Genomic DNA, 72,089 nt, shown 5'->3' with positions numbered 1-72,089 from the left:
ACGCTCACTTGATGATGCAAATCATCAAGCCCCGCCCCCATACTAAATTCATATCTGGAACTACTACAATATACACATGTATGATGTCCTATACAAGAGGTTTATTTCTAAGGGTGAGAAATGTGAATTAATAGCCAAACCTCATCACAGGCAGCAAGAGCGACAGTGACCCTGCCTCGATTGAAGGGGGGGCCAGGTTGGAAGGTATAATATAAGAGGTTATGTTGCTTTAAATTCAGCAGCAAACATACACTTTGAAAGCCAATATGCAAACTCAGTAAAACGGATTATACAAAGATGGACGGCTTGGAAATAAAAAAGGAACAGTGGCATTTAAGCCAATAAGGAGCCATACATCAGCATGTGACTCTCCAGTTGTTACTACATATCCCATCATGCAGTGCTAGTACTACATATCCCATCATGCATTGCTAGTACTACATATCCCATCATGGAGTGCCATAGAGCAGGGCCCTCTTACCTCTCTGTCTTCCCCAGTATTCATCATCACCATCTATTTATATTACGCCACTAATTCCGCAGCTCACATCAGTCCCTGCCACATTGGTGCTTACAGTCTAAATTCCCTAACACACATAGATCACATGAGAGTAACGTCAATTTAGTAGTAGCCAATTAACCTACTAGTATGTTTTTGGATTGTGGGAGGAAACCGGAGCACCCAGAGGAAACCCACGCAAACACGGGGAGAACATACAAACTCCACAAGAAAAGGACATGGTCGGGAATCAAACTCATGACCCCAGTGCTGTGAGGTAGAGCTGCTGACCTCTGAGCCACCGTGCAGCCACAATATTGTTTTATTACTGTGTTTGTTCCCTGTTGTGAAGCGCTACAGAATATGCTGGCGCTATATATATATATATATATATATATATATATATATAAATGTTAACGATGATGTCCCATCATGCCATGCAGTACGCAGTGGTGGATTATAACTGGGGCATTCTGGGTAGCTTTGATTCGCCACCTGCTGAGACATGTAGTTCCACAAAAACTAAGCCCGTTTTACGAGAGCACTTAACTCCTTAGAGCCCTGCTCTCTCTTACCAGCAGAATGATATATGAGAGAATATACCATTTACTGCAGGGCGCCTCACACACTGAGCACATAAAGGACGTCAGATTTACACTCTTATTAGATTATAAACTCTTCAGACCAGAACCCTCTTTCCTTATTTATTTTTCATCCCATGCACTTAATATAACCTCCCTTGATGTTTATGTACATTATATACCCTTTCAGTGTTGTAACCTCCTGTACAGCCCTTTGTGGGGCTATATAAGTAAACATATATTCTCTAATCTCTTTACCAGATAAAATAATGGCCCTCTGGGGCAAAACTTTATTGTAGGAAGTACCTGTGAGCCGAATCCACCCCTAATTAGCTCAGTAATTAAATGCAACAATTACTTTACTGACCCATAATAAGGAGATAGGAGGTTCTGACGCCAATGTAAACTTCTCAGGTTTGCTATATTTAACCGCGGATGGCTTACCAGGCTGTTCCATTAATCCTACTAGTGGCTTTCCCAGGTACCTGGGGCTGGGGATTAGTGTCTCTGAAGACTGCAGCTTCCCACAGTTCAAGATGATTCTGTGCGGTGGTGTAAAATAAGCAGGTACATTACACACTGGAGCATTAAGTAGCTCTCATTTTCAAAACACTTTAAAGCATATTTAAGGCTGGTTCTGCCAAGATCACATTCCATCTAGCAGAGTCCCGGAGAGACGGAATTTGGTGAGGTCACCTGTCTCCCCGCTTGTGGGTCCAACATGTGTTCCTTGTCCTGTTACTCACATTACTAAGACATTCACAGCTGTAAGACACGCTCTAAACACACCAAGACTCTGTACATTTCCCACATCACGTCTATCTTTTCTCTTATTCTACTAAACAATTATATTTTTAGTTAGGCACTCTGGGCATGCGGCTAAGGGCATCTGGAAAATGAGGGCACCTTCGTTTTGCTCACTGTCATTTAATAATCAGTTTGTCACCTGTGTCGCTACGGATGAAGCAGACGTTACTGCGGTGAGTGGCACGCCGTGGCAAATAGTGGTTTGGAAATCTACATGCTGAACTCTGCAGGGAGACGCAGGCGTGATGTAAAATCCGAATTTCACTCTTTCCGTTTATAGATGGCGGCAGGATCGAAGATTAGCGCTTGACTCTAAAACAAAGCGGACGTTTGTATTTAACGGTACTTTAAATGCGACTCGCTTTTATGAGTAACTATTGTCCATACTCTTATATTGTGCACAATTATGGTCCTGCGTTCAGATACGGTAATGCATTTGATACTAACACTGGTCGGCCATAAACCGGATGCATATGCTTCTTCCCACTCCAGGCGTAGACCCAGCGTAAGCATTGTGAGCTCGGGCAGCATGGTGGCTCAGTGGTTAGCACTTCTGCCTCAGTGACGGCCCTGGTTGTTACAATTAGATGTCTGCTCAGATCGTAGTTCAGCCACTGCTTGAAGCACTACAAGTCCCATCATGTCATGTCACGGTAGCTAAGTGGTTAGCACCTCTGCCTTACAGCACTGGGGTCATGAGCTTGATTCCCGACCATGGCCTTATCTGTGAGGAGTTTGTATGTTCTCCCGGTGTTTGCGTGGGTTTCCTCCGGGTGCTCCGGTTTCCTCCCACACTCCAAAAACATACTAGTAAGTTAATTGGCTGCTATAAAAAATTGACCCTAGTCTCTGTCTGTGTGTCTGTGTGTGTGTATGTTAGGGAATTTAGACTGTAAGCCCCAATGGGGCAGGGACTGATGTGAGTTCTCTGTACAGCGCTGCGGAATTAGTGGCGCTATATACATAAATGGTAATAATAGTAATAATATTGAATAGAGGGCTGGGCGTAGGTTACTCCCTTTATCCACAGATCTGTCACAAGGTATCACAGATTCCCCTCTCGATCTGTGTGGCACTAACCAGTGCAATAAAGTCTGCTTCATCTGCAACTCTTCCCAGTTGTGAAGCTACGGGCCCCATGTGGTTCCGGGCAGACTCTGTAGCACGAGTCATGCTCACTACAATAAAAGAGCTCTTAGTAAGACTCCACCAGCAGAGGCTGCCTCTAACTGGAGTTGTATTACTTCAAAAGATCCAGGGATACCTGAGAAGGTTCTCACAGTTTCTCACAGCGGTGTTAATCATTGGGCCACCGTGAGATGTCATTGGAAAGAAAAATCTGCCGTCTCAGAAGCTATAAACTCCAAACTGTTACATATACAACATACTTTAGTGACTGCAGAGGATTTACAATCCGTTTTATGAGGTAAAATGAGCATATGATGAACTGTCCCAATGCTGGTCAGGGGGACAGAGGGTAATACGCTTCGCATTGCTGCCCAGTCACACAGAGAGCAGTGTCATTACCACGCTTGCCAATGTCAGGTTGATATAATCTGCAGTTTCCCAATAATTGCACAATGCAGGTTTCTGGAAAATTAGTTGAATTCTCCAGGTTTTTTTTTAGGGCAGCTAAAAAACAAGTCATGTCGCTCTTTTAAGTACCTCTGAGGAACATTTGTCCCTTTTTTGCCTTTCCAAATAACTTCCCTATCAACACATGGAAAGATAAAAGAGGGACAATTAAAAAAAATAGGAGATTATGGTTGAAGAATGCATGCAGAGTGTTTTATAAAGTTGTAGGCAGTTTGTATCCTCTTGCAGTTGGGTCTGATTGTACGACAAACATTCGGCAATCGAGGAGTATCCTGAGGTTCTGATTGGCCACGGGGACGTCTCTGGTATTACATCAGCGAATTACGTTCACGGTGTCTTCTATGTATGCAACAGCAATTGGGTTATATCCACAGGGTCTACTGTGATGTCACAACAGTTTATTATAGCCACGTGGTCTACTGTGATGTCACAACAGTTTATTATAGCCACGGGGTCTACTGTGATGTCACAACAGTTTATTATAGCCACGTGGTCTACTGTGATGTCACAACAGTTTATTATAGCCACGGGGTCTACTGTGATGTTACAACAGTTTATTATAGTCACATGGTCTACTGTGATGTCACAACAGTTTATTATAGTCACATGGTCTACTGTGATGTTACAACAGTTTATTATAGTCACATGGTCTACTGGGATGTCACAGCAGTGCTTAAAAGCCGAAATTAATGAAAGGATGAATTTAGAAATACATAAGGGGCAAAATAAGGGATGGTAAGGAAGAAAAGATGGAAATAAGGGTTACGCTCACAAAGAGTGATTTTGGGAGCTGTGCAGCCCTCACAATTAATACATATAATATAATTTCACTATTTAAAATGTTTGTGGCGGAGCACAGCTGCGTGTACAGATGACAGGTTAGCTGAGCACTGTGATATCCACTCTTCATAATGGCTGATATAACTACCAAACCACACAGCTCAACAGATATTTCACTATGGACCTGAGGAATAAATAATTCACATTACGCTTCGTGGGTCATGGTCTCTCAATATGGCGGTTCCACAGAGGCCCAGAGAAAAGAACTAAGTCCCCGTGCGTGTTGCTGCCGGAATCTCCACATACGGATGGCCCACTGACGGTAAGGGTATGTAACCCTGTTAACAGCCCTGAAAGCTTATATAATAATGGATATGTGCATATCCCGCAGCGCAGTGAAGGCTGATACCGCTGAGCATGCTGAAACCAAGATGTAGGGACTTGATGCTTCACATAACGATTCAATAGCTGTCCTTGAAGTGTTATAAGCTGAAGTAACATCCATGCAGGGCCGGATTAAGGAAATGGAGGCCCCTGGGCTACGGGGACCTCCATTCCCCCGTGAGGGCCCCCCCCCATGATCTGAGCTCCCCCCCCCCGGTGAGTCGAGCTGCCCCCAAGGCACTTACCTCATTCTCCTGGCATTGCAGTCCTTCTCCGGCGCGCTGAATGCTCTTTACTGAGATCTCGTGAGAGTGAGACTCACGAGATCTCCTCAGTAAGGAGACTACAGCGCGCCGGGGAAAGACCGCAGTGAAAGTGCTCAGCAGCACTGATCGGGCTGGGGGCGCCCCTGCCCCCGACCGATCAATACTGCTGCTGAGCACTTAAAAGGGCCCCCTGGATGCCCGAGGCCCCTGGGCTGTAGCCCAGTTAGCCCTATGGTTAATCCGGCCCTGCATCCATGAGGGAGAAACTGACAGATCTAGAGGTTATGTGAGAGCGGTACTCCCGAAGAACGTCTCAAAGGATCCCCTGTAATGAGGAAAGGTTCTCACCTGATCCCGAGGGTCGCTATGGGCGGAACCCGTCAAGTGCAGGAGGCTTCTGCTGCAGTCACGGTCCCTCCTGCGTGCGAGAGGAACAGAGGCACGAAAACAATGGGGGAAGTGGAAGGGGGTGTCCGGAATGCCGCCCAGGACTAGAGGGTTACTCAGCCCCGCTTGGCGACTCTCCGTTTTATTCTGGCCAAGCCACGCGGCTCCAAGAGTTCGGGGTAGAGAACGTTCTCGCCCGAACTCCCTACACCCCTCTGGGGAGGGCCAAAAGTGTGGGGACAAGACTCACTCCGCCGGCGGTGCGCCGCGAGGTATCACAGTCCCCACCCAGAACCGTCAGTCTCCTGCCGGCGTGCGGGCGGACTCCGTTTTACCCCACGAGGCACCGTCTGCCCTGGAACCGTCAGGCAACCTTGCCGGAACTCAGGCCAGACACCCCAATGGAACCGTGGACGGCTGTGACCAACCCCGGAACTCACCAGGGCAGGGCTGTACTGCCCCAGTGGAACCGCGGAACGCCCGAACCGCCCTCGGAACTCAGAAGGGCTGTGCTACACTACTTCCAAGGCACCGAGGGAGACCTGGATCTCTCCCAGCCCGCGAAGAAGTCGTGCCACACCGCCGCCCAAGGATCTGCCCCACCAGGGCCTACACGGAAGGGGGAAGGGAAAGGGGATAGACAATACTTACCGGCTCGGGAACGAGTTGAGTCCACCCGGCGATCAGTCCCAACACACCACTTTCCGACCCCTGCAGGGAGACACAACACGCCCCAACCGCCCACTACACCGTACAATACCCCCCAATACAATACTCAATTGACAGTACAATACTCACAATACAATACTCAATTGACAGTACAATACTCACAATACAATACTCAATTGCACCGTACAATACCCAGGACACTATTAACACGGAAAAGTGTAATATCAAAGCAGAGTGTGTGTGTTCTTGTCCTACTCTGCCCCAAGGGTGATACGGTTAGGAAAAGGGAGAGAGGGAACAAAGACAGACTTCCAAGGCAGGGCCTAAAGCCCAGGGGTGACCGGAGGGCCTCGCGCCCTAGGGAATCTACTCAGGGCCTGGTGCCCTATTGGGTCTAACGGGAGCTACCAAATGGAAAGGCAGACTTAATGGACGCCGGCAGAAGGCCCTGGGCCCGGGTAAAGAGTGTCCGATAGGATGCGGGCGTGGGCCCGGGAGGGGTGGTCCCCACTGGGGTCTTACCTGGTCTAGGTCCTCCGCTCGCGACGTCAGCGTAACTCCTCTTCGGTCCTGCTGCTGCTGCTACTGTGGGTGCTGCTGCTGCTGAGGGTGCTGCTGCTGCTGTGGGTGCTGCTGCTGCTGTGGGTGCTGCTGCTGCTACTGTGGGTGCTGCTGCTGCTGTGGGTGCTGCTGCTGAGGGTGCTGCTGTGTCCAGACGTCCTTCCTCCAGCTTCACTTCCCGCCGAACAGGCCGCTTCCCACGTGGCCGCCGACGATATTCCCGGGCCAGGCGCTTCCCTATGACCTCATCACGGCCGGGAGCCGTGATTGGTCCGTGGGCGGGCGCCGTGATTGGCCCGCGGCCCGTGTGTGGAGCCGGCGTCTCCACACATCCCCCTACGTTTCCCATTGCAGTCCCTGCAATGACGGCTTGGGACCAATCGAAATGCGGATCGGCGAATCGTGGGGCCGGAACGCCTCGATTGCTCCTCTGTGACTGCCGAGGCGCCATGAGTCTTAGCGGAGAGGAAGGGACAGGGCGATCCGGGTCCGTTTGCGTCTGGGGGCCAAGGGTGGGGGTTTGTAGGGTTGTCGCCTCCCATCCTACGTTTCCGGGTGCTTCTGCGAGGTCGTCCGATCTTTTATCTCGGGGGGAGCCCGGCAAAGCTGGTCGGGGTACCTCCACCCACCCTTTCTCGGTTTCACCCCCTGGGCATGGTGCGGGTCCCAGGATTTCCGGAACCGGGTCCTCTGCTGGGGCCTGGTGGAACAGGCAGGGCCTCAGCTTGTCTCGGTGTAGTATTTTCGTGAGTCCGGGTACCTTGGTGGACTCAACCTCGTAGGCGGGGCTTTCTGGACACAACCGCCGCCGGACCACATAGGGGGCGGTTTCCCATCTCTCTTGTAGCTTGTCTGCCGGTTTAGACACGTGGACAATGACGCGCTGCCCTTCTGTGAAGTCCGGGGGTGCCTTTCGCTGGGCGCCATCATGGATCTTGGCTTCGATGTGGTGTTTGGCAAGGCTGCATGCGATCTTCAGCCGCCGCCGTTGCTCCATGACCCAGGCAGGACATGTCCATTGCTCCTCCTCTGCCGGTCCCAGAGCCAGCTCTTGCATGTCCTTCCCTGCTCGGCCAAACATTAAGAAATAGGGTGTGTACCCGGTGGTGCTATGTACTCGGTTGTTGTAAGCCCACGTAAGATCCGGCACCGCGGCTGGCCAGTGGGTGCGCTGTTCCTTTTCGAGGGTTCGCAGCATCTGGATTAGGGTCCGATTGAAGCGCTCACACCCGCCATTCCCTTGGGGGTGGTAGGGGGTAGTCCTAGACCGGCGTATCCCATACATGTCGCAGAGTCCTTGCATGATGCGCCCCTGGAAACAGGCTCCCTGGTCGGAGTGGATTCGCTCCGGGCAGCCGTACTTCCTGATGAAGTCTTCCACGACGGCCGTGACGGCGGATTCAGCCGTCTGGTCCCGAGTAGGGGTCACGACGGTGAACTTGGTAAAATGATCGGTCATGACCAATGCATACTGGTGTCCGCGGGTAGACTCTCCGATAGCCACGTAGTCGATCATGAGGAGCTCCAGGGGCCGTCCCGACGAGATGGTGTGGACGGGCACCCGTTGTTGGGTGGGTTTGGTCACGCCACATCTTCGGCATTCACGGCACACTTGTTCCACTAACGTTGGCAGCCCTGGCCAATAGAACCGCTGTCTTAGCCATTGGGTTGTTTTCATGGCCCCCAGGTGGGCGCCTCGAACATGGGCCTCCTCGGCCAGGCGCCGCGTGGTTTCGGCTGGCACCACAATCTGCCACACCGGCCGTAGTTCATGTTCCAAATAGGCGCGGCGTCGCAGCACGCCCTCGTGCACCGCCAGCTGGTTCCAATGCTCCACAAGTTTCTGTTCGCTCACCGGCAGGCGCTTCCTCTCCCCCTTCGAGGGCCAGTGTCCCTGCTGGCACCACTGGAAGACCTGGCGTATACCGGGGTCCCGTTGTTGTTCTGCGGCCCAGTCTGGCATCTGGTTGGCAAGGAGGGTGGCGCATATTCTGGCGTCTAGCGGTGTCTTGGAGACCATTTTGTGAAACCGCGTGAAGTTTGGGATTTCCACTTCTTCCTCTTCTTCGTCTTTGGAGTGAGTTGTCATGACCACTGGGAATCTGGAGAGTGCGTCGGCGTTGCCGTTATTCCGGCCGGGGCGATAGCGGAAGCGATGAGAGAACTTGGCCAAGCGGGCTCGCCACCGTTGTTCTAAGGCTCCTAATTTGGCCGAGTCCAGGTGCACCAGTGCACTGTTATCGGTGACTACCTCCACCTCCGCGGCCGTTAAGTACTCTGCAAATTTTTCGGTCATGGCCCACACCACTGCCAAGAACTCCAGTTTGAAGGAGCTGTAATTGGCGGGGTTTCGCTCGGAGTCGTGCAAGGTCCGGCTGGCATAGGCGATCACGCGCTCCTTACCATCCTGTATCTGGGCCAGTACTGCTCCTAGCCCTTGGTGGCTGCCATCCGTGTACAGGATGAACGGCTGGCTGAAGTCGGCGTATGCCAACACGGGGGCGCGGGTAAGTTCCTCTTTTAGCTGGGTGAAAGCAGCCTCGTGGGGGGCATTCCACGCCTCCACTCGGGACTTGGCTCCCGCAGGGCTTCCTCGGAGCAAGTCAAACAATGGTCCGGCGATCTTGGAGAATCCCTTGATGAACCTGCGGTAATACCCAACGAGGCCCAGAAACGCTCGAAGCTCCGTGATGGTCGTGGGGGCTGGCCAATTGGTCACCGCGGATACCTTGTCCTGGGTGGGACGCACTCCGTCCCGCGACACCACATGGCCCAGGTACTCCAACTGATCCTTCAGCAGATGGCATTTCCTCGGCTTGAGTTTCAGCCCAAACCGTTCCAGTCGTTGGAACACCAGGTCTAGGCGGGCTAAGTGTTCCTCCAGGGTGGATGCGAATACGATGATGTCGTCCAGGTAGATTAACAGGGCTTCAAAATTCAGATCTCCGAGGCAGCGCTCCATGAGTCGCTGGAAGGTGGCTGGCGCGTTGGTTAACCCAAACGGCATTCGTTGGAATTCGAATAGCCCCATGGGTGTAATAAACGCCGTCTTTGCCCTGTCCTTCTCGGCCACGGGTACCTGCCAATAGCCGCTTGCCAGATCTAACGTAGAAAAGTATTTGGCCCGGCCCAGCGCCGCGAGGGATTCCTCTATGCGTGGTAATGGGTATGCATCGCGCACGGTGCAGTGATTAAGCTTCCGATAGTCCACACAGAACCGGACAGTGCCATCTTTCTTCCGCACCAGGACGATCGGTGCCGCCCAGGGACTACGGCTTTCAGTCACCACCCCGTTGTCCAACATCTGACGCAGCATGGTCTTGACCTCCTGGTACAGCTTCGGGGGTATTTGACGGTAACGTTCTCTCTCCGGCACGGCCCCGTCCGTATGGATCTCGTGCTCCATTTGATCCGTTAGCCCGAAATCGTCCTCGTGTCGGGAGAACACTCGCTGTCTTCTCCACAGCATCGCTTCCAGTTGTTGGATTTCGTTCGGCGGTAGGTCACCTTCTGAAACATCCATGCTTTCACGGATTACCCGTCCGTTCCAGGTGGAGGTGGGTTGTTCCGGGGGTGCTACTTGGACCACCATGGTCCAAGGTCTTTGGGGGTCGGGGAACAACGACACATCTTGAGTGGTTTCCACCTCTTCTCCGGTGGTTGGGTGGAGCAAGGCCAGCAGGGTGTTGGGCGGTATTTTCTGTGGTTGGTCGCCCATATTGCAGAAACGAACGGGGACTCGTCCTTCCCGTATCCTGACCAGTGCACGGCCAACCATTGGCGTCCTCTGGTTGCTCTCCTCCGTCCCGCCCGAGGATACCGGTTCGAGGAGCACCTCCCGGCCTTCGAGCCTCCGCTTGGTCCCCACCCTCATCCACAACAGGAGCTCCTGCCGAGGGGGAACGACCACCTCCTGCCGATAGTTCGTGCGGATGGATCCCAGGGGAGCAGGACGGCCTTGGGGAAATGCTGGGACTCGCAGGCGGTTCACCTGCTGTAGCGCCTGTTGTACCGGTCGTTGGACCCCCAGTTTCTTCCAGTAAGCCGGACCCCTCTCGGACCACAGCATATGGTCTAATCCTCGGAGGATGTTCATCCCCAGAATCACGGGGCCATGTCGTAGTTCCGGGCTGTCTATGACCACAATGCCCTGCTTCCCCAACGGGCGCCCGTAGAGCTCCACCTCCATCCACACGACTCCCACCACAGGGATGGGTAGATTATTGGCGGCCGTGAGATGAATCCAGTCCCCCGTCTGGGCCTGTTGTAGATGTTGATAGTTCTTTTGGAAACAGGCCGCTGTCATCGTGGTGACCTGGGACCCGGTGTCTAATAGGCAACGCTGGTTGTGACCCTGGAAGCGAGCCACAACTACGGGACACTCTCCTACTAATTCAGCCGAATTAACAATCAGTCGTTCTGAGTCGGCTTCCCTTGCGGTGGGTCCCACTACCGCAAGGGTTTCTAGTTTAAAGTCGGCCTGGGTGCGGCGTTGGGGCAATTACGGGCCAGATGTCCCACCTGCCCACATTGCCAACACCGGGGCCCGTCCGCTGGGCGTCGCCGTGGGGCGTCCCTTGGTTCATTCCGTGGATACTCTCTATCCCCGCGGCCGGACGGTATTCCCTCGATCCGCTTCTGCATCCGTCCCATGTCCTCCTTCATCTGTAGAATTACGTCCGTCAGGTCTCGGATGCAGCTTTCCCATGGTGCGGCGGACGCTGGGATGGGGGCGCGGACCTGCTGCACGGCCACGGTGCTCGGGCCGCTGCCTGTATTGTCGTCCCGGGCGATGACCGTGGTTTGTGCTTGATGGAAGGTCATGCTCGGCAACAATTCCAATCGGTCCTGCATATAGGTTCGCAGGTGCTCACTACGTAAGCCGTTGATAAATTGATCCCGTAGTACGGTATCTGTTTCTCCCAATACCTTAGTGTCCTTTTTCTTTAAATTCGCCAGCAGGCCTTGGAGGGCTATAGCGAATTTGGGGATGGTCTCCTCCTCTCGCTGAAATCGGGTAAAAAAACGTTTGCGCAGGGTCGCGGTGGTAGACTTGTCCCCATACACATCGCTTAAGACCCTCAACACATCCGCCAAAGTCTTTCGCTGTTCAGGCTCACATAGAAGTGCGGCCTGGCGGGCATCTCCCTCCAAGGCAAGCACGGCCACTTCCGCTTGCATGTCTGGGGGCACACCATATAGCCGGATGACCATTCGTAACTGCATCTCCCAGTCGGCTAACGTTATGTTCGTACCATCGAACTTCGGTACGTGAGAAAGAGCTGCCCCTATCGCTACAACTCGGGAGCGCTCCGCCGGCTCCCCTACCGGTTCCACGTCGCGTGGGACGTTCCCGGCGGCACTAGGCAGATCCTCCTCGCCCGCCGGCCTTCCAGACGGCCGGCCCTCTGGATCGTCGTTGTTGCCCGTGGGCTCCATAGTTACCTGTCGGGATCCTGCCGACTACGCCAAATGTGAGAGCGGTACTCCCGAAGAACGTCTCAAAGGATCCCCTGTAATGAGGAAAGGTTCTCACCTGATCCCGAGGGTCGCTATGGGCGGAACCCGTCAAGTGCAGGAGGCTTCTGCTGCAGTCACGGTCCCTCCTGCGTGCGAGAGGAACAGAGGCACGAAAACAATGGGGGAAGTGGAAGGGGGTGTCCGGAATGCCGCCCAGGACTAGAGGGTTACTCAGCCCCGCTTGGCGACTCTCCGTTTTATTCTGGCCAAGCCACGCGGCTCCAAGAGTTCGGGGTAGAGAACGTTCTCGCCCGAACTCCCTACACCCCTCTGGGGAGGGCCAAAAGTGTGGGGACAAGACTCACTCCGCCGGCGGTGCGCCGCGAGGTATCACAGTCCCCACCCAGAACCGTCAGTCTCCTGCCGGCGTGCGGGCGGACTCCGTTTTACCCCACGAGGCACCGTCTGCCCTGGAACCGTCAGGCAACCTTGCCGGAACTCAGGCCAGACACCCCAATGGAACCGTGGACGGCTGTGACCAACCCCGGAACTCACCAGGGCAGGGCTGTACTGCCCCAGTGGAACCGCGGAACGCCCGAACCGCCCTCGGAACTCAGAAGGGCTGTGCTACACTACTTCCAAGGCACCGAGGGAGACCTGGATCTCTCCCAGCCCGCGAAGAAGTCGTGCCACACCGCCGCCCAAGGATCTGCCCCACCAGGGCCTACACGGAAGGGGGAAGGGAAAGGGGATAGACAATACTTACCGGCTCGGGAACGAGTTGAGTCCACCCGGCGATCAGTCCCAACACACCACTTTCCGACCCCTGCAGGGAGACACAACACGCCCCAACCGCCCACTACACCGTACAATACCCCCCAATACAATACTCAATTGACAGTACAATACTCACAATACAATACTCAATTGACAGTACAATACTCACAATACAATACTCAATTGCACCGTACAATACCCAGGACACTATTAACACGGAAAAGTGTAATATCAAAGCAGAGTGTGTGTGTTCTTGTCCTACTCTGCCCCAAGGGTGATACGGTTAGGAAAAGGGAGAGAGGGAACAAAGACAGACTTCCAAGGCAGGGCCTAAAGCCCAGGGGTGACCTGAGGGCCTCGCGCCCTAGGGAATCTACTCAGGGCCTGGTGCCCTATTGGGTCTAACGGGAGCTACCAAATGGAAAGGCAGACTTAATGGACGCCGGCAGAAGGCCCTGGGCCCGGGTAAAGAGTGTCCGATAGGATGCGGGCGTGGGCCCGGGAGGGGTGGTCCCCACTGGGGTCTTACCTGGTCTAGGTCCTCCGCTCGCGACGTCAGCGTAACTCCTCTTCGGTCCTGCTGCTGCTGCTACTGTGGGTGCTGCTGCTGCTGAGGGTGCTGCTGCTGCTGTGGGTGCTGCTGCTGCTGTGGGTGCTGCTGCTGCTACTGTGGGTGCTGCTGCTGCTGTGGGTGCTGCTGCTGAGGGTGCTGCTGTGTCCAGACGTCCTTCCTCCAGCTTCACTTCCCGCCGAACAGGCCGCTTCCCACGTGGCCGCCGACGATATTCCCGGGCCAGGCGCTTCCCTATGACCTCATCACGGCCGGGAGCCGTGATTGGTCCGTGGGCGGGCGCCGTGATTGGCCCGCGGCCCGTGTGTGGAGCCGGCGTCTCCACAGTTACGTGGCAACAACTGAAGGCTGACGGGTATCCCTGATACAGTGCCAATCTCTGAGTTGTAAACACATGCCACAGCCCTATTCAGACACCCTCTGCCTTAAATGTCAGACCATGAATTAATTATAGACAAAGTGCAGTGGCTGCCAAGAATCAACACCTAACAGAAATTGTCCACCCGCCCTGTGATATCTTGCTGAAGGTCCATTTCTTTCATATTAAAGACTGGATCTTTAAGGCGGCACGACAGGCCTCTAACGCACGACAGGCCTCAGGCCTCTAATGCAAGACAGGCCTCTAATGCACGGCAGGCCTCTTATGCACGGCAGGCCTCTAATGCATGACAGGCCTCAGGCCTCTAACGCACAACAGGCCTCAGGCCTCTAATGTATGGCAGGCCTCTAATGCACGACAGGCCTCTAATACACGACAGGCCTCTAATGCACAAGAGGCCTCAGGCCTCTAAAGCACGACAGGCCTTAGGCCTCTAATGCACGGCAGGCCTCTAACGCACGACAGGCCTCAGGCCTCTAACGCACGACAGGCCTCAGGCCTCTAACGCACGACAGGCCTCAGGCCAACAGTCCTCTAAAGGATATCTAGAACTTCCCATATCTTTCCCCCTTTACTCTGGCAAAGCATTGGTTATTTTTTTCCTGGTCACTTTAATTGTCAGGAAACCAAGAATTATGTATATACATGGGGGTCTCCAGTTATATATCCGGTGCAGAGAGACGGATAGACAGTCCTCATTTCAGGAAAATGTTTTATGCTTTAATATCTTTTATTCCTGTCCATTAGTGAGAAATGACTGATTATTTGTTATTTTTTCCTTCCTGTGAAGTCCTGATCTTACTTAATCCCTTCAAGTAACAGCGGAGGCAGCTCGTTACTTCCTAAAGGCGTGGTGTAAACAGTAAGATGTAGTTATATCGTTGACGTCGCTGTTTATTAAACAAGCCAAGCAATATTGTTACATTGAGGAGTTTGCCTTCAGGTACCTTAGTGACTTTTCTCAGTTCTATAAGTGCCCATCCACCTATTAAAGATAAATGAAACACTGATTTGGTCTATGGCAGCCCCCCCATCTGATCCCAGTCATCCACCTGGTTTTGAAAAATCCTGCAGACTGCAAAACATATGGATCAATTGTCCCTACACATATGTCAACACGTCATTCACCATGAATTGAACAAATTGAAAACTGAGAAAGGCATTTGCATACCTTTAACAACTGTTATATATAAATAATGTAGTAACCAACCAAAGACGTCAGATAGTCCTGACTTTTCCTATGTTTTTTAAGGTTTTCAGTACTGTGTCCCAAGTTTACAATTTCATGTGAGGACACAAACAACCAGTGACAGGAACGACAGGTCCAAAGCAACAACATATCCACACGTTATTCACGCTTAATTATAGTTTTCTTTTGCTCTCTTACCTCCCTCTCCACCTCATCAGTAGAACAGTCAATAAACGTGGACTCTACATCCGTCATCTTCACGTCACCCGAACAAGGCGTCGGCCATTTTATTTTTACACAACTCCAGCCGAGTGCTAGGCCTCGAAGCCAGAAAGATTATTTAATAATATATATTGAACAGTAAGATCAAAAGAAACCCTGTGACCTCACCAGAGAGGGGCTGGGGAGCACTTTACACACTAAACTAGGAAACCAGCAGCTTGTACAGTTAATAATTGCATTTATTTGGAACCACTCCATAGGAAGGGTTTTTGAAGAAAAGTTACACTATAAATCATTTGTACCTTCTCCTAACACACAGCAGTGCTTCCAGCCCTCCCTATAACAGATGTCTGCAGTACACACTCGTCCGGCACAGAGATAACAGGGATCCACGGAGGGGAGACTGGGAAGAGAATGGAGGTTTCTGTAATTTGCATGTCTGAACGGTTGTCTGCTCAGGAACACAGAGTCTGTGGTTAGACATCATGCTACAAACATCCAGAACATGACGCTGAGTCTAAAATGTGCTGTTCTGTACTGTATTATAGTGGTAATATCTAGAAACAAACCATGTACGCTAAAGTATGTTAAATTGACTACTGTCCTACTTAGTCTTTGCTAGAACTTGTCAAGGGGTTAAAATAACTGTTTTCATTGTCCCCTAGCCGTAGCTGTCAACTGTCCCCAATTTCCAGGAATAGTTCCATGGTTTAAAAAGAATGGCTCTCAGTAGACACCTGTGCACTATGGATCTCAAAAGCGGCCTTTTGTTGCAGGGGGTGGGGCCAAAATGACGCCATTCCCTGCAAATCATGTCATTGAGGTTCACATCCCGCCTACTTCACTAGGAAGTGTGCAGAAGCGGGAGAACGGCCTGCTCTCCTGGGCATTCAGGAGTCTCCCGGACATTCCGGGAGAGTGGGCAAGTGTGATCTACAGTACACATTTGTTTTTAAACCAACCATATTTTTTTTAATGTGATCTGATAAAACTTTATATTGTACATAGGATGTGCACTCATACGTCAAGTAACGTATATCCAGAGAGTACTTACACCCAGCTTCAAATCAAAATGTATCTTGAGATCCACTCGGATATGAATACGAGCGGAACTACACACAAGTTCCGTGGTCTTTTTTTTAAAGTTGTGGTCGGAATTGAATCGGTCCCTTGATGTTTAACTTTATTTTCTATGGTTTGTTACTGACTGTCAGGCGCTGTAGAGTTTGTGGCGCCTTAAATAAACGGTGTTCTGCTGGTTTCAGGGTATTCGGTTGATAAAATAATAAAGATAAAGTACTATATTCATCATCATCATCATCATCATTTATTTATATAGCGCCAGCCCATTCCGTAGCGCTTTATAATTGGGAACAAACACAGTAATAAAACAATATTGGGTAATACAGACAGACAGAGAGGTAAGAGGGCCCTGTCTGCAAGCTTACAATCTATGGGACAATTAGGCGTTTGATACACGAGGGTAAGTGCTACATATTACATATTGGTCCAGCCGGATTGCAAAGGTAAAAAGTGCTTAGTGGGCCGTATGATCCAGTCACACAATAATGTTGGTCAAAGGGTTGTTGTCTTGTGTGAACTGTGTAAAGGGTGGTAATAGGGTAATCTTCGAAAGGGTAGAGGGTGGTTGAGGAATACTATAAGCTTGTCTGAAGAGATGGGTTTTCAGAGAACATTTGAAGACTAGAGGAAAGTTTTATTATCCGAGGGAGGGAATTCCATAAAGTGGGTGCAGCCCAAAAAAAGTCCTGTAACCGGGAATGGGAGGAAGCGATGAGAGTGGAAGAGAGGCGCAGATCTTGTGCAGAACGGAGGTGTCGAGTTGGGAGATATTTTGAGACAAGTGTCAGCCACAGAGACGAACTCGAACCCGAGCAGAGATCATAGTACAGTCACATCACTTTTCTCAAGGGGGACTTGTGAACTCTTCACCCCACTATGACTTGGGGGCAGAAGCTATTTAGAATATGGGGCCAGGTGCATGTTAGGTGTGAGCTCATTAGAAACTTAAGTCTCTTGGAGAATTTGTGTAATGTCATCCCTGTGTTTAGTACTCGGGATAACCAGAAGATAGATTGTTTGCCTTCAGCCTCCTCCTGCATTTAGCACTTTCCTAACACTGGAATGTGAACTTAAGTGTTCCCGGTTCTATTTCGACCGCACCACACAGCAGAATGAATTGACTGTCCTGGTTCCAGGTTTATGCTAAGACTATAAATACTGCAAGTTGTAAATTTACAACTATAGTGAGAAATGACGAAGCAAAAGTGTGACTCTGTTACCGCTGTGTAATCTCCAGAACGGCCCGTTTCTCCTTGAAACTCGATTTGTGTTAATTTGTGCTGTGATTTCGCCCATCTATAAATCCTGCCATGTAAGACATATTTGTTCAACTGTTTCAAAGCGATAGTTGGCTGGAATATACAGATTTAAGCTAGTCGTGGACTTTAATAATTCTTTGTACAATTTAAGCGAAGCATTAGATGGGGAGGTGGCATAATTAGCCAAGTTTGAAAAGATTTTGGTCATCTGTTGTCAAATAATAACTTTTCCAAGCTAATGGCAGTACTGTGCTATGATCTACTGTGTTATACAATATGGGACAATAGTATTGTGCTCTCTGTTTAGGTGTCCGGCCTACCAGCATTTTTTCCAAGCTGAACTGCATCCAAAACACTCTATAATGCAAGACTAGTGCATTAGCTCTCGGACCTCCCGGTCTCTTATACAAATGGACATATATGTTGTATGAACAACTGAAGATGGACAATCAGCATGTACTGATCTGTTTCATCCATTGTCTATTTTCTAATTTATGTGCCATAGGGATTAATGACTCCTATGGCTGCAACCGCATAGACAAATCGAGGGGGGGGGGGGGCGTTCCTAGTACCTGGAAACCCCCCTCCAAGCCTGGGGCACTGTATAATTGAGGTGTCTGGACCCTGCCCACGCTTCACACGAATCTGCTTGAAAAGGGAGAGCTGTGTGCACCTAACAGTAGTGCATGCAGCATTGCCCTGTATATTATGGGGATATGAAGAGTTGGAGAGCAGCCAAGCACTGTCTAATATTATAGCCACGCCCCCATGCATGCTGGTCACGCCCACTTGTGGCGTGGTGTGGAAACCCCCCTCTACAAATCCTGTGTTTGCCCCTGAACCGGGGCCGTAACTAGGGCTGTGCGATAGGGGTCGATCACCCAAGGCGCAATGCTGAAGGGGGGTGCAGCTTATGAATATTTTAGGTTAATTTGGTTAAAATTGAGGGCTGGAGAGGGGGCAGCATTTTTCTTTCTCGACCCAGGTGCTAACATATTAAGTTACGGCTCTGGCTGTAACTGTGTGATGGACAAAGCGTTGTTCAGACGCAGGCGATAACACATACGTGGCGGCGTGTCTATGATTGAGTTGTTGGATGGGTTTTTGCATAAATATGGCAGCACCCAGCAAATCTCTTATAAATTTAAACAGCTGTTTTGACACCCGACATGTAATAACTTTATAGGTTTAATGTCAACTTTAAACATTTCCCCAGATTAGGGCGAAACCTCGCAGATGAGCAGACAATTCTCCCAGAAGGGTGCCTACCTGCTTCGCGTGGTACGATGATGCGAATCATGTCACCAGGCCCCACCCTCCTAGTGAAGTGGGCAGGTGCACGACGATGTCATTAGTGACATCAGATGCTTTTCCCCGCCCACTCGACGACGCCAGTGGCCATATTGAGCATGATAAGTTTGAAGATCAAAGTAATCTCTTGGAAAACAGTTATATGGGATCTTCTCTATAGAAAGGACGGTGGTGAGGGATTACCGTACATATGAAATTACCATTATCTAATGACTAATCTGTCACTCGCCCCAGTCCAGCGGTTCCCAAACTGTGCGCTGTGGCTCCCTGGGGTGCCGTGGTGATCTCACAGGGGTGCCGTGGCCAGGGCTGGTGGCAAGCTGGGTACGCAAAGCGGAGGACTACTTGGTAATAATTTTGGCTATGGGGTGCCTTGAAAAAATTATTGGGAACGTAAGGGTACCTCGAACTGAGAAGTTTTGGATCAACTGCCTCAGTCTGTAACTGCAATTAAAATACATTTGCCATGTGAATTATATGGATACTATTTGCACCTCCCATGCAAGATAATTGCTCCTTGTTCTATCATCATGCCCACGTTTGCCCCCATTTGCCAGATGTACCCCCTGTCAGTCACTGAGCGGATGGCAGCAATGTCACAAGCGGACACATCCTCCTGATGCAAGTCAGAGAAGGTCACAGTGTGTAAACTTCCTGAGATAGAGACACAACGAGCAGACGAGAGAGGCAGGGAGGGATGAGGGAGTTAATAGACACAGACTGGGGGGGTGGAGAGCCGACTTTGATGGGTGGAGAATGAGAGATCACACAGGCTAAAGAGCCGGGCTCTTCTGAGTGTGAAATTCCTGCAGGAGGCTGATGCAAAGTGCAGATCCCCCCTCTCTGGGCAGTGCCAGGGGGTCTCCCGAAGCAACTGCGTGGGAGCAACAGGCAGCATCTCTGGGGTAAGTCCTATAGACCAACGTGACCCTTCCAAACTAGAGCAGCTCTGCAATAAGTCAGCTGAAGGCTTAACTCAGAAATAATAATACAATGTATATCTGTCAGCTGCTCTGCGCGTCCGTCTGCTGGATGCGTAAGAGCGCAAAATAAATACATAATAGTCTGTTTCTAGATGTATATCAGTGATGGCTTTATTATACTGTACAGCTGTTGATACAAAATCATGTTTCTATTTGGTGATTGTTTTGAAGCACTTATTTATTTTGAAACTTTTTGTTATTATTTCATTATTATGATGTCTCCTCTGTTTTATTATATTTTTTTTTGGGAGAGAGTGTGGATGGGGGGTGGGGGGGGGGGGGGGGTGAAACTGACATCCCTACTTGAATCATTGATGAGGATACTCAATGGGGCAGTGAGCTGTGTTATTTGGGATGGGGGTTTCCCTTTTTTGCTAGGACCACATTGTCCAGACATCTGCTGTCATAGAGCAGTGACCACCGACCCGGAGAGTTCACTTTCTGCCAACCCCCCCAAACACTACCCTCACCCACCACCAACCCACCTCCCCCTACACTGTGTTTTGTGATATGTGTCACTTCATGCTGACAGTTTGCTTGTTTGTGAAACAACACTGCATGTGTAATGTCTCTGGTATGTCCTGCTACTGTATGTATTTTTTTATAGGTGTCACTAATGGTTACTAATTAGAAACTACTTTATGGATGAGTAACTTCACACGGAAGTTTAGAAAGAGGAACTAGGGAAGGTGATGATTGTTGCAGAGATGAGGAAAACCTGTGTATACTGTAAACCCTATTTATGCAGGGTTTATGCTTTGTAAAATATAGTTCTCTACATGTAATTAAATGGTGTCATGAGGCTTATCTGTGCCAATTATGGGTTGCGGGAGCTTGTGGGATTGACAGAATGTAATGTAAATGAGGAATTGTGCTTTTATTGTGATAAACTCAGTTGGATGATGGCAGTATCTGATGTCTATGTGGTCATTGTCAGCCTGGACTGATGTGTCTGTTTGGCTACACATGTGTGTGGGTGTATCCGACATATCTGACATCCGACAGTTGCTGGTCGGCAAGTGTATGGCGATCCTATAACTCAGCTGACCTTTGACAGTGACAATAATAATAATAATAATAATAATAATGAACACGTGTATCTAGAGTGTTCTAAAGAAAAGAAAAAAAAAAATCTATTTTTCTCTTTTTCTTTTTTAGAATCCCATTCAAGTGAAGACCTGAGGCACGAGCTACAATGTGCCTTATGTCTCATTGATGTCACCAGTTCCTGGTGAATCGATAGGTTGAACCCTCCTGAATTTTGGCGGCCCCCAGTGGAGGTCATTTACGATGTGGCCGCAAAATCCTTTATGGTGGCGCTGAGTGCCTTGGTGTGCGCCAGTGCACCTAGATTTCCATCGAAGTGCGTGTGTTTGTGGGCCAAGATGGCGGCCTTTGCGGGGTAGCGGAAGTTTTGCATTTCTTACGCAGCGAAGCTCCAAGTTTTGCAAAAAAACCCGAGATTTAATTTTGGGGAGCGAAAATTATTGAAGTGAGTTAAAGAGGTAAAGGGAGCACCGTTTTAGGGCTGTTCCTTGCTGTGTGGAAGGGTGCATTTTGGAGGAGAAATCTTTTTTTTGTAGATGCGCTTTGCCCAATGTAAAAAAAGCTTAAAGCACACAAAGAGGCGCATTAACAAAGACATTTACACCTCACTCTCAAAATTAATTTCACTTTAAAATGAGACTAAGCCAAGCGCTGTTTGATGCGAATAATAGAAAGTTGTAACATAATAAGAGGGGCCGGTGCGTACTAAAGGGGTAGGAGGTCGGATGGACCATCTAAGTGGCGCAAAGCAAATGTGTTTTGTAACGCTCATTCTGTGCTCTTCGTAATTTAAGTCAGTTGTGTGTGAGCAGTGGGTACACTCCTAAAGTGCCCGTACCCGCTGCAATTCGGAAAGCCGGAGTGTAGACCTTAATAGGTTCACATGACAGACAGATTGGTTAATAAATTCTGTGCACGGTGGCTCAGTGGTTAGCACTTCTGCCTCACAGCACTGGGGTCATGAGCTTGATTCCCGACCATAGCCTTATCTGTGAGGAGTTTGTATGTTTTTCCCGTGTTTGCGTGGGTTTCCTCCGGGTGCTCCGGTTTCCTCCCACACTCCAAAAACATACTGGTAGGTGAATTGGCTGCTATCAAAATGACCCTAATCTGTGTGTCTGTGTGTGTTAGGGAATTTAGACTGTAAGCTCCAATGGGGCAGGGACTGATGTGAGTGAGTTCTCTGTACAGTGCTGCAGAATTAGTGGCGCTATATAAATAAATGATGATGATGATGATATTTAGATATCGCACTGTCAGGATGTCAATCACTGAATGACATCACTGTCTCAGAATAAATGACAGTTCCTCTTCGTGTATACAAAGTAGTCGGTAGTACTATTTCCATATGGAAATCAGACACCAGGCGGTAAATGTATCAATCTGCGGGTTCTTCAACACCCGCGTGTTCAGCCTCTTCCGCGATTAAATTTCAAGCGGCGCTGCATTGTAAAGGGAAGTTAACCCTTTACAATGCAGCGCTGCTTGAAATTTAATCGCGGAAGAGGCTGAACACGCGGGTGTTGAAGAACCCGCAGATTGATACATTTACCCCCAGATCTGGTCTTCACCAGGGTTTCCCCATCAATAATGTTAAAATGGTTATAACTATGACTAAAAGCAACAGTTATTTGTTGAGGACACAAAGCTGTATATATATATATATATATATATATATATATATATATATATATATATTTTTTTAAATCAATTACCTAGTCACTATGATAACACTAAGAATACATATCGGTCATTTATATAGTATAGTTTATGTAGTGACGCTGGGCTTAATATGCTTTGCACTATACCATTATATAAATACAAGTATGTTGAGGGACATTATACTGAAAATAATACTAAATTTGAAAAGCAGTAGACAGTATATTTTGTAGCTGTTTCCTAGTATTAGTAATTTCACGTGAATTGAGTCTGCCGGCAGAACAGGCTGTTCCGCAGCGGTGTGAAGATGCAGCGGTCTATGTATGAAAGTGCGATCAGCTGTTTAAACAGGAGAAAACAGCAGTTTTCTCCATAAAATGGACATCGCAGAATGTGTGAAAGGTTTATGTCAGGAGGAAGAAAAGATTTCTCCTGCCATAACCCGCTTAACGTTTCTTAACGCAGTTCTCATAGATTAATATGGGGACTGTGAAGTTCTACAATGCATGAAGCTTTGATAAGCTTTGCATTTCGCAGAAAGGTAGCGGCATATCAGGATGGCGTTACCTGTAATTTTTTTATGGGATCCTGCTGAAGTCTCTCCGGCTTCCCTAGATCCCTACGGTATGGGACTGCTTCCTACATTCACCGGCAGCAATAAGCTGATGGTTCCACTAGAGGGGGGACCTTGTCAGGGCTCCCAGAGTAGCCCGGACCTGTCACCTGGTAGAAAGTGTCGGCATGTATGGCTATGGAGAATGAGGGTGATATTCCACGGAAAATTCTGGAAAATGTTGCTTGCCTCTGTGGTTGAGCAATACAATTCTTCATCTATGTATATGAATGCCTTTTGCAGGATTAGGCAGCCTGCGGCTAGCAAGGCAAGGCAAGTTGGGAATGGTAGTGCCACAACAGCTGATAAACCAAACTTGCCTACTTTGGAGATTTCCCTTACAGGAGGCCACGCAAATCGCATCTTTAGGCCCTGCCCCTCTGCTAAACCATACCAATTTCGTCCAATTATAGCAGGGGGCGGGCCAGGATGTCCCCACCCCCTTTCACCAACGAACAGTCAGGATGCGGGAGCTTGTCCTACTCTCCCGAGTGTCCGGAAGAACTCCCAAAAATTCGGGGAGTCTCCCGGACAATCCGGGAAAGTAGGCAACTATGTGACAAACCACAGCTAGCTCTAGTCCAGGCCTAGCCAACTTGTTGCTGTACAGGTGTTGTGAAACTACAAGTCCCAGAATACTTTGCCAGGTATCAGCTGGCTATTTACTGTCAGAGCATGCTGGGGCTTGTAGTTTCACAACACCTGGAAAGCCACAGGTTGGCCAGACCTGCTTTAGCCTATAGAACATAATGTTTGGGATACATCAGCTGTCTACAGTGTTGGATTATAGTGCATCTCTGATAATAACTAGATCGGCCTTACAACACCAGCAAAAAGTTTTGCAGTTTAGGGAGAGGAATAGGGGGGTGTACACCTCTGACCCTAATTCTTGGGTTTCCTCCCTCCCTCCCCCAGTCGTGCAGGATCCCCTTGTGATCTGGCAGACAGTCACTGCAGACCTATTTGTTAATATCAGTGTAAAGTTCATAGACTGAACTCACTGAATCTATTACACGAAGCAGCTAATTGTCTGCACACTGCTAGTGATTGCATCAATTACATGCCTGGCCGCTGAGAGGGTACTGCCAGGATTAATTCATAAACTGGAAAAATATACGCTCTATAAGAAAAGCTTTTGGCAAAGGGGCAATTATAAAAGGGAACCCTCCCCACAGCTAGCAGATTATATGGGTCCCAGTAAACTGCGACAGTGTTTAGCACTTCTACCTCACAGCACTGGGGTCATGAGTTCAATTCCCGACCATGACCTTATCTGTGTGGAGTTTGTATGTTCTCCCCGTGTTTGCGTGGGTTTCCTCCGAGTGCTCCGATTTCCTCCCACACTCCCAAAACATACTGGTAGGTGAATTGGCTGCTATCAAATTGACCCTAGTGTCTCCCTCTCTGTCTGTGTGTGAGTGTATGTCTATATTAGGGAATTTAGACTGTAAGCTCCAATGGGGCAGGGACTGATGTGAGTGAGTTCTCTGTACAGCGCTGCGGAATCAGTGGCGCTATATAAATAAATGGTGATGATGATGATGATGAGTGATACAACTCCGCTCGGTTTTCTCATCTCTTTTCATGTTCACTGTGCATCACTTAAAGGTTTCATTATTACAACTTTTACTAAATACATTTCTACTTCATCTTTCTATCTTCCTTCTGTGTCTTTCAACCTTACCTTGATACCATCAGGGGGCCTGCTCTCCTGGGAGACCGGGAGACCTACTTGGAATTCGGGAGTCTTCCCGGGAGAGTGGACAAATACGGTTGATCAAATGCACTGAAACGGAAAAAATATCCTTACAAAATAATATTGCAAATATTTACTGTCTCAATTGGTACATCTGTTTACATGTGCTTAACATGTAGGATTTTGATTGGAGAGCGCGAGACAAAAGGAATCATAAAAGCACATAGATCAAGTGCATTTTGTCATTAGTAGAATAGTAAGTAAGTAATTGCACTTCTATAGGACAAGTAGCCAAGTAGCAAATCAATTGCAGCCAGGATTAAGTGTGAACCAAGTTAATCAGAGCCTTTGTTCCCCCTATGTATTTCATTTCATATGTTAACGTCTCTTCTTTGAAGAGATATACCCTGACCTATGCAAAGCGGCAGCCTAATTAAAATTGAGCATGTATAAAAATTATACAAGCATATATCTTATATAAAAACTGCAAACACAAACATATAAAATATATGATATAATAAAGACTGTGAAGATTAATTCTTATAACAAGACATTCCAGTCATAAACATAATTGTTAAATATCTCTTTGGTATAATAAAAAACCTAATGTTCTAAAAAATATATTACAATCAAAGGAATCATTAAAACCATGTGGAATTAAGATGTTTACAGTAAAAATTGCACTAAATCCCCAGTTGTGCAAATGGGCCAATCTGTCTGCCCTCTATCATTTAGTGGAACTGTTCCTAGGTTATAAAATCTAACTCAACAGGGGCAAAAGCAGGATTTGTAGAGGGGGGCTTCCACAACACGCCGCCAGTGGGCGTGACCAGCATGCATGGGGGTGTGGCTATAATATTAGACAGTGCTTGGCTGCTCTCCAACTCTTCCTATCCCCATAATATACATGGGCAAGGCTGCGTGGACTACTGTTAGGTGCACACAGTTCTCCCTTTTCAAGCAGAGCCGTGTGAAGCAGGGGCAGAGTCCAGCCACCTCAATTATACAGTGCCCCAGGCTTGGAGGGGGGTTTCCAGGCACTAGAAACCCCCTCCCCCTCGGTTTGCCTATGGATAAATAGGATTTGCATTGTGGTATTTGGCAGAATGATGGTATATTTAGTGGCGGGTATTCTATAGATTAAAAAGACTGTCGATGTTCGCAAATTAGCTATTCTGCGAGCCACACGCTGAGGTTTGCACGGACAGGCTTGTACATACACTAAATAATCCGATTGGCGAGAAATATCACTGTTGATTGAAAATTAGAAAAAATAATTCTCCAATCAATCGCTTCAAATACCTGGTAAGAACAGAGAAATCCTATTTTTTATATTATCAGCTTTGCAATAGATGAACATGGGTTGTTCAGAAATTAATGGGGCAAATAACAAGTCCATGTTTACACAATGCTCTCAATTTTTCTTAATTACAATTTCAGATTTCCTGTGGTCATCACTAAACGCTGATACGAAGCTGTATCGTTTATGTAGCGTCTTCCCGCTCTGCAAACTGTGTCCCGTTTTATATAATTAACCTCAGTTTTTATTTTGTTTATCAATGGTGGATATTATCCCTTGTCCTGGGATCTTTGTGGTAAAACTTGGCTTGGATGTGGAGGTTATCAGACCTTATGGAAAGGAAAAGTAGAGATGTTGCCCATAGCAACCAATCAGATTCTAGCTGTCATTTATCTAGTACATTCTAGAACATGATAGCTAGAATCTGATTGGTTGCTATGGGCAACATCTCCTCTTTTCCTTTTTAAAAGGCTTGATAAATCTACCCCATTTGTGACGTTTAATATGATAAGTTTCCTATCATATTTAAAATAATGACAATAGTACATGGTATTCAAAAATTCAACCGGAGTATTAGGTAAATTACTTTATTAGTATATATTATATAAATATTCCTGGGATACCACAATAAGGAACTGTTTGTGGTCTCTATCAGAATACTAAGATTCAATATCCCAGGTAAAGAGAATCAAATTTGTATCTCGTCCCATTGTATATTATCCAGAGTTTTGATTAGGTTATTGGTATCTTTGATAATAGAAGGGACATTTATACTCACATATTTAGATAAGTATGATGCTACAGTTAAAATTCCAGAAATAATGGGACTTCCATGTGGATTATTGAGATTCTTGTGAATATTGGTTAATTGATAAAATATCGGCATTCTTGAATTAATCAATACAATCATGTTCCGACTGGGTGAGTATGTTATGCCAATTATGTTTCCTAAGATTGTGTTAAAAGACTGTGTTGCGTCACCAGGTAACAGTTTGTAGGTAAGAGTATCAGACAGTATTTTATGGATTCTGTATTGTATGCTTCTCTAGACATAATAATCAATACCTCCCTTGTCAACATTGTTGATTACAAGGTCCTAGGACTATTCACGAGTTGTTTAATGGATAAACCTTTCCTGTGAACGAAGAAGGACTTTTAGTTTGTTTGGAGTCTGTAGGGTCAGTGTCAGTTGATAGACGGCCTCTATAATTGCCCGAAGGGAGTTTAAATTATATTATATTATAATTTGCCGGGCATTGATCAGTTCAAATTCTGTGCTGTACAATGCACAGTCAATACTCACCAGACAGCACTGCCTACACTGGTTGTATAATCTCCTATGTTGGTGTCTGGAAGCTGCTATGCTGATCAGCAACAATAAATATGTTGTAGCATACACTGAAGCTTCTAGCAGGGCAGTTTATTTAAGACGGAATTTTGGCAAAAAATCCAGCCACAGGCAGGGAGGTAACACATAAGTATCGCAGATTAGATAGATTTTAAAGATTATTATTTTTATTTAGCACACGTCCTGTTTTGTTGTGTATGTATGTATACGTGTATGTGTATGTAGTGCGAAGAAAAGTACATATGATTTCGCAAATTGAACAGATCTATTCTGAATGTCAGAATTCACCTTCTGGTAAACACATGAACACTATTCTCTTCAGCTGTTTAAAAGCAGGGCTCTAGCTAGTTTCTGCTCAGATAAGGATATTTTTACCTTCTGTCTGGCTAAGCCATTTTCCCACGTACGGATTGGTCCATACCAGCTGCCGTCTTCTGTGAAGGAAGCCAGCAGAGCAGGGACACTGAGCAAATGCTTGCTTGTCAAGTTTGTCAAATACAATAAAGTAGATATTCACATACTTGACAACTTTTCCTTGTTGGCTTCAGGGAAATCCCAGGGGAGGTGGGCGTTCGAGGGGCGGGACTTGACGAATTGCATCATTTTGGCCCCGCCCTTAAACGATTGTCACAATTGTGGCCAATTACTGCAGGGGACGGGGCTAAGATGACGCGATATTTGCGTCATTAAGCCCCAGTCCCCGCCACTTATCTATTGCGGGGGCAAGAACCGCAAGGTTGCCCTGCTCTCTCGGGAGCCCGGGAGGTCTCTCAGAAATGCGGGAGTCTCCTGGTCATTCCAGGAGAGTAGGCAACTATGCGTTAAAGAAAAGCAGCTAATGAATCTCTAGAGACTGAAGTGTCTTTTACATTTCTGTCTCCATTACTGAAGTCATGTTGTCTTACCTGTCAGTCTTTGATTAAATCTGGGTCTCCATGAAAATGGCCGCCTCCATAGGCATCAATACATGGACATAGGACACAATTTTTCAACTGTGTCATCATGTCACAGATGGCGAAGCCAACCACGTCTTGTACTGGCTCAGCATCAGGGAGAATGCCAGACTCTTCAGGGAGTGAGGGAGATCACCCCTATTTCAGGGAGTCTCCCTGACATTCAGGGAGAGTTGGCAAGTATGTCTAGCATATATACACAGCCATCAACACTATTATAAATGACATTGCATGACGGTCACCCTGTCAGGTGTGATATAGATCACACTGGGGACAAAACACACTGATGGGACCACTGGCTTATCTGTAATGGGTGCAGGGGGGCCTAGGACATAAGGGGCCTAGGCCACTGCTCACGCTTGGAGTAGATGGACTATGAGTCATCTTGTTCCTTGACCCAGTTATTGGATGCAAAGACAAGAAGACAATTGGCTGGTGACCAATAGTGTAATAATGTCTATGTGAGAAAATGCAAATCATTTGAAATTGCATCTCATATTATAATATGGGAACCAATAACGTGTAACCAGTGGTGCGCTGGTACTGCCAATGCTGGTACGGGAGCACTATTCATGGTTCGGAAGACCAGAAGATCACTATTGCTATTGAATTCCGTAGTACATAGAATTCACCAACGCGTTTCTTGGTCTTTTGTTGCTATTTATCAGGATTTCAGAAAATCTAAAGTAGATTCACAGGTACTATTTATAAAGGTGGTGCACGAATACATGATTGGTGGGTAATCAGCCTATTTCAGGAGTTTCCTGGACATATCGGGAGAGTCAGCACGTGTGGTAAAGTGTACCGCATAGATTGTTCTCTCCTACCTTCCTTTTCCATGTGATAATTTCATATATAACCCCTGACCTCGCAAATCTTTTTCTATTGTTATAAACCAAAGCAGATTTACAGGTTACAGCTCTCTGCTACAGTTAATTGTTAACCTGTATAAAAGCTAATCAGCAACTCTGTATTCTGTAAAAAACGTACAACAATGACAATCTATAAAATGTTATATCTATTCTCGTGACTTTTTTGTGTGCACATCTAATTGGGGAGGGAGAGACAGGACGAGAGAGAGAGAGGAAGAGAGAGAGAGGACGAGAGAGAGAGAGAGGGAGAGAGAGAGAGAGAGAGAGGGAGAGAGAGGGGAAGAGAGAGGGAGAGGGAGAGAGAGAGGGAGAGAGAGGGGAAGAGAGAGGGAGAGAGAGAGGGAGAGAGGACGAGAGAGATAGGAAGAGAGAGAGAGAGAGAGAGAGAGAGAGAGAGAGAGAGAGAGAGAGAGAGAGAGATAGGAAGAGAGAGAGAAAGGGAGAGGAAGGGAGAGAGAGGGAGGGAGAGAGAGGACGAGAGAGGGAGAGAGAGAGAGAGGGGAAGAGAGAGAGAGAGAGATAGGAAGAGAGAGGGGAAGAGAGAGAGAGAGAGAGAGAGAGAGATAGGGGAAGAGAGAGAGAGGGGAAGAGAGAGAGAGAGAGAGAGAGGAAGAGAGAGAGAGAGAAAGAAAGAGAAAGAGAGAGAGAGAGGGAGAGGAAGGGAGAGAGAGGGAGGGAGGGAGAGAGAGGAAGAGAGAGGGAGAGAGAGAGAAAGAGACACACTATCAACTGGGTAAAATATTCACAAAAACAAACTTGACACATTTTTTTCCCACTACATGGAAAATATGTTTGTTGCAAGCACTACCTGAAATTAAAGTAATTTACAGGGATCGTTTTCATGAACACTAATAGTTGCAAAAAAAAAATAGCTGACATATCATCATCATTACCATTTATTTATATAGCGCCACTAATTCTGCAGCGCTGTACAGAGAACTCACTCACATCAGTCCCTGACCCATTGGAGCTTACAGTCTAAATTCCCTAATATACATAGAGAGACAGACAGATTCATAGATTTGACAGAAGAGCTTACTATTTCCCTCCAGCATGTTCACAAACTCTGTCCCACCCCATTGTGGCAACTATACCACTATCTGCCCATTCACATATCTCTTTTGTACGGATGTCCCCCCCCTCCCCTAAATAACAAGTCCCGTCTCTTAGTTTAAAGATGGGACAGTCCTGTGAAGTACAACAAAAAAAATTAAATCAGACATTATATACAAAGCACACTGGTATAATGTCAATAGATTACTGACCACAAATGAAAGATATTTCATTAATCCACAACATAAAGAAGCTATTTCTGTCTGTCACCATTTCCTGACAGTTCCTATTTACCTAAACTCCTATCTTGAGAGACGATTCTGTATAATATTTGTGGCATTTGTGGTTGGAATGAATGTGAAAAATAATAATTGACAAAGCTCTTTTGTGCATCTACTGATAATATTGTGTTGGTTAAAGGGAAGTTGCATTCATCATTGGATGATTTTATTTCATTGTTTAATTAATCATCATTTATAACTACCCTTTTCTAGGGTCACACCTTTTTTGGCTACATAACATCAGTGCACCAACAATTCTGTATTTGTCCTACGCGAACAAACACAGGGCTATGCCAGAATGATTAGCTTATCAGGGACATTGATACTCCTAGCCTCAGGGAGTACCGCTGTTTGGTTAGGCTAGGTAAACACTAAGTATTTTTCCCACCAATGTGTTATCTCAAACACTTGTACCTACGACTGAAAGTCCGATCAGTCTGACGATTCATGCGTACACACTGCCATAATTTACCTTCATATATGTGCTCTTCATCTGTTCCTCTAGTCTTCAGAGAATGACAGCACAATATTCATTCATTCATTATTGTCACACTGATTAAAACCGCCTTGTTATAGCTATCCACATGTCCTAACGAATTTCGTTAGCGTCTGTGCCTCTCAAGCTGTCTCAGAACGAACAAATGAATTATTCCTCCTACAGCAGTCTCTACATTTATTCACCGGGACATTCATCACTGGCATCGGCTGAAGAGAACCCGACTCTGTAAACTCTATGGGGATCGTGAGCATGAGGGCATACACACTGCATGATCGGTCAGTGATTGGTCGGAAACTATTAAACAGTACGAACAAACAAATGAAACGATGATCATCACTTTGTGACGACTTTAGATCATTGTGTCACTATACACACTCACACGATATCTGACCAAACGGTCGGATATCGGCTGATTGGAGGTTTTTTCGTGCAATCATCGGGCCAGTGTGTACCTAACCTTACTTAGAACTAGTGCTTGGGAGTGTTGCTGCTCAACTTATTAGGAAGTGTGCAATTAATCTTTTCTATATAAAGGCATATAATATATAGTATTGTTGGTATCACACTATAATTTCACTGTAAACTATTATTATTGGTAAATTGTATGGGCATACACATTTTGCATATATAGGTATAATGATAGTTTCATGCATTAATCTCAGTGAGAGGGGAGCTGCCAGGTTGCATGTACTTCAAGGTAATATAAAATATCTGCTGTGAAACAGTGCCTCTACTGGCAAGGTTGTAGAATGCGGCTTGCTTTGGTTCACCAAAGATAAAGTTGTTAGCAATATATTCCTCAGACATGGTACCATATTACCCCTATGACTTAAACCCATGTAATGCTGCCCCATGTTTATAGCTGTTTTAGGCAAATATCTAGTTGGCTGATGTGGTAAGTATAACCGTGGCTTGACCCCCCCCCTCCCCACACACACCACCAGAGCTTGCGGAACGATGCACTTAGCATTGAAAGGGTTAATTGCAGTTACCCTGCGGTTAGGGAAGTGCAAACCAAGGGGGCTGAAGTCATATTTTAACTTCTCCAAAAACAGCAGATAGCACACACAGATCAGTCCTGGCAAATCCCCATCTCACACTCATTGTGTACAAACATCACACTGAGACTAAATGAAACATCAGTGCTAGAATAAGTCTAAAATGTCACTATTACTGCAAAGAGGTCAGGACTGTCTCAAGAGAAAGGGGAAGTAGTAAATTCCCTTTATTTATATACAGATAACATAAAATGGGAAATACATTGTACAGTAAATTAAAAGGGGGTGTAGTGTCCTATGTCTATATCAAGTATAATAGAATTGTATTATGATCATGTCCAGTGGTCAGGTCATGTTGAGGATGTAGTGTCCTATGTCTGTATATAGTGTAATAGAATTGTATTATGATCATGTCCAGTGGTCAGGTCATGTTGGGGGGTGTAGTGTCCTATGTCTGTATAGAGTGTAATAGAATTGTATTATGATCATGTCCAGTGGTCAGGTCATGTTGGAGGTGTAGTGTCCTATGTCTGTATACAGTGTCATAGAATTGTATTATGATCATGTCCAGTGGTCAGGTCATGTTGGGGGTGTAGTGTCCTATGTCTGTATACAGTGTCATAGAATTGTATTATGATCATGTCCAGTGGTCAGGTCATGTTGGGGGTGTAGTGTCCTATGTCTGTATAGAGTGTAATAGAATTGTATTATGATCATGTCCACTGGTCAGGTCATGTTGGGGGTGTAGTGTCCTATGTCTGTATAGAGTGTAATAGTATTGTATTATGATCATGTCCAGTGGTCAGGTCATGTTGGGGGTGTAGTGTCCTATGTCTGTATATAGTGTAATAGAATTGTATTATGATCATGTCCAGTGATCAGGTCATGTTGGGGGGTGTAGTGTCCTATGTCTGTATATAGTGTCATAGAATTGTATTATGATCATGTCCAGTGGTCAGGTCATGTTGGGGGTGTAGTGTCCTATGTCTGTATACAGTGTCATAGAATTGTATTATGATCATGTCCAGTGGTCAGGTCATGTTGGGGGTGTAGTGTCCTATGTCTGTATACAGTGTAATAGAATTGTATTATGATCATGTCCAGTGGTCAGGTCATGTTGGGGGGTGTAGTGTCCTATGTAAAGTATAGAGTATAATAGAATTGTATTATGATCATGTCCAGTGGTCAGGTCATGTTGGGGGTGTAGTGTCACCCAGTCCCGGCTCCCAGTCTTGGCTTCCAGTCTTACCCTCTGCACATGAGTGCACTGGAAATGGAAGCCTGGACTTGGACCTCCAGTTCCATATTTGTAAAAAAAAATGATAATAAAGTACAAAAAAAGTTTGGAGAAAACAAAGCTGCTGCTCTCTTCATCCGGAGATGGTGACAGTGATGTGAGGACAGCGCCGGTACAAGCTTTTGTCCTTGTTAAATAAGCTTCCGCAAAGGGAAGCTTCCCAGAGAGGTCTCCTGGCGCAGGCTATCGTTGGTGATATCGGGGCTTCGTTAACAAGGGAGAAACCTTAAATCCGACAAAGTCCCCAATTTTCTCTAGATTTAGGGCTTTTCTCCCTTTGATAACGAGAGCCCTATGTCATCATCACTGGGTACAGCAAGAGTCTGAGTGACGTGAGCAGCCTGTAATGTTCTGTCTGTACAGTCAGCACATCACACAGTGATCAGAAGATGCTCAGATAATCATCTGTCTAGTCCTGTCCCATGCTGCTGACATGTGCACGTAAAGAAACACATGTAGATGTTATTGCTGAATCACTGCTCCACACTCAGCTGACTAACCCTGCTGTATGCCAAGGAATAGAAGAATGATGTTATATGTGGGGAAATGCCACATCACTCTCTTTAATTATTATTTCAGTTTTGATTTTTTTAGCAACTGAATACACAAGGGGCACTTGTTGGACAACTGAGAACACAAGAATAGACAAGTGAGGACACACAGAAGCGCTTGGTAGACAAGTGAGGACACAACAGGGTGCTTGGAGGACAAGCGAGGACACAAGAGGGTGCTTGGTGGACAAGTGAAGACACAATAGGGTGCTTGGTGGACAAGTGAGGACACAATAGGGTGCTTGGAGGACAAGTGAGGACACAACAAGGTGCTTGTAGGACAAATGAGGACACACAGGGGCATTTGGTAGACAAGTGAGGACACAAGAGGGTGCTTGTAGGACAAGTGAGGACACACAGGGGCGTTTGGTAGACAAGCGAGGACACAAGAGGGTGCTTGTAGGACAAGTGAGGACACACAGGGGCGTTTGGTAGACAAGCGAGGACACAAGAGGGTGCTTGTAGGACAAGTGAGGACACACAGGGGCATTTGGTAGACAAGTGAGGACACAAGAGGGTGCTTGTAGGACAAATGAGGACACACAGGGGCATTTGGTAGACAAGTGAGGACACAAGAGGGTGCTTGTAGGACAAGTGAGGACACACAGGGGCGTTTGGTAGACAAGTGAGGACACAAGAGGGTGCTTGGAGGACAAGCGAGGACACAAGAGGGTGCTTGTAGGACAAGCGAGGACACACAGGGGTGCTTGGTAGACAAGTGAGGACACAACAAGGTGCTTGGAGGACAAGCGCGGACACAAGAGGGTGCTTGGAGGACAAGTGAGGACACACAGGGGCGTTTGGTAGACAAGCGAGGACACAAGAGGGTGCTTGTAGGACAAGTGAGGACACACAGGGGCGTTTGGTAGACAAGCGAGGACACAAGAGGGTGCTTGTAGGACAAGTGAGGACACACAGGGGCATTTGGTAGACAAGCAAGGACACAAGAGGGTGCTTGTAGGACAAGTGAGGACACACAGGGGCATTTGGTAGACAAGCGAGGACACAAGAGGGTGCTTGTAGGACAAGTGAGGACACACAGGGGTGCTTGGTAGACAAGTGAGGACACAAGAGGGTGCTTGTAGGACAAGTGAGGACACACAGGGGCACTTGGTAGACACCTGAGGACACAAGGGTAAACATTTGTAATACTGATCACAAGCAGGACGATCTTGCTGCTTAGCCCAAGGGTTGAGAAACATTATCACTTTCCAACATGGCCTCGGACACGAACAGATATTCTGGTGGAGATCTGGGTGGTCAGCACTTGGACGGAAGGGCCACGCCACTTCTGTAATATACAGGGGGGCTTCGAGTACAGCTGTAAGATGACCCCCTTGCACAGACCATCAGCCGTAGCCTTCTTCCCCTATTTATGGACCTGCCTGACAATTACCAGATTAAGCCTTTGATATATATTTATGATATATATTTGGAATATGGGACAACACTATACTCACAGTTCCTGTATATAAGTTAATATTATTTAAACTAGGTACATTTTCATATGCAAAATAATATTAGTGATGAGAAAACATCACAAAGGAAATGTATGCACCAGAAAAAAGTGGTGTAGCCAATAGCAACCAATCGGATATCTGAATTCATTTTCTAAACTACAAGAGAAAAATAGCAGTTACAATATTTGGTTGCTGTGGGCAACACCACATTTTTCCTTTGGCACTTGGTTCATTTTCCCTTGTATGTTGGTACTGGATGTTTTAAGCATCAAAACATGTAGTATTATTATTTTTAGTCTCCTTAATAATATATTTTTGTTCTTACAGTTTGCTTGAACCGTGCTTCATCCCGCACTCTATTTGATGACCTCCGCGCTCGGACAGCCAACGCCTGGTTTTTGCCCCGCTGCCCGTATGACTGGGAGTCAGACTCTGCTGCCGTACTTCGCGGTTCCGTTCAACAAGATGGGCTCGTTCCGGCGACCCAGACCTCGGTTTATGAGCTCGCCGGCGCTGAGTGACTTGCCGCGGTTCTATGCCGGTAGACAAGCCGTACAGCTCAACTCCAGCGCAATGTGGAACAGGTAAAGTGCATAGACATCTGTTTTCTATGATAAAAAAATATATATCAGGTCATATTTCTATTTTCAGGGATGTTTTCAAGTTTTAGATGGTAGTATTTATTACTACAACATAGTGACATTTATCCAAAAAGTGCTGGAAGTTTTCGTAAACAATTTACTTTTCATTTGTAATTTGCACTATAATCTGACTAGTTGCTATTGGTTGCGTGAAACACTTGTTAGGTTCCTATATTTTACTTGTAATATATCTGGAAACAATTCTGTCAGCTATATGCTTTGCTGTTGTGTTATTTTATATTGCTTCCTAAATATGGGTCATAAAATGTAATCTTTAATCCTGCAACTAATCCCTAAACAGACCTCAAAAATTCTTTAGTTTTACGAGATTAAGATTTTAAGGACAATGTTATTTTCCTGTCATTTATCTCACGTCCACTGCTTTCTCAAAGTGCCTCATGTCTATATGATATCACTAGTTCTTTGTGGATATTAATATGTTTTTCCCCGAAGGCCCCGAACCATTGACCGACTCAAACTTGCACTTTGAAAATTGTGTCTTGCATCCGCCGTTTGCGATCGAGGTTTGTCGTTTGTGGTTCGAGCTTAAAATGAGTGTTTTCAAACATTCTTATTTTAAAACACTAAATAATTATTATTTTTTTTACATTTTTTATTACATACTACAAATACAATTGTGTTTGCAGCTTTGAAGTTCCCGTTCGCCATTCGTTAACCTGCCAAAAAAATGTTCAGGGTGAATCAATTTAAAATCATGTAAATCGGACTTGGTCTTGGATTTTGTTTTTGTAAATCAATCAAAAATTTGAGAAATTCTGGCAAAGTTTTTAATTTTTATATTGATTCGTTGAACTGGTTTGAGGAACAATCTGAAGCTGGTTCTAGCATCTCTAGTTATAAATTGTGAATGGATAAGCTCCGTTATCAAGAATATTGATTGGCGCACAAAATGGCTGCCACTTACCTCAGTAATGTGTTTATTAATAGTGAACGGATAGGCTGTATTATCATGAATATTTGTTAACCTACAAAATGGCCTCCTCTATGTATGGACAGTTCCACTTTAGTATATATTGAAGTGCTGTCATAGTCCTTCTGATTCGGGCCCATTCTCTCTCTGTGATATAATAGGACATTGAACACTTGACTGCAGAAAAGCAAAGCAAACGTTCCTCACAGAAATGTGACATTTTTTTGGCCTATGTCGTGTGTATAACCGCACCTGCACATTGCATTAGATGTAAACACTGCTGAAATGTTCTGGGACAGATGTCACATACTGAATATCTAGCGGTTTCCTTTTCTCAGTGTACAGAGCGCTGTCATAAACGTGTTCAAAGGAGGAGGCCTGCAAGCCAGCGAGCTGTATTCCCTGAACGAGAGTGTCAGGTATGGTTCAACGCAGCTGCGAGATCTGGAATGTGACCACAATATCGCATATATCAGTATTTTCTCACACACACAAACACACACACGTTACACTCTCCTCCTTCTGCTAATGCACCCTTGTCCCTATAACCGCTCTTCACGGGTCACGTGACTGTCCAGAATGCACAATTAGCTGGTAGAAGAGGGAAACTGAAAGTGGGTTTGGGAGGGAGGAAGGGAGCGTGGTCAAAGGGAGCAAGCATGTGAAAGTGAGACAGAAACACAGTGACATTAAACAGTAGCTGCAAAAAAAGTCATTTATGTGGGGTGAGAAAATAAGTGCAAGTGTTCCAATATATCACTAAGGAAGTCACCAAGCCAAGGATGCATGTAACTAAATTCATGAGGGGAGGTTCAATTAGCAGCCATGTGCCGATGGACGTCGCCACGACGTCTGGCAGCACACAGACTGTTACGGTATGGAAGCTCTGCTCATTTTTCCTCACACCTTTATGGGGTGCAATTAAAAAAGAGCGGAGGTTCCATCCTGAGTTCCGTGGACTGTTCCGGAGACGCATCGTGCAGAATTGAATCTCCCCCATGAAGACAGGGCCAAAAAATAAATATTACCATCAAAACTCAACACTAAAATTAAAATTGCAGTCATTATCACACCTCCCTCCCATTATCATACTCCCCCCCCCCCCCCAAAAAAAAAAAATAAATCAAAACCATTATTCAATTTTGTGAGAACTTGTATTTTACCAATAAAATATTCAACTTTAAATGCTTGCAAGGACCTATGTTAGCACCAAACAAAGGCATTATTTGAAAATAAGTAATAGGGAGGCAATTTAGGGAAGTAGGTCACAGAAAGTAGTGGGTGCATGCTATGTCCTCTCAGCAGAGGTGATAATAATAATCCTGAAAACAGATATAGGTGACCGCAATCGTTGTCATTGATGTCACTTCCTGTTTTATTGCATCATTTCCTGTGGCACAACATAGAAAGTGACCTTGTTATTCCCCAAAACATTTTAAATGTGCGTTGAACTGCAGTTTGCTCAGCAGTTGTTGGCGAACTGGTAATATTTGTGCAAAATCTGACATTTTCTAAACTGGTCGACTGATCTTAGGCTCACAGCCAAGAAAGATTATCGTCAGCGGACAGAATGTGAAGGAAAAGCCCCCAGCTTAATGCACATGTCACAGTGACTTACAGCTCATCTCTCCAACTCCAGAGTTATTCTTTTAAAACTCAACGTGTTTGTACCCTTCTTTATTGTCATGTCCCAGTTTCCCCGTGATCACCTTCCCCAGTATAAATGGATGTTATTCTTGGGGTGATTCTCCAGTATTCTGTCATCACAAATCATTCGGTGTCTGTGTGCACCCCCATCCGTCAAGTAGGGAGACCACAACCGGTGGCTGTTCCCTGTGTTATAAGCAGACTGACAGCCACAATGATCAGTGCATCGATAGAGGGGGTCCTGCCACCGCTCACCCCTCCAGCCATCCTGGTCCAAACCATGGCAAAGGCTTTCACTGACAAGTGACCACAGTGCTTGGTTACTACAACATGTATAAACAGAAGCTACGAGACACGCATGTTCCTTCCCTGTGAGACACGTGTACCCCTTCCCTGCGGGACACGCATGTTCCTTCTCTGCGGGACATGCGTACCCCTTCCCTGCGGGACACATGTTCCTTCCCTGCGGGACGCGTGTACCCCTTCCCTGCGGGACACGCATGTTCCTTCTCTGCGGGACACGCGTACCCCTTCCCTGCGGGACACACATGTTCCTTCTCTGCGGGACACGTGTACCCCTTCCCTGCAGGACACACATGTTCCTTCTCTGCGGCACACGTGTACCCCTTCCCTGTGAGACACATGTACCCCTTCCCTGCGGGACATGTGTACCCCTTCCCTGCAGGACACACGTGTACCCCTTCCCTGCGGGACACACATGTTCCTTCCCTGCGGGACACTGTACCCAGGGCCATCTTTTCCATTGGGCATGATGGGCAGCTGCCCGGGGGCCCCACGGGCAAGGGAGCCCCATAGGCACAGCTCTTAATGAGAATAAATAATCCTGCAAAAGAAAAAAAACCTGCAAAAAAAACCTACAAGGGTCACTGAGCAAGTACATCTATCTATCTATCTCTATTTCTATATATCTATATCTATATCTGTATCTGTATCTGTATACATCTATATATCTATATCTATATGTAGGGGCCCTGGTGCACTGCTTTGCCCGGGGGCCCATAATGTTGTTAAGATGGCCCTGACTGTACCCCTTCCCTGCGGGACACGCATGTTCCTTCCCTGCGGGACACGTGTACCCCTTCCCTGCGAGACACGCGTACACATTCTTCCAGTTGCCCTACATTACTCTAATACCACCTTTCCCAGCTAACTAAGGGTGAGTGAAATTTTTCAAAACGGTTCCACAGAATATTTGCCAGTGGAATTTGTCCTCATGCGTTGGAAGTCCTACCCAACCACGTAGCGTAACGGATTGACCGTTGTCCTCCCAGCTTTATTAATTTCACAAAATACGAATTTATCATACGGTGCGGAATGCCATTCTTCTGAACGGCGAATCAAAGGCGGAACTCAAAGATTGATTGGCCGGCTCCTCGCTCTTCCGTAATTTGAATTGCGCAAATTCTCACTGCAGTTTTACTGCTAACCAATGCTGCATAATGACGCTAGTTCCAGTAAACAGCTGAGGCAGAATTCAGCAGAGTTTTATTACTATTAGAAGAAAGATAGCTGAGCATTGTCCTGTCGGAAAATCAGAATCATTACATAAAACTATGTGTCTCTCTTGTTACCCCGCACAGCCGTCTACACAAATACTAACTTCATTTGGAAGAACTCCGTGTAGTTTTAGGTATGGAGTCAAAGGTCTTCTGAGGGGAATATTGGCAAAGTAGTCCAGCTGTTTTATTCCTAAATTCAAAGTTGTTGTTTGTTTCTATGCAAAATGAAGAGCTAACGAGGGAGGAAGATTTCGACAGACAGTGGAGTCTTTGTTTTGTGTTAACGAAGCAAAAGTCAACATGTACTTTACTATAACACAAGTTTAGATGGAACATAATCTCTTTTTAATTGAACACAGAGCATAACCCACGCCGACATCAGATCGTTGGACAACACCTTACAGCCCGCAGAACAGCCCACAACGTTGTTCTGTTTTCTGCCCCAGAATGCCCCAACAAGCTCAGATGTGTCTAGAGTAGGGTGACCTTTCCTTATTATATCATGTTTACTAAATACTTCAATAATATAATGCAATAAGCATATCTATAGAAACAAAAATGCCTTTTTTTTTGCATAGTGAGAGGGATTAGGACCTCGCAAACTACCCACATTCTGTGCTTCTCATGATGTTTTTTTGTAATCTTTTCTTTGGCAGACATTTGCTGAAAAGTGAACTTGGATCGTTTATCACAGATTATTTTCAAGTAAGTCATGAGAAAAACAAAACAAAAAACCCCCAAAACTATCAAGTAGAAACCTGCTGGGTTTTTACCCTGTAATTTCACAGCAGAAGCCGCTGTCCCAGACCACAGGCTGCTCTGCAGCAATCATGAATCAGACTGTGGAACTGCTACATGTCTGACTTTTGCAGTGACTGTTTTATACTTTCAGAGGCTCCGTTGGATTTTGTTTTTACTGTTTGTGCCAAATACACGGCTTCAAACTAGTTCCCGTCCGCCCCCCCACGTGTTTCATAACTTGTGGAGTAACGTGCAATTCACTATGATACCGAGCTCAGCACTTACTTTTGAAGTTGTTCCCCCACATTCTGGAAATCTCTAGATGAGATTTCTTGAAAATGTTCTTCTACTATGGTTTCCGTGAAAATCCCATACAATGTGTGCATCTCTGCTATGGAAGACTGTAATTATCTTCCCTAAGGAATTATCTTTTCAAACAGATCAGCTCAGTTTTGGAGGGTGCCCTGTACTAAACAAATTCACAGTTGTGTCATATTCTCGCCTTCTTTCTGATGAACTTGGCAGTGCAGTGTATGATAATAAAGATCTTTGTAATCTTCCACTGGTCTGTGCTTGTCAGCAAATTTTAGCTTTAAATGTTCTTTGATCTTCATGATGAAGCATTATGTGACATCTGAAGAAAGCGGATTGCCCCTAGGGTGTACTTAAGCGTATCTTGGACAAAAAGGGGCAAATTCTTATGTAATCAATTAATTTTTATGCGTAAGAAAGGCAGCCACCTTACATATGTTCTATAGAAATGCAGATACCCAAACCTCTGTTTTGCAGTACAGAGGAGCAGGCTGTAGGCACATGTGCAGAGTCTTGTTCCACTGACCTAAGTCCTCCGTAGAGGGTTTTCTTTTTTAATGAATACACCCCTGCTGAAAAACTACTGAAGTCCAAAATTGTTTCTTGTGTTTGCAGAACCAGTTGCTCTCAAAGGGTATGGCCTTCATGGAAGAGAAAGTCAAGCTGTACGAAGGTGAACGTTATTGACAGTGTTCTAGAGGGAACTGTGTGATTGTTAAAGCACTGGCAGTAGTTATGTGATGCAGGATTATAGGCACCAGATCCACTAAAATTATATCTGCACCATACTTGCTGACTGTTCAACGCTCAACTTATAGGGGGGTATTAAATTGTTAGCGAGATTTTTTTTTTCCCCCGCTGTGTTAAATTTTTAAAAAAAATCTCCCGCGGGTTTTTGCCAGCGATAGCGACCGTTTTGAGTTAGCGCAGCGGGAGAACTCGTGCAATTCAATTGAAAAAGAGGGAACGCTCCCCCCGAGGGTTAAAAATTGTGTTTGCGAGATTCTAGGGGAGTTTTAACGCGGTCATGTCTAACACAAGAAAAGGTTTTGCATACATTAGATTGCATTACACATTGATAATATCTACATTACAGTACTTTCTTTAGCATATTTTTTAATTGAACTATTTTTTTTACCATACAATCATCTCTACCATGTCAAAACACATTACTACATTCATATTTGTACCAAAAACATACATAAATATAATAAGTGATTTTTTTTTTTTATTTCATAATTTTTTCACAAGAAAATCAACTTACACAAGTTAGACATTAGTGATAAACATAAGTTTAACTTTTTTTCCACATTATTACATGATTTCAAATACTTTTCAGAGGTTTTTTTATTTTTAACACACCCCAAAGAGGTGCGAGATAAAACAGCATATTGGCCTGTTTAACGCGCCACGTTAAAAAACAAGTGAATAGCTTTTAACGCGGCTGCCTCTCGCACACCCTATACTTTCAATAAACCTTCTACTGGAGCGCGAGAGGACCGTTTCATGAAAAAAAAACGTAGCGTTAAAAATGGAATTGAATTGTGGGTAAAGTTAACCCGCTCAAAAATGATAAAAAAAACAGCGTTAAAATGACTTAACACGCTAAAAACCCCAACTCACTGACAATTGAATACCCTGGATAGAGCCAGTGACCCCCACAACATGCTGTTTTGTCACACACTCACTTTTATCGTTCTGGGTGTTCCGTTGGCCTTAGATAAATGCTGACATGCTGAGGAAATAGAATGAATCATCTTTGCTGACGATGGCCAGGTGCAGAATTCATATTGAATAATAATTATACATTATGTGTGACACAGCGAGTGAAAACTTCCTTATGAAAAGTTTCCTTTCCTGAAAACACTATGAGCAGCCACCAACTCCCGTCCTGCATTAATCCCACTTGTTTATATATCCCTATTCAGGGGAGAACCGTATCATGATTCTGTCCGAACTGTGGGATCATTTCTTCACCGAAATCCTGCCAACGCTCCAGGCTATCTTTTACCCTGTCCAGGTATTATCCCAAATGTTTGGTAATGTTTTGGTCTTACATGGTAGCTATTAAATGTATTAATGGTTTGGCGTTTAACTTTAACATCGCACATGTACTACATGGGCTACGAAATGGCGAGAGAACCGTCCAGCATTAAACAATAATTTGACACGCTACTTCTCTAGGTATCATACAACAAGCAAAAGACTGACATAGCCTTTAAGTGCCTGATTCATTAAGGAACTTAAATTAAGAAGTTTCTTATTTCAGTCTTCTGGACAAAACCATGTTACAATGCAAGGGGTGCAGATTAGTTTTCTGTTTTGCATATAAGTTAAATACTTACTGTTTTTTCATGTAACACACAAATACTTGATAGCTTATTTGTACACTGAAATTTAAAGTTGATATTTGTGTGCTACATGAAAAAACAGGCAGTATTTAACTTATGTGCAAAACAGAAAACTAATTTGCACCCCTTGCATTGTAACATGGTTTAGTCCAGGAGACTTAAATAAGAAACTTCTTAATTTAAGTTCCTTAATGAATCATCATCACCATTTATTTAAATAGCGCCACTGATTCCGCAGCGCTGTCCAGAGAACTCACATCAGTCCCTGTCCCATTGGAGCTTACAGTCTAAATTCCCTAACATACACACAGACAGAGAGAGAGAGACTAGGGTCAATTTTGATAGCAGCCAATTAACCTACTAGTATGTTTTTGGAGTGTGGGAGGAAACCGGAGCATCCGGAGGAAACCCACGCAAACACGGGGAGAACATACAAACTCCTCACAGATAAGGCCATGGTCGGGAATCGAACTCATGACCCCAGTGCTGTGAGGCAGAAGTGCTAACCACTGAGCCACCGTGAATCAGGCCGTAAGTCGTTGACTACAAGCTTTATATAAGCAGCTGCATTTCTAGACCACAGACAAATACGAGAGACGATAAAACAGTAACAGATTTCTAAATAAACCTTAAACAATGCTTTTAAAAAGCAAAAATATGTCTATCTCTTTTGATACCCTTTAAGGAGTTTAGTCTCTCCGTAGTCAGGCTTGCTTGTAAAACCAATTTCCATGCTATAGTTAATGTGACCAAAAGGAATTTAGTTCACACATTAACTACAGGCGAGTACAAGTTGCCCTCATTAATCCCGTTATGCCTGGAGGTTCCGGGTTGTTAATTAACGCTAAATCATATTTTAGTCTGGTGGCTGCCGCTTAATAGCTGCATTAACCTCCTAATGAATTAATGATTAGCAGCTACAGTAAACACTAGCGGTTCCAGAGATTTAAATATGAAGGACAGCGGGAGAAGAGATTATCATAAAATATTATGGAGATTGTGCCCATAGCAGCCAATCAGACCCAAGCTATCATTTATCAAGTGCATTCTAGAAAACGATAGTTAGATTCTGATTGGCTGCTATGGGCAACACCTCCACTTTTCCATTTTAGAAGTTTTAAGAAATCTACCCGCCAGATAGGCTCTAAGCACCCAAACAACTTTGTTTTAAGATAACAGTGCTTGGAGCGTATTCTGTGCACAATCTACTTGTGAGCTGGAGAATCCAGCAGCCACAACTTCTGTACGCTCCAGTCACACGGGCGGACTTACTAGGCGTTTATCAGTGGCGCATTCCAATGGGAGAACTGCTGGTGAGTTGCCGGAGAGGCGCGGCTGTCATAGGGATCATCGATCACCTGGACACAGAATAACAGCTAAAACTCAGCATTTGTCATAGGGAGCGATGATCCCTATACAAGCTGCTTCTCTTAGATGGCTAACAAACATTTTACTATATGTAAATAAGCTTTTCTTGTGGCCTTTCTTCTTGTACTTTGTTCAAACAATGTTTCTGCTCCCTGCAAAACAAACCAAAACAGTTAAAGGACACAAAACGAAAAAAAAAATTAGTTCAGTGAGTTAATAAAGTTATATGGACTTTGTGTCGCCATTCCCCGATCCGATCCCCAATGCCTGTAACAGTCTCATTGCATTCTGCTCTGCCCCTCTCACCTCGCACTTATTCAAAGTAGTCTAGGGGGTGTCAATGCCCTTCCTCTGTTACCTTTCAATTTGCATGAAAGTCAGCGACTCCCGCTTGGTGTGAGGAGCTGTAAGTGACCATTACACCTACTGGGGACGTCGGTGCATCCAGTCAATGGAGTATACTACATTCTCCAGTTTCGAGTGGAGTTATCCTTTTACCCTTCTGATGCAGAGTAGCTTAAATGTTGGTTTTCAACCATAAGGTAGCAAGAGGGATTAATGATTTCTGCAACTTAAATATCTATTAATGTGTTATAAAAATAAAAAATAGTGTATTATATTCCAGCTGGGCATTGCACCCAATAGACTTTAAGCTGTGGTCCAGTGCCCACTATGAGACAGTGGATAGAGAAGAACACCCATTTACCCAGCCTACCATTAACATTAACGTTGCTCTTTGCTACAAGACCAGTTTGTTCTTTGCCGTTTTACAGGGCCAGGAGCTCACGATTCGTCAGATCGCTCTTCTTGGCTTCAGGGACTTGGTGTTGCTGAAGGTGAACCTGGAGAAATCGCTTCCCTTGGTGCAGTCGCAGATCCCACCTCCCATCCTGCAGATGCTGCTAGTCCTTCAGGTGGGATTCCCAGATGGACAGAGTTGGGACAATTCCTTTACCAGAGCTTCTGTTTATTTTGGTAGTAAATGGATTTATGTTTGTCCAGCCTGGAGAATGGTTTCCTCCATTAATGCTCCACCAATCTGATCAACAACCACCCGCCATTGTGACCATAACTGTATGGGGGGAATAAATGTTATACTGTAATTGCTATATTTTGTACCCTAGTGTCATGGGATGTTATTATTTAGACTTTGGTGAATTCCATAACTGGGATTGATTACTGAGGGCCTGTATAACCGTGATGGCCATCTCAGCAATACAAGGCAGAAAGAGACGGCCTATATCTTGAGCGATGTTTCAGATAGAATAAGATCAGTCATCATCATCATTTATTTATATAGCGCCACTAATTCCGCAGCGCTGCACAGAGGACTCATTCACATCAGTCCCTGCCCCATTGGAGCTTACAGTCTAAATTCCCTAATATAGACACACACTCACACAGAGAGGGAGACAGACAGAGAGGGAGAGACTATGGTCAATTTTGATAGCAGCCAATTAGCCTACCAGTATGTTTTTGGAGTGTGGGAGAAAACCAGAGCACCCAGAGGAAACCCACGCAAACACAGGGAGAACATACAAACTTCACACAGATAAGGCCATGGTCGGGAATCGAACTCATGACCCCAGTGCCGTTAGGCAGAAGTGCTAACCACTGAGCCACTACAAGCGTTCAATAACAAAGGCGACGTCTCATAGCTACAAGACGTAGTACATTTTGTACACATGGAAGCTGATAGTTTACTGCAGATTAGAGTACTGTTATCATCATAGATTCATATAGCGCCAACATCTACTGAAGCGCTGTACAGAGTAAGCAAAATATATAAAGCATTGCTGCAATTACAACATCAAACTGGGAGAAGCAAAGTAGGAAAGAGGACGCTGCTTTCATGAGTTGATAATGTAAGAGGAAAAGGTGAAGCATATTGTGTGGGAAGTATCTGAGCCATGATATAGCTTCCATATAGATCTCCACTTCATATAGATATCTGTGCACTTTGTAAAACATTTTGTAGTGTACGGTTAGTGAATCAAGTTAATGTGTGGTCAGGTTGGCTTGATTGAATAGATGAGTTTTTATCTGAGGGTCCAATGATTTGGAAATGGAATGTTCATGGTGCAGCGAGGAAGAGAGTTCCGTTGGGTAGGTGCAGCACGAGAGAAGACCTGGAAGTGCGAGTGAGAAAGGTGATCTGTGGAAAGTAGAGCTATGGGGAAGGGATGTAATGAGGTCTGGTTGTGTTGAAGGCTTTAATGGTTGACTTGAATTTTGCAATGTATCCTTAGATCCAAATTCCAGGTAACTCTACAAGTCCAACGCGCTATCCCGCCCTCTGCGTTCAGCCAATGACCATCGCCTCTCTTCCCCTCTGGTTACCTCCTCCCACGCTCGCATCCAAGACTTTTCCCGTGCTGCCACCCTCCACTGGAACCAGCTCCCCCGCTCCATCAGAACTTCCCCCAACTTGTCCAGCTTCAAACGGGCCATAAAAACCCACCTCTTCCTTAAAGCCTTCCAGTCCCCCACCTACCCCCCTCTCACCCCTGCCCTCCTTCCTGTCCCCTACCACCTCCCTCCTCGTCGTTCTCCTCTTCCCCCCTCTCCGTCCCTACCTCCGTTCTCCCCCTTTCCTCCTCCTACCCTTGCGTCTCTCTCGGTCCTACCCTCCCCTTAGATTGTACGCTCCTCCTAGCAGGGCCTCCTCTCCTCCTGTTCTCCACCACCTTAACTCTGCTCTCCAGCTCCTTGTCTCTTCCACGAGGTCCTCCTGCTCTTCTACCCCTCTCTGTACCCCACTGGGGGCCCTCACCTCTCCTCTAGCTGTACTTTGAGCTTCCGAGTTACTGTGCTTTTTTTGTTAACTGTACCGTGCTGTCTCACCCTGTACTGTGATTCTGCCTGTCCCTGTACGGCGCTACGGATACCTAGTGGCGCCCTATAAATAAAAAATTAATAATAATAATGGATTAATTCCACTTCCTCAGGGAGAATAGGGTAGAAATATCAATAGTACTCTAATCAACAACAGTCAGCTTCTAGACAAGGAAGCTGGGCATTTACTACATAATATGTTTATGAAGCCCCCCCTGTCCTTGAGAGTTTGATACTTATCCAACTGAACCATTTTATTCTAATCTGAAATACAGATTTGTGAACCCTCTTTGGGACAGGACGACGATCATGGTTCATTGTCATGTAGCAGTCAAACTGATACTATATTTACTTATTTGCAGGGTATTCACGAGCCCTCAGGTCCCAATGAGGGTTATCTGAAGCTGGAAGAGATGGTAAAAATGGTGGTGTCACCATATCTGGCAACATACGGAGACCGAAGCTACAGCCACGGTGGTGCTTCCTGTATACTTGGTAAGATGAATCTCTTCCATCAATAAGAATGGATGATATTCAATATATTGTCTGCTATATGAAGAACGGTGGGTGGGTAGGGCATATCGAGGCTTCTAGTTCTACAACCGTTGGACGACCTTAACAGAAATAATGGAAATAGATTTATGGTATTGCTCAATTATTCTTAATGCACTCGGCAGCCAAAAGGAATCTTGGGATGTTTCCTCGGGGGAATTCACATGGATGTATGTATGTTCGCAACGTTCCCAATCGGAAAAACAAGTCCAATTAGTCTACACCCCTACCTGCCCTAGCCCCACTGCCAAACCATTGCCATTTTAGGTGATACCATACCACTTCTCACCGAGCCACACCGCTCCTGCCAGTTGTAGATTTTGCCATTTAAAAATATTTTCTGGTGCATTTTTTCGGCTAATATCGTTCTAAGCAAAGTGAGTCCAACCCCATGTCTGAACACATTTATATTTAGCTAATTGGATCACATTGTATGTAGTGTTTGGAGTATTAGGCCTCAACCACACAGGTGTTAATTCTAAGCATTTAGGACTCCGATTCATGTCTGAACGCCACGTGCGCGTAAGATGTGTTTAAAGATAAAGCTCTGAACGTGAGAGTAGTTCCGCCCGTGTTCAAATCCATGCGGTATTCAATATGCGTTTCCATTTGTATCCGGGTGTAAGTATGCTTTGCCTAAACAGTACAGACTGCAGTATACACTCGTATACATGTTTAAGTACACTAAAACATCACATCAGAGCACAAAAAAAAATAATAATCAACAACTCATAAGTCATAACAGTATAATAATTAAATTTTTTTATATTTTTGTTAACAATAATTACATATAATATTTCTATAGTCTATATTAGTTGCTCTGTGATAGCTAGTGGCACACGCATACGTGTACTTTTTAATTCAAAGACTACGCCGTGTCAGTCAGCACCTGAACTGTAGTGGGTGCAAAAGTTACGGCTGAACACAAGACTAAGCTTCTCATTTATATACTACCCAGAATCCTTTGGTGCACTGGAGGGAGCGGACTCTGTGTGAACACAGGTCGTCCCAAGACATAAACATCTCAGATTATAACCACCACAGGGCACATGTTGTTTCCCACACTCCACCGTGTGGGAATTCAGCAGGTCGTGTTATTTATATTCAGGTAATTAACCCCGTTTGCCATGTTTATGTAGGGCTATAATCGCTAATCCAAACCCTTTAAGACTTGAATCTTAGTCAAACATTAATTCCCCAACGCCGAATCAGCACCACGTCTGCAGGACATTGCTGATATGTCTGACGTAGGCTGCCATTAAAGGCTGTTTGCACCCAAACCTGAAAGTTAACTTTGGATGGAGTTTTATGAGGTAAATATTAATGCAGAATATTGTTTACATGGGTTCCGCAAGGACCCCGATGCCTGCTGTGGTCTGTCTGTATGATAAAACTCTTTCATGATAACAATCCTCGATACACAAGGCTGCTTACTTATAAGAAGTCTTGTAATTAAATGAAGATGGTGCCTTCGTGATATCACCCGGTCCCTAGTGAATTCTCATGTACATTGGTTCGCTCCACAAAATGGCTGCCTCCTCGGCCTGTACTTGACAGGTGCCCTTTAAGAATTTCATAGTGTTTCAGCCTGCTGCGGAAACACCACACTCGACTTGTTTGCTGGCATAAATTTCAGCCACACAAACACTTCCACAGCGCTGAGAAGAATACAATGTTCCCTCGGGCTTGCTGCCCGATCTGACACAGGAAGTGTATGCAGCTCTGACAGCCACAGTAAATAAGCACATTAAACTCAATGCAGCTGTACCATTAATTAGTGACAATAACAAAAATGACTTTGCAGATTGGAACACTAGGCTGCTGTAACCAGAGGACGGGGATGGTGTGCGGGGGGGGGGGGGAACTGGCAGAGCGCCATGCTGTTTGGGAAATGGCTCCAAAGTCATCGGTTTACCCAGAATCCTTAGCGTTAACATGTAAACACCTTGCCCACTACTCAGGGCAGCTGGGGAAACACTGGGCATCAGCTGCATACCAATCCGATGCCATCATAGCCACTCAGGAGGTGACATTACATACAAAAAAAAAAAAGAAGTGCTTTCATTTTGTCAGTCACGGTTTGATTTCTGTGAGTTTATCCCTCAGTAATTTGGCCGAGGGCTGTCGGCATATTCGGGAGATTAACATGCTGTGAGGCAGCCGTTTAGTGGGCTGAACATTCATTAGAATGTAGCCTATTAATGCAATAGGAATGACCAGGGCTGTACTCCTGTGAACTCGTGATGACTGCTGCTACACTCCAGGGCACGTTTATAAGATGCAGCATTTAGCTGCAAAGTTTGCACTGAAACTCAGCAGCCAAAGACTTGGGAGGGAAATTCGCCAAGCTGCCATATTTTTTTGGGTGGTTTTGCAAATCGCCACTCCATGCCTGGTGGTTTTCACCACAGTATTTACTATCCAGCGGTTTGGCGACCGAAAACTGAAACGGTAAGCGATGTGCGGCGTTTCAGAACCCCTAAACCGCCAGAACAACAAAGGTTGCTGTGAGAGGTGCAGTTGCTTAAACCGATGTCGGAGCGATCTGGCCATTCAGGACATAAGACAAAGCATAATACACTTATTGATTATGAAAGTAATGAATAGCCATCTTATTGAGGCAATTATTTAATGACTATAATAGGGAGGGGCAAATGAAGATATGATTATATTAAGGGGCCAATATTATATTATGGGAAGCAATACTATTTAATTGCTAATGAGGGCAATTAAAATTATTTATGACGGTGGCAACACTTTATTTTATAAGGTGGGCACCGTACTCTTAAGTGCCTGCATGTAAATGGGCACAAGTACATATTGGCACTTGTAGTACCATAAATGATGCCCACATCATGAAAAAAGAAGTGTTGACCTATCATAAATAAATATTGCTCCCGTTATCAATGAAATAGTATTGCCCTAAATCGTGAGGCAAAACCGCACTTTAGTAAATGTCCCCCTGGATTCCATTCTCTCACTTGCACTAAACAAATAAAAGCTAATTGCCGATTGGTCACTGTGGTTCACTGCAACTTCTGACCTCAATGCAATCATAGTAAACAAAGATTTCTCTGTGGAAAACCCATGACTCGCATGTGTACCAGTTTTGACACCGACATGCTTTAATTTGCAATGTTTATTTTGACAGAATTCAGATTCCTGTTAAACGGCTAATAATGCACTAGATTTCTATAACATATTCTACCAATATTGGCACCTTAGAGAAAACATGAGGCTGTGGTATTGTAGCTATCCTGGTTTTGGAGTCATGCAATGGTTTAAAGGAGTTGGGGCAATCAGTGCTCTAGAGGGCACTATCTAAATGGTTGTGAGCCACTTATGGGTACAATGCCAGCCTAACCCCTCCACCACAACACACTTATACACTCCCCGTTCCCCTAATCCCTCGTTGTCAGAAGCAGCGATCAGAGGGGTGTACAACCAAATTACTTGTACATCAAATACATAACTTGATATGTCTACAAGAAATAATTAGAAAAGTATAAAATTTAGCATTGAGCAGTGGAATTGGGGGAAAAGAAAGCAGCCTCCTCCGAGCTAAGTAGAGCGAGCCCCTAAGTCCTACTAGACACCCAAGGATCCAATGCTTAGGAGTACTAGTGGACACAAGATGCTGCTAAGAGACAGGCAACGAGGTAGGTGCCTCATTGCATGGAGGAAAAGTAAAAAGACATAGATCATCTCCTGGTCTTCGGTGGAAGGAGAGACAAGTTGACCCTCTGCAGGGATGCAGGATAGCTGCAAACAATCCAGAAAGACAGGTCTGAGAATCCGTCTCTCCTCCTGTGTTGCCCCCTTCTCTAATTCACCGCAGTGCTCACTCTTGTATCTACTTGAAGTCCTGGTGAAAACCTTTTGCTTTGAGAGGCATTACCCAGGAATTCCCACCCCCCACCCCAGTATAACGTTAGGTTGAAAAGTTCAACATTGCAGTGTTAATGTTCTCTGTCACAGCAAGTCTGAGCTCATCTCAGCCCCCAATGTCATTTCTGGCATATCTCTGTGAGAGTCCAAGCGCTCCGTCAACAAGTCGCTGGTAATTGTTTCATATAGGTAGCAGAGTGAGGGGTGTGTGTTACCCACCGGACTGGAGTGTACGACCAGCAGGGACCTGTCTGAGAAGTTAGGGGGGTGGGGGGGGGGGTTATAATTCATAGTAAACATAACATAAAATGTTAGTGTCAAGAACAAACCCCCCCAGGTATGGCGGAACTAAAGAGAAACATGAAAAATCTTATTAAGCTTCATTGGGATGTCAACAACTACTGTAGTAATTTTTGAGCTCCCAGGTATCTGTGTGTACCTACAGCAACATGTAATATTGGTACCGTTACCGTGTGTTTAGCCAGATTTCATTCATGTCACTTGTTGTTCCTAGTAAAACAATAGGCTCAAATCCGTCATGAATATTGGTCCTGCTATATTTTTCCTCACTGGCTGTAAATAGGGATGAGGTGTAATAATGTATTTTCAGGCCAATCTGTTTAAGCACTCCTTATACAGACCAACAAGGACACCTGCCACACACACACACACACACACACACACACACACACACACACTGGAGTCAGCCATTTTGTTTCCTGAGAGAATGCCTCTGATCGTTTCTGTAAAAAGCAAAGATGAGGCACTTCATGTGGGCTGAACCAATAGGATCTGATTGCTCTCCATTCGCTAGGAACCAGTGACCTCACCCTGCTTTAAATGTGTCTTGTATACTTCGTTATTTACTCTCGGGTGACATCATATTTTTAATGACATCAGTTCATCATCGCAAAGGTCAGTGGTGTTCAACCATATTGGAGCTGGGACCCTCAAGAGTAAGTAGGTCATTGCTCTGGAACCCCAAAAAACATGGTTTCCAATTGAATATATTGCATATCTTCCACTCAGTGGTACCCGAAAAACATGCTCTGGGACCCCCCTGGCGTCCTGACCCACAGAATGCGCATCTCCAATATACACTGCTCAGCCACATTAAAACCACCTCCTTAATATAGTGTAGGTCCCTCTTGTGCCGCCAAAACAGCTCTGACCCGTTGAGGCATGGACTCCACAAGACCTCTGAAGGTGTCCTGTGGTATCTGGCACCAAGATGTTAGCAGCAGATCCTCTGTAAGATGTGAGGTGAGGCCTCCAGGGCTCGGACTTGTTTTTCCAGCACATCCCACAGATGCTCGATCGGACTGAGATCTGGGGAATTTGGAGGCCAAGACAACACCCTGAACTCTTTGTCCTGTTCCTCAAACCATTCCTGAACAATAGTTGCAGTGTGGCCGGGTGCACTATCCTGCTGAAAAAGAGGCCACTGCCATCAGGGAATACCGTTACCATGAAGAGGTGTACTTGGTCTGCAACAATGTTTAGATAGGTTTTACGTGTCATAGTAACATCCACATAAATGTCAGGACCCAAGGTTTCCCAGCAGAACATTGCCCAGTGCATCACACTGCCTCCGCCGTCTTGCCTTCTTCCCATAGTGCATCCTGGTGCCATCTCTTCCCCAGGTCACCGACGCAAACGGCCGTCCACATGATGTACAAGAAAATGTGATCAGACCAGGCCACCTTCTTCTATTGCTCCTGTTTTGGTGCGCACATGCACATTGTAGGTACTTCGGCAGTGGACAGGGGTCAGCATGGGCGCACTGACCAGTCTGTGACTACACAGCCCCATACACATCAAGCAGCGATGCTCTGTGTGTTCTGACACCTTTCTATTATAATCAGCATTAACTTTTTCAGTAATTTGTGCTACAGCAGCTCTTCTGTGGGATTGGACCAGACGGGCTAACCTTCACTCCCCACGCACCACATCATTGAGTCTTGTGCACCCAAGACCCTGTTACCAGTTCTCGGTTGTCCTTCCTTGGGCCACTTTCGGTAGGTACTAACCACTGCATACCGGGAACACCCCACAACACCTGTCATTTTGGAGATGCTCTGACCCAGTTGTCTAGCCGTCACCAAAGTCGCTCAGATCCTTACACTTGTCCATTTTTCCTGCTTACAACACATCAGCTCCAAGAACTGACTGTTCACTTGTTGCCTAATATACCTCACCTCATGACAGGAGCCATTGTAACAAAATAATCTATGTCATTCATTTTACCTGTGTGTGGTTTTAATGTTGTGGCTGATCGATGTGTGTCACCTTTACACCTGTCTCACTTTATACAATTATTTTTTTTATTCAACGTCACATTGGCTCTATCACCAGCTGTGAATACGTGAGAGATTTGCTTCTTCACTTTCTATCAGAACCTGATGGAAGCCCCTCAAACCCCCACCCAGAGGAATATCAAAGAATACATTTACATTACATTTCAATTAATCAGTCAGTGGGGGAAGATGTTGGGGGAGGGGTCACCTATTATTACTAATGTAGGAGACAGGAACTGTCAGACCAGATACACCAGGCCAGTAGTTAGAAAAGACCCAACATATAGCTATTAATTCATTATTGCATGAATTAAGTTTTTATTTTTTCATTTTTTTTTATAAGCTTTAAATATTACACTTTGTCTACAAACACTCCTAATAATCATTATTTCATTGCTTACTCAATATAGATGTATCGAACTAATGCTAAGATATTGCACATAAAATACCTTATTTAATAGTTTATTTTATTCAGTATTTTATCTGACCTTATGGATTTTTAATGTATATATTAACATTTATTTTGAATGTTTCTGTTAAATAAAGTATTTTATGTGCAATATCTTAGTATTAGTTCGATACATCCATATTGAGTACGGATTTTTCAGTGCTGGATCTAATCTCCTTTTTTCCTACAGTAACCTCCGACAGGTCTGGCCCATCCGTGTCCTCATTTGATATATTGTGCACACTAATTGTTTTTGGTTATATTTAATTGCTTACGCCCAAGATACAGTTCTACCTTCCATCTTTTTTTTCCCCAAGGAGGACATCTCAACATTTCTATTTTTGTGATGTAGTTTAAATATAGGCATCATTTATTGGTGCAATATCATTTGTTTGGAAAAATAATCATTCCATTCATTATATTTGTTATTTTTAAACAAACAAAAAATGCCAACAGTGTCACCTACAGGGTGTACGGAGGTACTACAGTTCTTAGAATAAAACTTGTAAATGTGATCAATGATGCATTTCCATTGGATGGCAGAGTCCTTATTTGATTTCGCTGGGGAAGCCTTTTGAGATTTGAAAAAAGAGTAACTTTTGACTTGGCAGGAAATATTATTTCAGCTACATAATCTGCAACAAGGGCTTCGTGTTTTAACTTCTTCAACCCATCGGTAGTTGGAACTGTCTTGTAAATTACAGGAGCTATAAGAATGCATTGACCTGCAGATATATTCTGTATAAAACATCTGCAGGTGGTTTTTGAGAGAATGTTTTATAGAGTTTTTATTCCCAATGGGCTGTTGTCTTGCATTTGCTTATAAAGTTTATTGTTGTTCGTTATTTCACCCGCACTAAACTTACCATATTCTGTCTCTCCAGAACATCGGTTCCCCAAATGTCATGTAAGGTCAGACTCTGCCCCCTACGCGTCACATGCCGGTACCTCGCTTGCTGTCGAGCGCTCTTTGTCCCCCCTCACGGAGCAGGAAGGGGAGGCCTACCTGGAGAGGTGCGGCAGCATCCGCAGACACACAGTGGCCAACGTTCACTCGGACATCCAATTTTTGGCGATGGCCTCTATAATGCACCCCCGATCTGAGGAAACGGATCTCTCGGACCAATGTCTGTTACTGCCGCCCAGCTACAACCAGCGGCAGTTCAGCAGCGAGCCCAACATTGCGGACAATCCCGCGGAGCTGCTCGATGGTTCTACGTCCGGCAGCTTGGAACACAACTCTCCGTCACCCAGCTGACCTACAACCCTACTGAGAGGACCGCGATCCGATCAGAGCAATGGTATATACTTAGATCACTCGGACAGGAAGCCGGAGACCATTGACAGAATCTTAACAGCAAACCCATCCAGTGATTAAATGACCGATTACACCACTTCTGGCACCAACGTACAGGAAGTTATTCTTGCATTTTTACACTCAAACCTCAATGCAAAACAGCAATAGAACAGCTGATTTCAAAAGGGAGTAAACTAAGCGGTACTTTACCATTTTAAAATAAGGTGCATTCTTTAAGGATATTTTTCAAATGGTACCACTCCCCTTGTATCATTAGACACAACCGAACAGGATGAGACTGTGGCAGAGTGACTGGAATGGGGTCTGGGCTGACAAGTCCGCCCCTCTAATGCACATAATGGTGCTTTAAAACACAAAACTTGAAAATGTCTTATTTTTTTCCCTAGCACCTCTCTAACGTGTGTCTGGAATGGTGCGGTAGAGAACATGAAGAAAAACAGAACAAATTAATTATATTTATGTAAAAATGTTATCTCGCACGTTCTATATTTGTAGCTCTATCGTATTTTGTACGGATATCCGACAGGGTCAAAAACAAAGAGCATCGATAAAGGTCCTTTGTTGGTCAATGTGGCGATTTCGTGTGAACAGTGATTAGCCAGACAGACCCCCTGCAGGGAGGGAAGGATGGAAGCAAGCGGACTGCCAGGGGTCTATATGTGCGGAATAAAAGTTTATATTTATAATTAATTTTTTTCTTTTAAAAAAAAAAAAAAAAAAAAGCGATTTCATTTTTAAATACGTTAATGACCATTTAATAACGAATCTCGTTAATTAACCACACAGAAAGGAAGTTTCCATTTTACCCAGAACATGGTTTCCTTTTTCTGCTCTGGTATGTGGTACCATATAACACAACACCATAACAGATATCCTCGACTTGGGACATACAACCATATAAGATGTACATATATCCTCCTCGTACCACACACAGATTCTGCTATACATGATAACAGTATGAACAGAGAATAGGACAATGATACTTATATCAGGAAAGATTGCACGTAGATGCAGAATTTCAGTTAAGGTACTATAGGCCATAGACATAATATTCAATAACACTATTACATAATATAGAACAGTTTAACATAGAATGCTTTGCCTGTTTTATAGATATGTGTGTGTGTGTGTGTGTGTGTGTGTGTGTGTGTGTGTGTGTGTGTGTGTGTGTATGTCAGATTTCATTACACTTCTCAATACAAATCCCATCCTTAGACCCAGGACGAACTACAACTCTCAGTTACAAACGATTACAAAGTCCTACAACTCTCATTATGACATTATTGCACACAGTACTAACTACAACTGTTACAAGATATCATGCACAGTACAAACACCACTGTTGAAGTTACAAACGCACAGTAACACTACCATTAACGTCAAGCGACACCATATGCTCCTATATATGCGTATTACCCCCCCCCTTACCCCAGTGATTAGGTCATTGCAGCTCCTCTGTCCATACAAGTGTCTGAAAGGGAAGACAAAAACAATTTTGGTTCAGTTATATGCGTATATTCCATAACTAGCCAACAGGATCCTGCTGAAATGTTAACATGCTGACATCACATTGCCCAGACTGTCCCATTAACAGGACCCACAATTTATTTATATTCATTTTGCATTTGTTCACTTCAAATGCATGCGTCCAAAATATTATTGTAGGATTTTGTTACGTTTCTATGATGGTGCCATTGTCTGCTTCCAGAGATCAGCGTTCTGTAGAGTGTCGCTGCAAAGGGGGAGGGGTAAGCTGGAAACCCAATTACAAGCCAGGAAATCGCAGTCTGTGATTGGTCCTCGGGCTGATCTAGCGCCCTCCACATTTTAATGTGATAAATAAATGCGTCAGTTCTAATTGACAGAACTGGAAGAGTCAAAAGCAGCAGCAGTTCCAAATTTTAGGTACATTTTTATTCTATATGAAACATAAATATAGAACACAAATCGGTACATATATAAAAAAGGCGAGTGGATATGTGATGAAATTATAAGACAGATGCATTTATCTCTAAATCCAGTTATAAGGCCCTTTAGTCACTAAAGTGATTTGTAACCAAATGGACACAGATGGAGCAACTTCTACTATCCTCAATATCTGCATTAGGGATTATGTTATCAGGGCTAGATATATGGAAACCACCACAAGCGAAGGGGCTAAGGTATCAGGTTTAGGATTCGGAGTCTTCTTTGGCCTTAAAAAATAATTTCACCCAAACCAGAAAATGTCGTTTTAGATGAAATTAAATCTCTCCTGTCGTCAGATTGCAAAGGGCTTAACCGGATACTGGGGTTGTCAAAATCATTAGTCATCGCAAGAACCACTGTATCAGAGTAACGCAGGTAAGCAAAATGTTTTGTTGTTTAATCACCTAGTTACACCCAAAACAACAATTTTTAGTTTCGAGTGGAATCATCTGTTACTCATGATTCTTTTTTTTTTTTTTCCTTATCAATCATGAACCAAACGAGTAAATACAGCTTTGTACGTTACTCCTTATACGACACAAATATTTCTAATAAACGTTGAAGCGGTGACATATAGCCGTAATAATAAGCAATGAGATCATTGGGTGCTATTCCCATAGCAACCAATCAGATTCCAGCTATCATTTATCTAGTGCATTCTAGAATCTCATTGCTAGAACCTGATTGGTTGCTAGGGGCAACACCTCTACTTTTCCTTTTTAGACGTTTGATAAATTTAAATCCAGTTTGACATGCAGAGACTGATCCGTGGCGAGTTATTACACGTCTGCAGCGGTGTGCAATTATACAAGATAAACCTGATCTGTGACCTGTAGTCTGACATGTAAATTGTTTTTATTTTTTTTGGCCTCTTAATGGAAGGATTTAGAAGATTGACATGTTATTGTGGTCATTAAAGCAGCCCTACAAATTGAGGGCTAGATATTCCTGTAAGTGCCGCCGTCTGCGGAGATCTGAAGGAAGATCTGCCTGAACACAACGCCGTCCGGGGGTTTGTTTACGAAAAGTCGAAATCTTCTTTTCATCCACAAAATAAAAAAGATAAAATAAAAAAGGAAAAGAAAAGCAATTAAGACTGGGATATATCAAACAGGACTGAGGCTGTGAGCGTTGTGTCTGAAGCTTATAAGAGAATGGATACAGAGATAAAAGAAATGTGAATAGGTGGAAATTTGTAAACCTCTCTGATTTTTGCTCATTTGCTATAAAACGTGTTTGATCTTACAACAAACGCTGCTAGTTCTAACACACTTCAAAAGAATCAGATTTCAGCACAATAACGTGTTTAATTGAGAAATAACACACGACACCTATGCACAATTGAAACAGACATTTTTGTGCGCGACACTAACATTTAAATAAATATAAACCGCACTCCTGTTTAGTTGTGGGAGTTACTGCCCACCAATCAAAAATGGACACTGAGATGGGTGGGAGCGGAGGGACCAATAAGAGCTGCAAGCTCCGTGCTTGTGGCTTTGTATTGGTCCGCAAGGGAACACGCCCCTCTCATTAGCATATATATGTATGTGTGTATAGTGGAGGTGTTGCCCATAGCAACCAATCAGATTCAAGCTGTCATTTATCTAGTACATTTTAGAACATGATAGCAAGAATCTGATTGGCTGCTTTGGGCAACACCTCCACTTTTTCTTTTAAAAAGGTTTAGTAAATCTATCCCTGTCATTCGGTCTGATCGTTAATGACGAACATCTGAAAAGCAGGTGCTCAAAAAAAAGCAGCCTAAATAAGTTTAGACAGACTCACAAACAATATAAGGTTCTTCTTTGGAATAATTCATTATATGAGGTGTTTATATGAGTAAATGCTTATAAAACTTGGAGCTTAAATCAGCAAGGGCCAACTTAGATCTAAATATATATATATATATATATATATATATATATATATATATATTATGTTTCGACCTATATGCATGCCAAATTACGCGATAATGTTAGACTGCAGGGGAAAAAACCTGGAGTGACGTCTTTGATTTAACTTAAAAAAACTGATTACTTGTGAATGAACTCTAATTAGGAGTCTCAGTAGACACCCAGTTTGGGTTTTGGTGGTATATTACTGATCCAATATTCATGAATATACAGCATATTAAATTACTAGTAACACAAGTAACTTTACGGAGGCGTAAAACACAAACCTTTGTTATGGCTTGAACTAAATCATCATCATCATTCATTTATATAGCGCCACTAATTCCGCTGCGCTGTACAGAGAACTCATTCACATCAGTCCCTGCACCATTGGAGCTTACAGTCTAAATTCCCTAATAGACACACAGACACAGAGGGAGACAGGGAGCCATAACTAAATAGTAATAATGAATGAATGGCTCATGAATAATGGCTCAAGCCACCATTGCTTGTAGACAATGCGCCAGGCCAACCTGTGGCTCTCCGGGATGTTGTGAAACTACAAGTCCCAGCATACCCTGCCAGCTATCGGATGGCTAGAACCTCGCCTAAAATAAGACGTACTGTAAGCAGAAAGACATTGTTAGGCGTTACAATTAAAAGCTAATTTTAACCAATACAATTAGATGATTCGCAGGTTACTGCTATTAATTTCTCTGCAGCAATAAGAGTATAATTCAGTGGTTGTACCCCATCCACTTGTGAGCTTGATATTTCACCTGACACATATCAAGTGCATTTAAAAATAAACTAGTCTGGGCTCCAACATCCTCCTGGCAACTAGTATTTATCACCCAATCGATAGAACATTGAGACGTGGAGGTACCATCGTTTGTTTTAATCAAGAAGTCTGAAAAACAGTTTGAAAGTTTATGTTTATCTATAATACCCTTTAACAAACAGTAGACGTTGCTTCTTTCTCTCTCCATCTCTACAAGCAGCAACGTCTATAAATGTTCCAGGATTAACGAGCGGTACCTGTCGATCCCAGAATTAAGCAGTTTGGTTGTAACCTGCAGTCATTGAGAGAGATCTGCCGGGTGCACAGGATGTGAGACTCAGGATTTCTGTAATCTGCACAGCAAGAGATTACAGATGCAAAAAAACACTAAAGAGATTTTAATAAGCTGGAGAAAGCAGCAATTGCAGCTTGTAAAATCTAGAACGCTGAACCTTACGATCTGTCCTCACATAGATGCACATCACCCGTGATTCGTTATTTTATCAAAATAGTGATCTGTTATTTTGTATTGGGATGTAAAATGAATAAGAGTTCAATCATGCAGCATAAATCTATAATAGGCAAAGAAAGTGAACCCTCCAACACCGCACCGGTATAGGAGGTCACACGAGTCGTCCCGCCAACAGTGCACCATTATAGAGGCCATACAACCAATACTATGTCATTATAAAAGCCTCATTGCCGAGACAAGGCCATTACAGAAGCCACATACGCTATCCATTAGGGGCAGCATGGTGGCTCAGTGGTTAGCACTTCTGCTTCACAGCACTAGGGTCATGAGTTTGATTCCCAACCATGGCCTTATCTGTGTGGAGTTTGTATGTTCTCCCCGTGTTTGCATGGATTTCCTCCGGGTGCTCCAGTTTCCTCCCACACTCCAAAAACATACTGGTAGGTTAATTGGCTGCTATCAAATTGACCCTAATCTGTCTGTGTGTGCTCGTTAGGGAATTTAAACTGTAAGCTCCAATGGGGCAGGGACTGATGTGAATGAGTTCTCTGTACAGCGCTGCGGAATTAGTAGCGCTATATAAATAAATGATGATGATGATCCATCTAACACCATTGCCCAAAATGCTTGTCAGAAACCAATCACATAGTGGATCACAGGGAACAGACAGGTATAGTATAAAATTGCCATTACTTTTCCAAATCAGGAAAGCAATGGCTACCAGAATAACCAGGTTGTGTACCCACTGAGCCATGGCACAGTATGTATGAACTTAAAGAGAATAGTAATCATTTGTATTTATTTCCTAATGCTTTCTTATCAAAATCACTTTTGCAAAAACACACGGAGAGCAATAGCTCCCCCTGCTGGCTTTAACCAACAGCATAAAACTTTTTCAGTGCCAGTGTGTCATTATCTTACAGAATATATTATTTAAGGCCCAATAAGAGGCCTTTCCTAATAGAATGTACCGTATACTCAGCAGTGAAAGGTCCCCTGCCGGGTATACAGTACATTCTATTGGGGGGGGAAGAAAAAAAAATCTGTTTAATTTGTCAATTGAAGGGACTACTGGGCAGATTTTTATATGTTTTGTCCTTGGATCTCTGTGTAAATGGATATTGAAGGCTCATTCACATGTAATGTAGAAAGGGCACTGAAAATCCAGAAGAGATAAAAGGAACATTGATCGCAAATCCAGTCCCCATAGGTGTCTAGCAGTTGTAGTATATGGGGAAAGCAACGCAGGAGAGGGAACGTCCGACCTCACCCCAGCAGACATCTCCCCATCGCAAATTCTGCCTGGCCAGGGGAACTTTAAACTATTTGTTGGAGCTACTGTCCCGGCTGAACAAAGGTAACACATTTCCTATCAGTGCAATAAGAAACCGTAACTAATGTGAGAAAAATACGATGGGTCATAAATAGACAACTATTTGTTGTATGTGCTATAAACCAACACATGCAGAAGAGTCTATCGGGAGAAGGACCAGCTGGATTAATTTAGACTGTAAGCTCCTACGGTGCAGGCACAGATGTGAATGAGTTCACTGTACAGCGCTGCGGAATAAGTGGCGCTATATAAATAAATTATGATGATGATGATTACGGGATCATGACACCAGAAGTCAGACTAACTTTGTATTTTATGGTAAAGGGGTGACCTAAAACTTAAAATTAAGTTTTGGTAAAGTTTTTTTTTTTAATGTTAAAAAAGAAAAAAAGAAAAAAAAAAAAGCACACAGCATTTCTGGTGGGGCGGATCTCAGTGAAGCGATTTACACATCATGGTTAGCTGGTTGGGTGAGATGCCTGCTATCTGATGCTGCAGACGACTTGTGGTATCGTGAAAAAACATCCGGTTTCCAGGCTCTAGAGATAAGACAAGAGATATTATACTCAGTAACTCTAACAATCCTGTGCGACGAAAAAAGAGCAGAGATCCTGTGCATAAATAAAATAGCATCTCAATTTATGGCAAGTGAGCCAGAACTTGCCCAGTGGATGCTGCCATATTGCTGTGAAAGTCTATCCCAAATACATAGCTACCAATTTATAACCTGCACTACCACCTAATGGAAAAACATTTTATTAATATGCTCCATGTCCCCCGATGGCTAATGCAGCCATTTTTCTAAGGAATCTGCCATTTCTCTAATACAGAGCTGGCAAATCGATTTAGTTTTTGCAAATTTAAACTGGGCAGCGTGCAGAGGTGTGGCCAGGAGGACAAATCAGAAGCCGCAATCTCTTGATTTTTGGGCGAGGGCTGCAAGAGGGACCAGATCATTCAGTGCTGCAATTGGATCACTGCCGGTGTCCATTGGAGTCCGTAGTGTGGTTTGGAGATGATAAAGGTCCTGTCTGATTTACCAACATATCCAATAATATACCGAGCACTGTTATTTGGTTGCGGTCATTTTGGGGATACAAATGCTGCTATATCGAGCAACTGCGCAACACCTCCTGCAGTGTCGCAGCGTGTGTAGCCAGCATGACATGGAGTAACTAACAATCTCTCTCAAGTCTCAAAGTTTATTTAATCAGCTATCTATGTATTCAAGAGGCATTTCTACCACTCCAGAGCATGGCTCTTTGCAAGCTCACAAGGGAAATAATGTAGATTTTTCCAATAATGTGGGTCTGCTTAAAGTATATGGGTGTTTAAGTCAGGGCCAGTTTAGTCCTTCCAAAATAAGTGAAACCCTCTCTTTCCCTCCCCATGGTGGATAACCATATTTGGTGCAAACACCACACTCTGAGATTTGAAGGGTCAAAAATAACATCAATCGCACATGATTTTTTTTTTTTCTTTAAAGAGCAAATTAACTACATATTTTTCCTTAGCAGTCCTCAAACAAATCATTAACTCCTTTCCAAAATCTCTCTGGAGGTTACAAAATGTGGCCGCCAGTCTTGCAGCAAATCAGAGTAAAGGAGTTTCACTCATTCTCTGCCAGACTGTCCTGGCTGACGAACGGCCAGGCCTGTCTGCGGTAGTGGACCCCTCAGTCACAGCGAGAACTGATACAATGCAGTACAAACATTGGGGGATCCAGGACACAAATACTAGATAACGCTTTGTAGGGTCACGCGTTATGCATCAGTGATGTACCCTAACACGGCGCCCGCAGCCTTCAAACCTCGTAACGTCAGGTGTACGAGACGCCAGCACGATTTTAAATTCTATTAGCCTTGAAAAAGTCTCGCGGCCTAGAGTCGAAACGCGTTGGGGCCTGGGACCCGACCCGATTCCCGGAGAATCTAAATTGGACATATGTTCATTGCCTTTGATTCGGAGGAGTCTGGTACGAGTACATTTTTTAATAGATTAGGGTTAGGATTTTTATTTGTTTATGTTTTTATCTGTCAGTATTTTACACAATGTGTACGATTAATAGATAATGCACCAGATTTCCCTTTCCTATTTTGTATTCAAGGTGAAGGGAGCTGTGTTTTTTGAAATGAAGAAAAGAAGAGAGAAGATCTGTCTATATTGAAGGCTCATTCATATTGGAAACATTGTAAGTATAAGTCCTGTGGGGGACAAGTTGTCTTTGAAGAACACAAGATCTTTTTCGGTGTTTTCCTGCTAAGAACTGCACGGTGTTAATAGAAGTTCCTTTCTATAACTTTGGGAACAATTATAGAAATGTGTGTGACATATTACACTATTATGTGTTTCATTTTGAGTTCTAGTGTAAAATGGAAAGATTTCAAGATTTGTCTGAAATTCCCAGATCTGGTCAAGTGTCGTCTACAAGAGTGTGCTAGATGTATGTACGTATTCATTCTTTTTTTTGTGTAGATTATATTAGGAGAGAGTGGACACTCTTTATACGTACTGGGCAGCAAATCTTAGGAGCGCTATTATTTATCAGTGTTTTCTTAGCTTTTTTTCTGTGTATCACAGACTGGCTTCATCACAGTGACCCACCGAATACACAGTGCTGCAGAACCTTTGATGCAACATAAATACTGAAATAAAAACTATAAGCAGATTATTTATGAATATACAACTCATTTTAGCTATGTATGAGGATCTGCTGCCCCCTGCAGACTAGTTGTGGACTTGCATGCTCACAGTATTTGAAAGACTTTCCCTAACCCTGATTTTAAAGCTTTCCCCATATGCTTTTTGTAATGGACTAAGGGCATTATGTTCATTCTGTCACAGTGCCTGCTAACAGCGGTCCATTTAAAGCCCCAGTATTATTCTTCTTGTCTTTCCGGATTAGACCATCTCTGCATCTCTGTGTTAAAGAAAAATAATTCAACCCCAAACCTATCTGCACCTCCCGACTGTAGGTTGAAGCACTTTACTTTCTTATCAGACAATGTGGTTCGTTTGGATAAGGATGGCAGGGAACAGTAGGTAGAAACAAATACCACTAATTACTACCTGCTACGTATATACAACGACACCACAGACAGAACATAAAGACAGGTAGCAGATGCCTGCGCACAGCGCTTCCTCCGTTCACTGGCAGCGTTAGGCTTCGCTGGAATCCCAGAGCAGAACCTACATTGGTCAGTTACAGCGGCGTTTCATTATTTAATCTATTTGCAACGATGCATATTGACCGTCACCGCACGGTAGTAATAATCAGAATCTAAGTGAGGTTAATCAGAGACTTTTAGGAAGTAAATAGTTTATAAAGCACAGCTGAGATTTATGAGAGATTCTCACTCAGAATTGGAAGACACTAAAGCCTGTTGTACAGTTACACTGTGACACAATCACGTACAGTTGTTGAAATGGTAATGTAGAAGTGGTGGTATGGGAATGTAATGCTATAGTGTTACAATGAAGGTAGGAGAGGTGGCGGTATGACATACCCCGTACACGCCCCACTTCCACCACTGTGTGTGTGTGTGTATATATTTATATATAGATATAATGTAAGTGACTGGAATGTGATACATGTTACAATGAAGGCAGTAGGAGAGGTGGCTGTATGACACCACCGTATACCCCCCACTTCCACCACTGATCACATAGCAATGACACAATTACTTACATTTGCAAAAACTGCACAGACTGGCTTTATGAAGGCCCACAAGTTAGCACTGTTGACCCCCCGAGCCCTTTGGCATAGGAAAAAATGGCTTTGTATTGTACATTTATTTTCACTAAAAATTGTCTATTTTTTTTTTTACTTGTATTCTATTGGCTGCAAGGTCACATTAAAAAGGTGGAAACCGGTCTGACGTGATAAATATACAAAAACAAGGATCAAAAGCAGTTTGATTATATTTTATCTTTTTGGCAAACAGCTGTTTCCCCTAAAGCCATTTCCTACAGTATTTTAATGACTGATATATATTAGGTCTATAAAGACGTCGGATGTCCATCAGTCACCTATTAGTGACACATTCATAAATAGGAGTTTTCTCATAACAAAAGGAGACTGTGGGGCTTATTTAAATCTGTACAACTTCTGCCGGTATTTTTGCACGCATACATCCGACACTGTAGGCGTTTACGTGCAAGTGAAGCCCAATAGGGGGCGCAGGCTCATTTTAGCCACGCCCTTTCTGCCGATACTGTATTTTGGTTCCAAAACTTTATTTGCAAATTATCCGCCTACACAAGACAGCTGCACAGTATGCCATTATATATTTAATATAAGTAGACATCTCTTTTAAAGATCTAATAACACAAACTACCCTCTGTAAAAATAAAGTGTTCTGTCTACTACCAAATTAAAGACTTGTGGGAAGCAGACATATGGTAGCTTCAGCCACAAGGAGAGATATCTCCAGGATGTACAGCCAGCGAGATGTCTACAAATCGTTTCACCCGATCCAATCATCTTTCTGCCTTACGGATACAAACCGGCTTTTTGTATTGATGTTTTACGTGCGCTCCTGAACCTAAGCTCTCCGAGGGGATAAGCACATTAGTTCTGCAACTATTTCGCTTTGTAAAGAAAATATATTAAAAACCAAAACACAAACGGCAAATATTTTTCCTCCTCTGAGCTATACGAAGCAATACTTGGAGTCGACAAGACAACAACAAAAGTCAGCAGCCAGTAAAATATATATTTTGATTTAATTACACTGTACAGAGTAATATATGGGCAGAATAGCAAAGTTCTTACGCCTCAAGCGATTGGTAGATTCCTGCCACCTTCGCAAATACATAACAGGAACATTCACATTACAGTCACCTCGGCTTCCTGGTAACTGCTGGACTAAAGCAATAAGAATTTGGAATATTTGTCTTTATAAGAGGAAGAGACCTAAAGAGATCTATAGTTGTATTTAATACCACAGTGTATGAGCTCTAATCCGCAGTGACCAACTTCCATTAATATAAATCCTGTTGACGAAGGACTGACAATTAGAGCAGCTGAGATCGAAATAACTGTAAATCCAATATAAACGTCAGACATCCTACGCTCTGATTACTGGAACTTGTACTAGAGATTTGTGAACGTTACCAGTACTTATTTCTATAAAGCAATTTATATTATAGGTTTAGTGGCACTTTAATATCTGATTGGTTGCTCTAGAGTTAGATGAATTATTATATAAGCATGCCAAGCTTTGCGGTTTGTTCGTATGTAGTGCACAACGGGGAGAATGCGAACTAAGGAAAAAAAACAAAAGCAAAAACAAAAATCTTTGGGGGGGAAATAGCACAAAAAAAAAATAATAAAAAAAAATATATAACGTCTGAAGATTAATCCAATAGAAGTATATAACACGTACCCATTACCTAAGCATCCAGGATATTGCAGAGCTGAAACAATATTCAGCCTGTCAATTAACTAGGAACTAGTAACATCACAGAGAGGATAATACGCCTCAGAGGGCGAGAACTGACAGGCAGGAATATTGGTTCCGCAAACAATATGTCTGCCTCCACTGTACGTTAATAATGGGCACATTTTAAAAGGCTGCCAATTTATCAATTTCAGTGCTATTATTTAGGAAAAGTATGACGTAGTCCATGGTCCGATCCCATCCACGAAACCGAAAAAAAAAAAAAAAAAAAAAAGTCTCACTGAAAGAATATATATTTGTCCCAGTTTGGAAATATCTTGATGCTTCGGGTGTTTCTAAACAAAGTCCTTAGCTTTGTGGGAGACTATATGACATGTATCCTGAACGGATAAAGTCTTGTAGGGAGAAAGCTGCGCACCAGTCCTCGGGAATACCTATAAGATGGCGCCATCGGCGTTGCGCGGCTGGACGCCCTCGCGGCGCGGGCTGTTGAAATCCCCTTGAGTGGTTACAAGACAGCGCACGAGCAGAGTGTCATTTTTAACGTACATCCGCTGCTTCAGGGCGTGGAGGGGCATGAACGTAACATAACCAAAGCCTTTAGGGTTTCGGGGCAAAGTAGGCCTCTGAAAGGCCAGCAAGTCTGGTTTGGTGTCCATAACTTCCTCCTGGTCCTGAACGTTGGACCCTTCCGACTGGTCCAGGATAGAGAGACGGATCGTTCCCTGGAAAGGCCAGTGAAGCAAGTTGTCAAACTCGCCCTGCATGGTGTGCACGAAGAGGGAGATGTAGTTGGAACAACGAGGTGCGTTGGGAAGTTGAAGGTGTAGCCTCAGGCAAAGCTTATATCCTGGTTTTCCTGTGTAAAATCCCGGACTGTGGATGACCACCGGCCTCTCCTCCTCCTGGTTCTTCAAGAAGACACTGAAATTGTTGATCTTCCATACAAAGACCCCATTATGTTGTTGGGCCTCCACCTCTACGAGCTTGTCCTCCAGTGTACGGATTGTGTGTTTCAGTTCCGTAACGTAGGAGGTCTGAGTTTCCATTTTGGCCATTAGCTCCCGAATCTGGTGGTCTTGTTTCACCAGGCGGGCCTCCAGCTGTTCGACGGTCTCCCTTATCCGCCGAGTTTCCTGGCTAGAGTCATGTTGGGAAGTCCCAAGGGAAGGCGGCACGGGGATTACAGATGGAGGCCCAGGCTCGAACTGGCTGGGGTCCAGAGACATGTGGGCCATGTGGGAGATGGGTGTAAAGGAACTGCTAACGCTTCGTAGGGTCTGCGCCATCATCCGCATGTGAACCTGCGTAAACTCCTGTAGGTGCCGTGCAAGATCGTTCCTCTGCATCTGGGGAGGAAAACAATGTCAGTCGGTTTATAAACTTTACATCCAAAGAAACTGTAAAGTGCTTTATATATGCTTAGAAAATGGTCTCAACATAAAAACACCACAATGAGACTATATGACCATTTGCTTATATAAAATTATATGTGGAACGGCAACATCCTCAAAAAGAAAACTAGATGACCCTAGAATTAAATCGGCCGGTCACAAAAGCAATAGTTACGTGAGGATCCTCACCTTGGCACAGAGGCGCATCTACAGAATTTGCAGAGGGAGCAAGACTATTTTGTAGGGACGACGACTCTGACTGAACACCTACCGCAGCCAATCAAACGCGGCTGACTCTGTAAAAGGGTCATTTACAGAAGTGTAAGAGCGCAGTGAAAAAATGCCGTTATTTGGACACGTGTCTGTATTTGTAGACTTATTTTTGGAAGCACTTATGGGTCAAAACAGCACCTTCTGCGGGTGTTTGATGGGAGGAGATGGACGGATCGGGGCGTTACTTGCAGAGTGTGGGATAGGCGTACAAATGCGCCCACCTGCAAAAACAAGTATTTATGTTTCCCCCAACAAAAGGGGGACATGGGAGGTGCTGGAGATAGTTGTCCTTACTTTCAACACAATGCCTTTTCAGGCTACAGAAGCGCATTTCGACTACTGAAATAAAAAACTGCAGGCAGGATGGACTTTGAAGTGACCTTTTCATTCTTTCCACCATAAGAATCTCCAATACCACAATAGATGCGCTAAAAGCCTTTGAGAGAATAGTAAAAATCTACGCTTCCACGCGTTTCGCCCTTCTGTAAATGACCTTTGATGCCTGAAGATTATACTAAATATAGGGAGGGAAGTTTTTAGGAAAAAGAAACAAGGTGGACATCTTTTATAACACTGAATGAAACACATCAGACTTAAACACTCACTAATACTTTAAGAGGCAGATTTTGTAGCTTCAGGCAGTAAAACGCTGCCCTCTATTTTGACAAGTTTTCCAACACTTGAAGCAGAGAAACATCCCAACAGCATTATGGTCAATGCCGCCGTTCTGCAACGTTTTTTAAAATTATGTGCAGTTTAGGTGCCAAACACTGCGCCCAGCAGCGAGGCCAAAAAGTTCAATCTTGGTCTGCTTAAACAATAGAGTTTTCCCGCTCATGCGTTTCACTGTGTGTTTTTTTTCAATGGTTCTCTCTTTGTCACCCTCCCACAAAGAGCAGACTTGTACAGTGTCCAGGATACTGTTGCCCCGTGGACACGGTCCGCAATCTCTACCGTGGAATAATGTAGTGTAAAGTGTCTCTTGGTGGTCTCCAAAATGGAGCACCTGAACGACAAGTCACAGTTGGTGCCATATTGTCTCTGTTTTTCACCTTGGACTTGACAGTATTCTGCTGGATATCACAAGTCTTTCAATTATTTTAGTTCTTTCCCCTGTCTGCCACCTTTAAATAACAATTTCTTGGATTCACTTTGAATATTCTTCAGTCTTCATGATGAAGCACTTATTTGGTAATGCGCTAACCAACTGGGGTGAAACAGTAGCTGGACTCCAATTATTATGTGATCTCTGAAGGTCCCCGATTTCATCAGGGTATACTTACATATATTAACAAAAGAAGTTGAATACATATGTAATCAATTGTCTGTTTTATATTTGTAGTTAAGAACAAGCCTTGGGTGTAATTTTTTTTTTCTTGACATTATAGTATTAGTTTTCCATCCTACAGTAGTTCTCTCTGATTCGCCATATAGTAACAAATTGCTATGACGTATTAAACAAATAAAACGTCACCTTTTCTGTACATCCGAATTGACTATATATGCAGGGAATCGGGGCCTTGTTGCAATCCATATCATAGTGATCCGCCATCTGAAAATTAACCACAAACTGATTATTCGAGTTTCATTAATGGGTTCTCAAGTCCAACAGTGTACGCCAAGGCTTATAGTCTTTATAAAGGCACACTTACTGGATTGCTACGAGTGACTTTTGTGAACTCGCCAGACTTTACAAAAGCAGAAACGATCACTACCCATCCTATTGCAAAATGCTATCTGGGAGAACCACCATTTTTGATCAACAAAGAGGAAGAGTCAAAAGTTAACTTAACTGACAATAGATATTAAGAAGGTTGCCTATTGACCCTTCATAATTAAAAGGTTAAATCTAGCAAACTAAAGTGCACTTGTGAACCACTGGACTAAAGAGATTCCTAAGGGAAAATAAAAATGAACTCTGCCTGCTAAAAAAAAAAAAATAAAAAAAAAAATACACTACTTGAAGCTAGTGAAAGTAGATTTAATATACTGGTTGATACGGTTCCTCCTACAACTTTACTAAAGTTATCTGAAGGTGAACACATTTAGGGTCCTACTTGGTCACCACTACAGCAAATCATACTAAACTAATGATGGATTAATATTTTATTTTAACCTGTATGGTACAGAAAGAAATCGCTGTTAAAGGGGAGGTTGATACCTGGTTTCGGACAAGATCGCTGGTCTGACAGTATTCACAAGTCACGTAGGCCAAAGGGCACGTCTGCTCGTGTGTCTGTATGAGGAGGAGGAGGTAAAAGAGAATGGCTGAAAGTTACATGTAATCAATTTTAACATTTAACCTCACTGCAGAACATACCACCAATGCAC

The 72,089-nt window shown here is 44.4% G+C and overlaps 2 protein-coding genes across 6 annotated transcripts in view; one reads left to right on the top strand and one right to left on the bottom strand.

The window, feature by feature from the left end:
- The first annotated feature begins 18,522 nt into the window (after positions 1–18,522).
- On the top strand, positions 18,523–56,926 carry PRR5L (proline rich 5 like). 2 transcript variants are annotated; one of them, XM_075188328.1, is made up of 9 exons: positions 18,975–19,686; positions 35,719–35,975; positions 37,302–37,382; positions 40,787–40,835; positions 41,799–41,856; positions 43,112–43,203; positions 45,676–45,816; positions 48,100–48,232; positions 55,807–56,926. In XM_075188328.1, exons 2-9 carry the CDS (start codon positions 35,755–35,757, stop codon positions 56,178–56,180), a joined length of 1,149 nt encoding a protein of 382 aa, XP_075044429.1. In that variant the 5' UTR covers positions 18,975–19,686; positions 35,719–35,754; the 3' UTR covers positions 56,181–56,926. The 2 variants fall into 2 exon arrangements, with proteins under 2 accessions (XP_075044430.1, XP_075044429.1); XM_075188329.1 differs by lacking the exon at positions 37,302–37,382 and having other exon boundaries at positions 18,523–19,686.
- Positions 56,927–67,395: 10,469 nt separating this feature from the next.
- TRAF6 (TNF receptor associated factor 6) overlaps positions 67,396–72,089 on the bottom strand; it is a 19,283-nt gene continuing 14,589 nt past the window's right edge. For all 4 annotated transcript variants that reach the window (XM_075188325.1, XM_075188324.1, XM_075188327.1 and 1 more), the window contains exons 5-7: positions 71,920–71,994; positions 71,233–71,310; positions 67,396–69,440 (exon numbers count right to left, since the gene is read on the bottom strand). In XM_075188325.1, coding sequence (XP_075044426.1) covers positions 68,526–69,440; positions 71,233–71,310; positions 71,920–71,994 — 1,068 coding nt within the window. In that variant the 3' untranslated portion in view covers positions 67,396–68,525. The remainder of the gene's footprint in view (positions 69,441–71,232; positions 71,311–71,919; positions 71,995–72,089) is intronic.

The sequence above is a fragment of the Mixophyes fleayi genome, chromosome 10 (assembly GCF_038048845.1).
Source record: "Mixophyes fleayi isolate aMixFle1 chromosome 10, aMixFle1.hap1, whole genome shotgun sequence".
NCBI classification, from domain to species: domain Eukaryota; kingdom Metazoa; phylum Chordata; class Amphibia; order Anura; family Limnodynastidae; genus Mixophyes; species Mixophyes fleayi.
The sequence above is the reverse complement of the archived record's forward strand: the minus strand, read 5'-3'. Positions and strand labels throughout refer to the sequence as shown.

Coding starts and splice junctions, on each gene's coding strand:
- PRR5L (XM_075188328.1), top strand. CDS start 35,755: ATGACCTCCGCGCTCGGACAGCCAACGCCTGGTTTTTGCCCCGCTGCC. Junction 35,976..37,301: donor TCCAGCGCAATGTGGAACAG/GTAAAGTGCATA, acceptor TCCTTTTCTCAG/TGTACAGAGCGCTGTCATAA. Junction 41,857..43,111: donor GAAAGTCAAGCTGTACGAAG/GTGAACGTTATT, acceptor ATCCCTATTCAG/GGGAGAACCGTATCATGATT.